At 34.7% G+C, this 72,089-nt stretch overlaps 3 protein-coding genes, 1 long non-coding RNA gene and 1 pseudogene across 4 annotated transcripts; 2 read left to right on the forward strand and 3 right to left on the reverse strand.

Annotated features, from left to right (window-relative positions):
• Positions 1-8,341: 8,341 nt before the first annotated feature.
• LOC141685718 (uncharacterized) lies at positions 8,342-8,800 on the forward strand. Its single transcript, XM_074490806.1, has one exon. The coding sequence runs from the start codon at positions 8,342-8,344 to the stop codon at positions 8,798-8,800; it is 459 nt and encodes a 152-aa protein (XP_074346907.1).
• Positions 8,801-9,404: 604 nt separating this feature from the next.
• LOC141682706 (uncharacterized) lies at positions 9,405-12,063 on the reverse strand. Its single transcript, XR_012559922.1, has 3 exons — positions 11,785-12,063; positions 10,118-10,680; positions 9,405-10,015 (listed from the first exon to the last, which is right to left on the reverse strand). It is a non-coding gene; the product is annotated as an uncharacterized LOC141682706 (long non-coding RNA).
• A 753-nt stretch (positions 12,064-12,816) lies between these two features.
• Positions 12,817-18,278, reverse strand: LOC141683394 (uncharacterized; annotated as a pseudogene).
• A 3,292-nt stretch (positions 18,279-21,570) lies between these two features.
• LOC141685719 (uncharacterized) lies at positions 21,571-22,299 on the forward strand. The gene has a single exon (XM_074490807.1). The coding sequence runs from the start codon at positions 21,571-21,573 to the stop codon at positions 22,297-22,299; it is 729 nt and encodes a 242-aa protein (XP_074346908.1).
• Positions 22,300-28,903: 6,604 nt separating this feature from the next.
• On the reverse strand, positions 28,904-32,548 carry LOC141684363 (DNA repair RAD52-like protein 1, mitochondrial). Its single transcript, XM_074489287.1, has 4 exons — positions 32,153-32,548; positions 30,363-30,400; positions 30,177-30,271; positions 28,904-29,407 (listed from the first exon to the last, which is right to left on the reverse strand). Exons 1-4 carry the CDS (start codon positions 32,422-32,424, stop codon positions 29,261-29,263), a joined length of 552 nt encoding a protein of 183 aa, XP_074345388.1. The 5' UTR covers positions 32,425-32,548; the 3' UTR covers positions 28,904-29,260.
• Between the last annotated feature and the right edge of the window lie 39,541 nt (positions 32,549-72,089).

The following is a 72,089-nucleotide window of genomic DNA, read 5'->3' on the forward strand; positions in this document are numbered from 1 at the left end:
TGGCCGAAAATTGGTTGAAGCACGTCAGTTTTAGATTTTGGCCAAAAATTGATTGAAGCTCGTCGGTTTTAGACCGGAATTTGAATTCGGATGATATCAGGAGGACAGTAGGATGATTTTTTGAGTTGTACTAGTAATTAGGATTGATTTGGACTAAAAATGGAAGAATTTGGGCATGTTTTGGATCACCGGAAGTCCGGGAAGAGGCCGGAAAATTCGACCGAAATTTGGAAATTCCCGAAATCGGCGAATTGCCGGTCATCTTCTCCATTATTCTGGCGAGTCTTCCCCCTAAGTTTGAATTTATAATCTTAGCATCATCCAATACTAAACCTTATCTCAAGTCAACACATACATAATCTTATATTTTAATCGCAACTAAACCACGAGATTTTACGAATTAAAACTACTAATATTAACTAGAATATTTAAAAACCGAAATAAAATATAATTATCAAATCAAATAAAATCTGAAAAATTGTATAACTCCACATGCATTATCATCTTTAACAATAAATCACATAACAAGCAATTATATCTCAATTCCACATAAATTCGGACTAAGAATTATCAAAACTAAACTCAAAAAAATATGAAAATTTGAAATCGATACATGTAACACGGATTTCGAAAATAAATGAATTATTTTAACTAAATTCGGACTCACAAAACACCATTGTCCACTCCACTGGCTTACAGGAGTTCATTGTCGGCGGCGGAGTCGAATGGAGGTGCTCCAAAGGTTTGCCAATCACATCTAACTCCATTTAAAGCTTAAATCATGTACCATCTCGAACACAATCAAGAACAAACAAGAATTCATCAACGCCGAACCAAAATTCGGATTTCGGAACAAAGCCTGAAATGGGTTTTAAATAAAATCACACAACAACTGTTAGGTATGAAGTGCAACACATAGGGGGTGAATTTGTTTTCTTAATTTTCTTGATTTTACTTTCTTGAAAATCAGTTTATGTTTAGGCTTTGGAACTTCAACAACTAGATATAAATTTGTAGTGATAAATAACTTAATATAAAGGACACAAGTAATTTATCAAAACTCACTTGATTTATATTTAAATCAAATTTATTTTGCTACAAATATGTGTTCTTGAATAATAAGAACTCGGCTACTTCTCTTAAGAGATTACAAGATTTCTAGATCTGTTTTTGTTACATCTAAACAAATGACCCGTGACATGTTTTATAGATTAATATGCACATTTTACATGAGTTACGTCAAAATGGACTAACATATTTTCTAAAGCCCTTTTGTCTATTTCCACTTTAGGTGCAACAAATCTGTGTACAATCTAACAGGTCTGTTACCTTACTGTTCCTATCGTCCAGGACGGTTAATTTATTTTCTAAGGACAAATATAAATTTTTATATTTATCTAATTTATTCTACGATCTTAAATCGATTCATCCTTCCGATCGATCATTTAATTTCTATCAGATTTTGAAATAATCTTTTATCAATTCATTGAACCCTTCTTTGACTTATGAATCAATAATTAATTCTTTTTGACCTTTACAGAATACTCATTCAAATCTTTTATATTTTGAAACTATTCGAGATTCTCGTTTGACATGATAATTCTCATTATTCGAGATAATCACTATGCTTGAAGTATATCTATATATTGTTCATGTTGATACCAAAGTATTATTATTAAATATAGACTGCTTCATTGTTTGAGCCAGAATATGTGATACTATTTCTGAAATCTTTGTGATGTGAAGTGAGGATTGAATCGGGATGTGTTCATCTATATTGGTCAATGTGTGGTTTGACCCACGGTATTTATTATGGCAGGCCGATATGTAGTCATGTTATTCGGCTCGAGTGCATTCGAGGGTTAATACATTAACCCTTCCTTTATGCTAGCAAGTGTGTGTTAGGCGTTGTTACGACGAGCCGTGATCGGGTGATCATAAGATTCGCAGGAGGACGGTAAACTGTGATAGTTGATCGCATCATTGATGTACCGGGGATGAAAAACGACCAGTTATTCTTGAATCAAGTGGCAAGATGCCATATAAGAGCTTCTTCATTTGTGATGAGTTGTTGATTTACTCTTTGTTGAATTTACGATTTTATTACTCTTGACACCTGTTATTATTATCTTATAAATTGTTAGTCATTTATACTTGTTGAGCACTCAGTTGTTCACTCTTGCTACTCCTATATTCTCAAACAGTGAAGAACGAACCAGATGACCCATTTTACCAGGCAAGACATAGAAAAAGAATGGAGCATGCTCGATGTGGCGGCGTTAAGCCGTTTACCTAAATATTATGTTATGAATAATGTATTAAGGCTATTCCCAGACTTGTAGTAGGACATCTATCATGTATGTAATAAGCAGGTGTATGTGTGTGAGAGAATAGATCCTGAGATTTGTATAGTGGCTTCCAAAGTGAATGATGTATTCTATTATGGTTTGTAATAATAATACAAGTGTGCGAAGCTTGGTACTGTGATGACCTGAATCCATGAAAGGGTGGGTTTGGGGGCGTCACAGCAGCCCTTGGATTTTAATGTATGAAAAATTACAAATGCACATGTTCGTAATATTTGTTTCTTCAAATCTCAAAAAAAATTATGTGACACTAATTTGAAATTCGACTAGGTCCATATATCGTAAACTCATGTTTTTCTGTTTGACCTTGCAATATTAAACATTAATTAAATATTTGAGAATTCACAACATAGTAATTGATGTTATAAACTCCACTTTGCAATATATATAATGATTTGTCGATATGCAATTTTGAGTAGTCAACGTGAGACTTCACGTTACAGTTTTAAGGAATATTGTACATGGAGATTTTATGACATGACTATCATAACTTGGATTTGATATGACCGTCGGGATTTAGACTTCACGACGTAGTTTTATCATAATTTACTGTATTGTAACTTCATGACATAACTTTACAATTTTGCTATATGGTGACTTCACGATACAGTTTTAAGACTTCTCGATACGGGCATCATACACTTCTTGAAATCATCATTTTCAGACTTTTCGATATGGCTAGTCTTGGACTTATCAATATGTCTTTGAAAACTTTTGTGTACAATAATCTTTAGATTTCATGACATCATACCTTAATAGATTTTTCCATTTTTCTATAACTTCATTATTTGACAACCTTCCTTCTTCACTTGAGCATGAACAAAAATGATGTTCTTGTCAACATTTATATATTAGCTTATCAATATTTAAGAATTATAGAAAATAATCTAATATACTGAGCATAGACATTTAAGTTTGTGGTTCTCTAGTTAAGAGCAAGTCCAACAGACTAGTTATACGATGTCCTAACTTTTTTTGACAAATATGACTAATAGATTTACGAATGAGTATCTGTATAATAATTTATCAAGGTGAGCGAGAGTCGAACCCATGACCTGAGTGTTAGGGAGACTCGCATATAAACGCAGCGAAAAATAAAAAAATTTGAATCCCTACCTCAACATCTATGTATAATGAGCGGATGATTATGGAGAATAGGATCATGTACCTTAATAAAGCTTTCCTTCTGAATATGATGAAGGTTCTGATCTTGATGAACCACAGCAGCCCTCCTTGCGAAGATCTACTCTCCAAAGGTATCCACACGAACGTCCGATCGTCCAACGATCACCGGAGCCGGTACTAGCCGATATGGTCGCCTCCTTCTCTCTCTCTCTCTAGCATCTCCTAGATGTAGAGCTGCTAGGGTTTTTCTCTAAAAACTTGATGCAACTTCTAACCCTAAAATTATACATTTTAATGCATATGTAACATCCCAAATCCGGGGTCAAGATTTGGTGTCACGAAACAATCTTTACATAAAATAAAAGAATATTCAATTAACCCCTTGAATCCGGATCGTTTACAGGTTATGGTATGAAACAAAAATATAATCTTCTACAACATACAACGACTAAAATACAAATGGAAATACCTTTGTACTAATGCTCTTGTCATATTCTTTTAACATCTTCGACCTCTCGCAGTGGTGATTTCTCTAACTTCGGCTGTCTATCAAAGCTACTCACTTTTAACCTTATCTGTTTCTGGAAGAAATAAAAATTTACAAAGCAAGAGTGAGCCAAAAATGCCCAGCAAGTATATAATTTGAGTTTCAATTATTAATATCAAAGGAAAATTTCCGGACAAAAACTTTAAACAATTTTAAACGATTCTATTTATTTGAATGAGTTGAGCGAATAAACGTTGGTTGTTACCAGCCTTCAACTATAAATCCAAAAGTGACAAGCGATTCCCAAATTCTTTTCCAGAATCAGGGTTTTTTCCGGTTTTGGAATCATAAAACCTTCGAGAAAGAATGTCGTTAATGGCGATCAACAACAAATTAGACTGGATACTAGTTCGCATCTATATTCTGCTGATCAGTCAGGATACATTGCAGATTTATACCCACCTGTATAGATCCAGTCGGGTCCCCAGGCTCTACGGCACATCTCAAGGCACCGGTCATATCTCGGCCCTTAGGATTAAGTAAAACTCAATCCCCAAAATATCACTATCCATCCCGTGGAGTATTTTGATATCGAATCATTTTGAATACAAAACATCCCAATTCAGGGTTCGCAAATAACCCGAAAGAATGGGTATTTGCTCAAGAGAGCAATCGAATTATAGGAACAAGAATAAAAGAACATGCATAATATGAGTAATTATAGCGAAATGTAAAACATTTAACTATTCTGAACTTAGAATAGGAACGAAGAAATAATTACAGTATTTTAAAAGAAAAATCAGGAATACTTGCATCAATAAGCTTTAACCGTTATTACTGGTTGACTTTGGTTCGACTTGAACGTTCGATTTTACCGTCAAACTACTATCCCATTCTGGATACGATCCCGACACTCAGGTTCTTCGATTGGAACTTTATTGATCCCAGCGTCTAATCATTAGATCATTCCTAGTCCAACGTCGAATCTCGGGTCTTCCGACTAGGACCTGCAGGGTTAAAATACCCTATTTCAGATAATCGCTTCGCTTAACATCACATCACTATCCTATTCTACCCATACGATTTCATAATCCAACTTATATTTATATGCATTATTGAAATACACATAGCAGTTATGGCTTGCACCTTCAAAACTCGGTTCAGTATTTAATTTCGAAAAATACGTATATTTATCGTTTTGAAAAATAGGGTAATCGATTATTCACAAAATATCTTTCCACGTCACGTAAATATGTTTCGTAAAATTCAATTATATCCTCGTTCTACGTCTCCGATAATTACAGCTTACGTTCCCGTATTTTTGGAATTAATTTTTCCGAAAATCGGGCAGTGTTTCCTTTATTTATCGGTCTACCCGTCGAATCATTTCGACGTCAATCACCACAACAACAATCCAATTCGCAATCCCAAACACCGGTACGTTTTATAATACAAAATTTTATTTTTTGTTTCAAAATTAATTTTTAGTTATTTATAATTTAGGACTCGGAATTAATTCATCACGGTTCATTGTTGACTCATTAAAAGTCATCGTCAATAGCGGCAAAATTTATTGGTGCCCGATAAAATTCGGGTTTCTGAATAATTTCCACCGATTAATTTCAATCATTTCCCACATGAATTAATTCACATCACAACTATGTCTCAAATAATATCTGCAGAAAAGAATATAAATAAACAAAATTCAATCAGAACAGCCGAACCAAGCAACAAGAACAACACACGCGCATCACAGTCACACGCGCCATCCACCCTTGCCGCCGCACCTCGCCGGATTCCGGGAGGCGGCAACAAACACAGAGCACAGAGTTACCAAACACACACATGTTTACACACACACGCTTACACACACAGAAACATACACACACGAACACACAGAAGAAGCCGAGTAAACAACAGGAAAAGAAAGGGGAATAGGGGCGGCGATTCTGCCGGAAAACGAACCGGAGCGATAAGGCGGCGACAATTCGCCAGAGAATTAGAACCACGGCCAAGGAAAGGAACAGAGGTGCAGCAACAGGAAGAGAGGATAGATTAATAGAGAGAGAGAGAGAGAGAGAGAGAGAGAGAGAGAGAGAGAGAGAGAGAGAAGAAAGAAAGAAACGAGAAAGATGAGGGAGAGATGACAGAGACAGAAGAGGGCAAGACAGTCGAGAGAGAGACACACGCGAAGAGAGAAAAAGGGCCTAGGGATTTATCAGTGAAGGGGATGAAATCGGGTTTATTTACCCGGTTTCTTTCCTCAATACCGCAACTGAACACCCCAATTTATTTAATCACGATAAACTTTACGAACAGAACAACATCGAAATAGTCTAAAAAATAATCCTCAAAATTCCTATACCATTTAAAACTGATGATATATAAGCATTTTAGAATATAAGAATTTATTATTATTTTTAAATCATTTTTGAAACGCAAATCAGACTCGTGTTTTATATGTTAAAGAACAGACGTGCGGATAAATGAAAGCCAGAAAATTATCGGGATAATTTTGAAATTCTCGAAATATTTAAAAGTTAATAAAATAAAATTTCCATGATTTTTGAAACATCTTGGCATTAAATATTGATTTTCAATTAAATGGAATAAGAAAAATCATTTAAAGATAATTAATAAATAAAATATTGATTTCTAAATTTTATAAACTCCTAAAATAATAAATAAAATTATAAAATAACAAAAATAATTTTAGGAGCAATTTTAGCATTTATGAGCAAAATAAATAAATATTTAATTAAAAAATCATTTTAATAGAAATTAAAGTCATACAGCTCAATAATTAATTATAAAATTAATCCTTGCTTTGAACAAATTACACACAATTAATAATAAAGCAACACACAGCTGACATAACTATTCCATATTTTATTTATCTGATAATTCGATAATTACATTTACATATTGGATCCGAAAATAGGTTACTTAGCCGCTAAGTAACTAAAAGACGATACGATTTTAATACCAAATTTGGATAATTATCAAAACAGAGCTTCCTATAAAATACTTTATACGAAATTAAGGTAATAATGTCTCGCCTTTTGAGAATAAGCTATCTACAATCCGCTCAGTCCACCAAAAACAATCAAAACACCGAATCAACCTCTGTTGATGATACAGGTACGAACATATAGCTCTCATCAAGGGCTTCAAAATGGTTACAAATACTTGTGATTTGGTGTTCAATAACACCTTCAAAATTGACTTTGATTTTTAGAACACTTCAAGAACACCAAGAACAGCTTTTTTAAAAAAATTCAGAAAAATCAAACTTCAATTCCTACATGATATTGAACTCTATTTTTGAAGTATAATATATGAAATTGACCAGAAAAACATGCTCTACAACATGGAATTATCAAAACACTCAGATAATCATGTTTGCAAAAATTCATATTTTATTCACTAAATAATTCAAATTAAAATAATTAAATAAGAAAAATACCTTGATTTCTGGGTAAAACTGATGATTGATTCAGAAAGAAGATTTCGAGAGCTTCGTTTTGATATATTGCACGCTTTAATCGGAGTTCGGTAACGCCTTCGTTCGCGCGTTTGATTTTCAGGAGCGTATCGGTTCCTAGAGTTTTTCTCTGTATTTACTGCATTTTTTACTGGTTGCAAATGAATAAACGAAATAAAATGAAATAAGAAATAGGCTATTTATATTTACGGAATATTGGTTTGTTCTGGATCGTCCTGGATCATTAAATTAGTTGCTTAGCCGCTAAATAACTACAAAATGATCCAAAAATAGATTACTTAGCCGCTAAGTAACTATAAAAATGATACAATTAATACCAGAATTGGATAATCATCAAAATCGGGCTTCTTATAAAACACTATATACGAAAATAATGTAAAAAAATCCCGTCTCTCGAGAATACGGGTTTTATTGATTACCGAAATGATTGTCGTATCAAAAATTGTATGTCGGGACGTGCACGGGTCAAACCGTAATCCGGATCAAAAAATTTAAAACAAGGAAAATGTCCGTAATTACCAGATTAGGTTATGAAGGAGTTTTCGGAAGAGTTTCGGGTGGTAAAAATGCAAAAACAGTTGAAATTGGACGATTCCCGACTCAATAAATAGTTTTATAATTATTCAGAAATAATTATTAAACACATAAATTATTATAAAATCATATAACAGTCCAAAATTTACCAGAAAAATATCACAATTACCTATATTTTATTCTGGACATAGAAAAATTAAAATACTAAAAGAATATCACATATAAACACCAAAACATCAATTCCAATTATCAGCTAATTCACCAAAAATCACATAAAAATCACATAAACAATTCCAAATAATAATAATAATAATATTTGAAAATATGGGATATTACAGGACGTCTCCCCGGAGCGCAACAGGTGAAACTCGATTCCGCCTCGCTTATGGCGTCGATGTCGTCCTACCTATCGAGATAAGCCTAATTTCCCCACGAGTCGAAGTATTCGACCCTTCCCTCACACTCGAGGGCTTGCGCTTCCATAATGACCTGCTCGAAGAAATAAGAGAGGATTCTCGATTCCGCATGATCGCGCAGCAGGAAAAGACTGCAAAATACTTTAACAAGAAAGTCAAAAACAAGCGCTTCAGGGTTGGTGACCTCGTCCTTCGAGATTCCGCTGCATCACAGCCCACTGTTTCAGGAAAGCTTAAGCCGACGTGGGAAGGCCCGTACCGAGTATTGAAGGTTGTCAGTGCGGGGACTTATGAGCTCTCACACCTCGACGGACAACCAATCAAGAACGCCTGGAACGGTATTCACCTCAAGAAATTGTATCAGTAATTCGCTTTTATGTATAATGTTTGAAACCTTAAGGCTACAACTGCCATACCAAAAACCAACCCTCGATGCAATGAGGGTCGTTATGAGATCCCCATCAAGGGATGCTTAAGTTATGACAATGAAAACTTATAAATTATTTTAAGAAACATCAAGTTTATCTACTTTATCTTTTACAAATTCAATCACACGAAAAACTCAGCGTTACAGCAACTACCAAATAAAACAAACACTCTCCGCGGCTGCGAAATGAACGCAATTTAATCGTCACAACTCAAATTTTTTCTTTCGAAATTAACATCCATATGAAACTTACACCTACCTATACGAGAAAAGATAACATCCATATAAAAGAGGAAAGTAACATGATCAGTTTAAAGAAGGGCACCACGACAAAATACATTTCTGGAAAGCAAGCTTTTTAATTGCAATAAAAATGGTAACATAACATGGACAGCTTAAGGTCTATAGAAATCAAACAAATATTCCAAATGTACGAAAACAGAAAAATTTCCCTAGGCACAACTCACAGAACACCATCCATCAGAACATAAAAACGGAAATATGATGAACAAGATACATCATAAGTTCAGGAAACAATAGCAGAGATACCCAAGTTCGAAAAGCCACGAAGGCCACAATTCCAAAGTCATCAAGTAAAACTTAAAATGTTACATAAATCACGGGGCATACCCCGCCTTCACGGATTTTCCGTCGGGTCACTAGGCTGAGAGGCCGCGAGATCATGAATGTAATCCTCGAAGGTGTGCCCCGCAGTATCGACACCTATGCCCTGCATTCGGGCAACACAGCGGCCATAACCATCTCCAAGAGCAGCAACGATGTCTTCCACCCCCTTTGTACATCCGCCTTCAACGAACTGTTCTCTTCAACAATTAACTTGTACGACTCGTTCATCCCGTCAAGTTGACGCTCTAACCCTTCACATTTCTCCTTCAAATTATCACGATCCTTCTCAACTTCAAGGACCTTCCCCTCAAGTTCTGCCATCTTGTTATTCGTCGATTGTTCAGACGTCTCCAACTCCCGCACACGCTTTGACAGCTCATTAACCTTCTTCTCCAGCTCCGAATAACTCGATCCAAGCTTCTTTTTTTCAGTCTTGAGGGTCGACCTATTGGCTTCCAACCGAGAGTGCTCCTCACTGCCAACATCAGCCTTATATTCCTCCAACACGTGCATAAAATCTGCCAAAAACTACAAAAAAAGATAGAAGTAATAAAAAAAGAAGAGAGAGAGAAGAATATATATATATATATGACTAAATAAAAATCGATACGAAGTACAACAAACTCATACCTGACCAATTCTACTTTTACACCTGTCAGCAAGCTCATCGCGCCTTTGCCCAGTATAAAGCAACAGAATCTTGTGGGAGATGAAATAACTTAAAAGCTCTTATGGGTACAGTTGATTCCCATGTCCAACACTCAGAAGGTTGGATCTCCACCCTAACAGCTTCCTTCCTCACCCGAGGATCGACTGTGTTAGACATCAGAACCCTATTCCCATCAAAGTAATGGTCTTATTCACCCCACCACCCGTTGCAACCGGATCCACGTGATCACAACCGTCGGCGTCACCCTCCTCCACTTCCCGACGACCCCTCTTGCGGGGATGCAAGTCCGCCATTTCCACATCCGATACAACCTTTCCCGGATCTTCCACAACCTTGTTCCCTTGTTCATCTAGCAACTCAATGGACATAGAGTGGCCCGCTCCCGACGCCCCAGCCCTCGAAGATCGGACAAGCGAGGCATCAGCATTCTTCCTTGAAGCCCGATGTATAAGCATCAACATCGCCTTATCCATCTCCATCCTAATCTCACTGTTCAAAATTTTCTTTAAAGAGCCTCCAGCCACTGAAACAAAACAAAAAAGAAAAGAGAGGGTCAATTCAAGACACAAGAACATTTAAGGCAAACAAATACCGAGATAAAAATAATCCTTACAGTCATGCATTTCCAAAAAACTAAGTTCTTTTAACTGAAGATGGATATACACCGACGTCAACCCATGAAACTCGTTCAAGTGACACATGTCACATTTCTCAATATTGTTCAGGTAATCAATGGTATGTTGGTTGACTTTCCCACATGGCTTCACAAACTATAAGTCTGGACCCCCGATGTATAACCACTTGGAGTGGTACCCAGAGTTAGAGGACAGAATACTGACAATCTTAACTCTTTTATACGGACAGTCAAAGTAAACCTGTCCGTCGTGGTATCGGACCGCGCATATAAAAAAAACAACTTAAAAGAAGGAACCAGGTTCTTGTCACAGCAGAGAGCAACAAACCCACTAAGTTGGGCGATAGAGTTGGGTGTCAACTGGCTAACCCCACACCCAATAGCCTCGAACATAGCCAGAAAAAAGGGATGCATGGGCAACCGAAGCCCAAAATGGAACAAGATCATCGGTATCTCATGCATTCCAAACTCCGACATCATCCATACCCGCTCATCAGCCGTCGGAACCCGATAGCGATACCCGTTAGACAAGTCTACATACATCTTGAACTTACTTAGTGGCGGGTCCTTGATAATATAATGACTCAAGTAATTCAAACTCTATTTATCCCCGAACTCCTGCATCCCTAAGAGAAAACTCTCCTCAACTATACGATTCCTAGTCTCTATCGTTCGAGGGCTCAGAGGCGGCGAAGGAAGAGGTCCCATGTGAATACCCTTCAAGAAGTGATCTTCGTTTAAAAAATCGAAAGACCCACGCTGTGCCAAATCAGGAATCTCCAGGTTATTCAAATTCAGAGAATACTCTTGATCACCTTCCTCGAGAGGCCTCTTACCTGGATCACGGCCAGATACAGTGCGGAGAGTAGACGAACTTGATTGATCCATAGATATTGAATAAAGCAAACAAGCAGCAAGAAGGCAAGATAGAACAATAATCCACAAACGGAACAACTAAAAAAGTAAAGTAGAAGAAGAGGAAAGAGAACTTACACGATTTTTCAAAGAGAAATTTTGAGTAGCGCTTCTCCGAAAAACCGCAGCGGTTTAGTAAAGGGGAGTGAAGCCGAACAGCCACGATCCAATCAATGCTACCCAGGAAATAAAAAAAAGAGTAGTACTTATACGTTTGCAAAAAAAAAAGAGAAAAAAAAACAAGCAAAACGGCAACACTTATTTTCACTTTTCTTCCTATTTTTTATTTTTAATTTTCTATATTTACTCTTGCTTTACCTCTAATATTGGAAATTCAGGATTTTGTACCTAACGTGCAAATCTAAAGATATTGCTCTTACTAGAACGGGGACAAATGTTGGACCATGGACCCAGACAAAACCCAAGAATACCTAGTGATAGCAAATAATGTAATAATTAATATAATGGCCCAAGTGGCCATTTGTAGAGAGAGCTCATTTGGGACTACCTATAAATATAGTACCAATCTCATTTAGAGAAGTTGACAAAGTAAGTAAAAAAAAAACACCTCCTTAAAGATTAATCATAGTTATTAATAATATTAAGGCATATCAGATATATACACATCTTTTGTTTATAGGTGCACTTCATTTGTTGACATTCAGATCAAAATACCTTATATACGTATTTATGTCCATTCTCTTTTCATGCAGGACAAGAATAATTTAATCTTGATATCGATAAAGAATGTGTATCTATAAATTAAGAATATGCGCATATCAGCTTTCTTAATTTATTAGTGCCGTATTGAATCGAAGAGTATAAAGGGAATATTTCTTTTTGAATCATAAATTGGTAATGGTTATTTTCGATTGCAATTCTCTGTTGTGTCGATTTAAGATTGTATTTTTCAAAATCGGCTTTATTGTACAAAGATTACTTTTAAGAAAATATTGACTTAGCTCTAAAGTTGATTATCTTGAAAAACTTAATTTGATTTCATTTAATATATATGGTAAAACTTCCCTCCAAAAATAAAATAAAAGAGGCATTGCTCCCTAGCTAGCCAATTATGTGGGTATGAAATTATATAAATTACAAGCCATCCAATAAAGAAAAAAAGACTAGCATATAATAAGCATATCAATGACATGATTAATATTTATTTAAACAAACGATAAGTAGATATTACTATTCATTCTCCATACCACCATGGATGAAGAATGAACCATTTAAGTTGAGCAGAATTATTAATCCTAGTTACAAATTACAATCCAAAGCATGCATATAAGCTGATACATAATATTAAAAGTATTATCAAGTACTTGCATCTCAAAGTAATTAACTGAAGTTCTTGGAGAAGATGGAGATCTAGAGAGAGGAGCACAAAGAGAGTAGTGATGAAGTTGACCAGAGTCCTAACCATGGTTGATCAAGATGTTAAGAGAAAATAAACCAAGAGTTTCAAAATATCTCTCAAGGGTTACTTTTGAATGCATTTGGAGAAGCACACAGCCAGTAGTGGACTTCTACATGTTTGTTAATCCTAGCCTAAATGCAAAGTGAAAGGTTAAAAAAAAACACAAAACCCCACCTATTATTGTGGTGATTTTGGCTATAACTCCCATAGTTTAGCCAAGCTGAATTTACAAATTAAACACATAATTAAAATGCAGTGGTTAATGGAAAATCAATCATTTCCCCTTACCTTAAAGGGAGATGAAAGTTTTTGTTGGCATTAGAAATTTTTAAAAGCTAAAACTTTAGTAGGGAAAAAAACTAGCTAGTCACAGTTTTTTAAAAATCTTAAGACTAGAGAGTTGAAATTAACACAAGACAAAAACTTGGGACATCCCATGTGCCCAATAGTTGACTGAACTAGCTACTACTATGATTAGTTTTGGAAAAAAAAACGGAAATATTTTTAAAAAAATCAGCCAATAGAAGAACAACATTTAGATGGACTTGACTTGTCATTTCACTTTTCATGTTGATCAAACACATATTTTTTTAAGAAACCAGGGCTGTTTTGTAAATTAAGCCAATCCTCGGCCAAATGTGTGATGTGTTCTTAGCCTATCCAAGGCCAAGAATTGAAGTTAGTCGATATTGGAAGCAACTTAGCTGTTTAGCTAAAGTTGGTGAAATGCACATGCATGCTTTTTGTTTCTCTTGGAGGAAACCCTTATTCCTTTAAAGAGAAGCAATGGAAGGGAGAAGTTGATTTGTTTTTTTCTCCAAACTTTGATGGTAACCCCTATGGGGGGTTTTCATTGTTTTGGGAAGGCCTGTATGCCATTCATGAGCCTCCTTGAAGAGAGAGAGAGATAAAGATGAGAGAGAATGAGAGAGAAGAGAAAGAGGGAGAACCATGGTTAAGGCCAAAGGTCTTGTTTGTTCAGAAATATGCATCTGAAAAACAATGAAGTAGCAGCTGCAGTAGTAGTGGATATGAATCTCTTAATGATGGAGGACTGGTGCTGGGAGAGCCATTGTCACGCCTGTGGCACAGCAAAACAAACTGTCAAAGATATTAGTTTTCATATACTACACAATTAAGTTCATTGTAAAACTATAATGCTTCATGATTTACAAAAAAATACAGCATTTTCGACAAAAAACGAAATTTACTATATCATAATTATTTAAACAAGTGCACACTCAAGTGGGCCCCTTGTACACACATAGAAAAATGACAACACTCATGTAGGGGTACTATTTAGGATAGAAGCTAGCAACAGGATTCTATAAATTATGTAAACCGTTATGGTAAATAATGTATTTATGTATCGGCATGTTTTGGTTGGCCTTTCTACTGCAACTTCTGCAGCCTTCAAATTTATTGTAACCTTTAAACTTGCCCCAAGTAATATCAATCTCTCTTTCACGCGTACATTTATTAGGGTTTAGACAATACCATCAAAGGCCAAGTCATGAAGAACTTCAACTATTTAGGAGAATTGATAACTTAACAAGAGTGACTATTACATGCGTAAGCTTATAATACGTCACTTATTGTATCACAAATGCTATATAACTTTGCATTATCAAATCAAGTACTGTTAATTGCATGAAAATTGAAGTAAAATGAAGGTTAGTTAATGTATATGAGGAGCTAAAATGGACAAACCTGATTGCATTCCCGGAGTGGAAGCTAGAGACATAGGAGCACCATAATGGTGGGGATAACCAGCAGCAGCAGAGTTAAGTGCCGAATACTGATAAAGCTGATGGTGCGGGTACTGAACCCCGTAGCTTTGGCCGCCAGTGTAGCCGGTGGTTGCTCCTGTAGTTCCCTCCCCGAAGTTGAGATACGGGTAAAAGGCTGCAGCCGCTGCAGCTGCACCGCTGATCATTCCACCCGCCCCAGTTCCGTACATAGGATATTGCGCAGCTGCTCCTCCATACACACTGTAGTAATTCTGTACCATACATTTACATTTACACGATTATATAAAGTTAACTTGCCATTATTCACTGTAACAATATGGTGAAATTTGAACAAACCGTAGGGTAAGTGTAGTCTGCCGAGTATGGTGAGTATCTGCGGATAAATTAACCAAAATAAAGTTAATTAAAGAAGAAAATAAACTATTGGATTAAATGTTAATTAATTAATTAAGTTATAAAGTACTGTTTGGGGTGGGGGGGATGTAATAGTATAATAATGAAATGCGCCTGCAGTGAGATCATGTGAAGAACTCAATAAACTATGTAATGATAATAATTTCAAGTAGTCAAGCAGAAGACTGATTTATTTATTTATTTATTTTGCTAATTAAGACTGATTTATTTATATAGAGGAGAAATGGGCGTGATCAGGGGTAGCACATGATTAAAGGGATCGACTTTTACCCAATTTATTAGCTGTATCGAATACTCCTCTCTCTTTCTCCCACTTTGACTGTGTATAACTATTAACTTAAAACATGGTCCTCATTGTTGCAGTTTGACCACTGTCAGACACAGTCCAGACTTCTGAAGACAAAGTTATATTTACACATGTGTATGTATATTTTACATTAACTTTTTAATCTCTCCATCTCTCTCTAGTTTTTAAGCTCTCCATTTCTCTTTCTCTCTCCCCCCCTCTCTTGAACATTTGAGACGCCTGAGATTTTCATTAACACTTAACGTATACAGTGCCTTGAGTGAATGTACCTGGTGCATTTTAATGATATATACTAGGTAATCGAATATGTACTATATTCCCTGATGATGTGAAGGACCTGATTCGAAGCTTGAATATACAAGAATTTATAATCACACTCAATGTAACATATATATACTCGAGAGAACCATATAAACGATATGAATAATTAAGCTGGCATGCGCACGTAAGTAAAGTTAAAGAGTTCCGAATACGGTACTGTGTTTAATGCGCTGGCAATGCACATGTAGGGAGGGGGGGGGGGGCGAGAGAGAGAAAGAGAGAGAGAGAGATGATGATAGAATGTGTGTGTGCATGTGTATAATGTATATATATATATATATGTATAAATTACCCATAAAGGTTGTAAGGGATCCCTTGTTGAATGGCATAATGAGGGTAGGTCGTTGCAGAAGGAAAAGCATTTCCCATTCCAGCTTGAAAGCCTGTCGCCTGGAAACTGCTCATCACCCTCAAGTTCCTGCTACTTCCTCCTGCTAATCATTTCAATCTTCTTTATACATACATTACACACAACTTTATACACTCTATATTAACACATATTAACACATGCAGTCCGCAGACATACAGTAACAGTTACATAACCAATTAAGCAACTGTTGTTATTTCATTTAGTATCTAAAACTGACAAGAATGATAGAGTGAAGGAGACATTTTGTGTTAATCTGGAAGCTGATATAAGATAATTACATGTTTACTTACAAAAAAAGAAAAAAAGTTATTTTCATATCTATTCATTTACAGTGTAAATGAGCTGTCATGCTTTTGTATAACATATCTTCCAAGCATATTTGTGGTTGTAAAGCAAATGGCCTACCACTCTCTCATTCACTTGAATCAAACCCTTCTATAGAGATCCTGCAATTTTCTTTTTATTTTTGCTAACTCAATTTAACTTTTTCTTAATTGAGTAGAGAAATATCCCTACTAATCTGTGTTTGGATGACTTATTATTAGTGAATTGTTTTACGAATCATAAAATGATGTATGTGCATAAATACATGGAAAATGATATTCCTTTTATCCTCTAATCCAAATCTGCAAAGTTAAGTTTCTGATTTAATGGAGAAGTAATTATTGACCAATTTTTTTTTGTAAATAAAATATGCTCTATGGATATAGATTATATGTAAGTGTTAGCTACACGCAACATGTAAAGATTAATTAGCATGGTCTTTGCTGTGAAAGATAAGTTATAGGTACAACTATTGTCTATATATATATATGTAAGGTTTGGTGGTAGATCTATTAAATCTAAATCAAGAACATCAATTACTAACTGTTTGCAAATGACAATTAGCCTAATAATAATCCAACAATTAATCTATAATTACCATGTTTAGGAGTTGATGGCTTGGATCTTTGAACACCAAGAGAAGCAAGATTACAATTAGCTCTCCTTCCATCAATGACAGGTGCAGCATCAACACAAGCTCTCATGGCTGCATCCGGTTCTCGAAAAGTTACCTATTATGAAGATAAGTAATAATCATCATTCAACAACTGATCTAATATCCAAAATTTAGCCTTTAACTCATATACCATGTTAAGTTAACGGATTTTCTAGAATATTCGAAAAAAGGATTTACTAAGAGGTTGTGTTACAAGATCTTACATTTTGGTAAAAGAAGTCTTGTTAAAACATAAGGAAAATTGAGTTGCAAGAAACAAAACTAAAAAAAATATATATAAATATTTGATGACATAAAATTATGGAAGAAAAAGGAAGAGGAGAATGGGAGGAAAAAAAAGCATACAAAGCCATAGCCTTTGGATCTTCCAGTAGTCTTGTCAGTAATAACAACAGCTTCCAAGATGTCACCAAACTGTTCAAAATACTTCTTCATAGTTTCCTTTGAGTTTCCCAAGCCAAACCTCCAACAAACACTTTAGTGTAAGTTGTATCTCCAAATTGTCCTGCTAGATTTGCTGGAGTCATCTTTCCTGTTTCTCTTCGCAGATTCTCAACCCTAATTATATATATAGTTATATTATAGATGTAGACAATATATATATATATATCAGATGATTGAAGGCAGCTAAACCTCTTCTTCTTGAAACTTGTTGGGTAGCTAATATAATTATAAAGATATATATATTTGTAAATATAGTGGTCCTATATATAATATAGCTACTAGGTGAAAGGAATAGTAGTCAGGAGATATATGGATAAAACAGGGCAGGGGATGTAGTATGTAAATATATTGGACATAAAAGCTGAGAGAGATCTTTGTTTTTAACTTGACCAAATTTAGAGGGTTTATGATGAATTAAGAGGGAGGAGGGAGGGGGGGATGGTGTTGATGATCAGACAAGAGGGTCAGAGATCCAGGGAGGAAAATGAATTATATTAAAGCTTTTTTTTTATTTGTAGAGGGAGGGAGAGAGATTGGAGGGAAGAGAAAGCAAAAAAAGTAAATAAAAGAAGAAAGGACATGAATTATATACCCAACAGCCCCCACTTGTTTACATTTTCTATGTAAATTTGGTTCACTTACCCTTATCATGCGTGCTTACAGACGCTTTGCCGAATATACAAGTCATCATTACATTTTTATTCCACTTTTCCTTTTTTTAGGATACAGGGCTCTAGGGTTGTAATTTCATATGTTTAGGACTGCAAAACTGGATTAAATTCACGTAACCCATCTTTGCATACATTTTGGCGCGGGAAAATGCTCACAAAATCTAACTTATCAAAAAATGTCACATTTTTTTTTCTTTGAGTTCATATAGATAAGTCATTTACCATTTCTTAACAAGAAAAAATTTATCAATTTTGTACAATTTAGAAGTTAGCTAGTCAAGAGAAAATAAAATTTGAATTTTTACTGATTGCGGATAGATTTTTGTTTAAATGAATCATAAATAAAATCTAGATTAAAACAATCAAAATGGATTCAAGTAAATGTTTGGTGAAAAATATAGTTAGCCAATATTAAAATTTATTTAAATGATATGTTAAATTTTAGTTTAAGTTATAATTAATTTGTATAATTTCAACTCTTAGAGTCAAGCTCGAACACATCCAACATTTATCAAGTGAGGTCGAATTTTGAGTTTTTATTTAATCGATATCCAACTTAGTGTATTCGATTCGATTATGGTAGTATTCCTAATAAATATTTATAAATTTAAAAGGAAAAATTTCTAAGTTGTCCAAATAATCATAAAATAAAAAATAAATTTATATATTATTTTGATTAATTTTTGAATTTCACTATTATTTTAACTTTAAATGATATTTACCTATTATTAGTACAAAATTTTATCCAAGTCCTAAAATAACTTTTCTTTAGAAGAAAATATCACCATTTAAATTTGAAAAGCAAGACAAGCATAAGAAAAGAAAAGAATGAATTAGAGTTGAATAAGGAAAGGAGAACAACAACAATAAGAAGAGAATTTACACGCGCCATAACGAGGGTGAGTTTATAATGAGTCGTATTATTATGTCCCTCTGGTTAACATTGCTTTTTCAATATTTAAAAAGTTAAAAACTAGAATGCGCGAAAGGGTTTTGTGGAATAAGCCTCATAAGTTACAATAATTACGAAACGACCAATACAATCTCTGTTGGCTTGTACGGAGTACAGTGGCAGAAACGGAACGGAATCATTTGTTGAGATGAACAGTCAAAGTCAAAGTCAAAGTCAAAGCCTCTCATGTCTGTGGAAAGTCTTTTATTCTCGTTTCCTATGTTGTGCCAAACACGACGCCAGATCACTAAACAAAATTAATCTGATACATAGGATAGTCATATTTTCTTAAAAAATGCAATGATATAATTTTGATAATTTTTCAATCATAAATTTCTCGTCCAATGGAGAGATCATGATATAATTATAACAATTATCGATATTAAGTAATTAGTTATACTAAAATTTTAAGGTGAGTAATGATCAAATAAGATCTTCTACTCTTTTATACCCCATGAATCGTATGATATGATCGTCAACGATAAATATAACCGATATCTATATAAATGAGATAAGAGGACTCGAATTTGAACTGTGATATCATGTTAAGTAACTAATTATACTAAAAAATCTTAAGATGTTAGAGAAATACCCGAATATAATTTTATACTTTTTAACCACATGCAAAGTCATTTGTATGTATTATGATAAAACAACAAAAATTAAGTGGAAAAAAATAGAAAACGCCTTGTCTGAAACCAAACTATATACTCGACACACGGGTTGGTTGCACTGTATTCTTTATTCGTAGCATTCTCGAGCAGCAACTATGAGTATCACTATCAGGGTTTCAAATATTCACGAAAGATATAATGTGCTCTTTACTTGGTGTGTGTAGAAAAGAGGTTAAGAGCTTTCAAAGTAAATCAGGTTTCAAGTGTGATTAATAGACTAATAATTCCACAAAGTTTGAACGCATCTAAATGTTGAACGCCAAGAATCGGCTACAATTAGAGCTTCAAATGTTGACCATACATATTAGAGTACTTTATTAGTTCATCTGATGTACCTTCCTCTCTTTCCGATTTCCTCGGATGATCATTAAACCACAAAAATCGTCAGCATTGTCAAACGCAATTTTTAATTTTCGTGATAAAAATATAGTTTAAATTTTTAATAAACTGCCCAGTATAATACATGTTTAAATTTGATATTATATTAGCTTGATTTAAACCACACCGCAATACAAATTTATATATTATATATCACATTAAATTATACAAGTATATATATATATATATATGTTAAAATCTAACTTTAAATTAAAAGTATTTTAATTGGCATTGATTTAATATCACAATTTTGTATAGAATGTTATAAACCAACTTAATAACATATGATTTCATTAGGATAACACTTTATTATAAACTAACTTAAATTCTGGGCGATGCACGAGTTCCCGTTAATATTTAAATTTTTGTTGTGAATTGATTTTGCCATGTGGTCAAATATTGTAATAGTAAGGCTAAGTTCTAGGTGTAAAATTGTTACCATATGAATTAATTACATGTCTCCTTTCACTTGCTATAAATATAACTTCAATTTGTGAATGAGAATGACACCCGAGCATTCTTTCTCTGCTTTTTCTCTTACTCATCTTGCTCTCTCTCCGATCAAATATAGTAGTTCTTTTAGCAGCTCTTTTATTGTTATTATAACCGGTATTTTATAACACGTTATCAGCATGAAGCCCTGCCGAAACTGAGAAGGTATACTTTTAATTTAAATGTACATATATATGAGTAGACGTGATTACACCCTCTACATATAATTTAAATATATATATATATATATATATGACCGAAGTAGACGTGGTTATATCATCTACTAATAATTTAAATATGTATGGCCGGAGCACTGCCTATTATTTTACGGTACCATTTAATTTTGGGTAATACCGAAGTATAGTGGGAACCTTAATTTATAATTTGTATAACTATCGTATAATAACTTTTTGCCCCTAACTAACTTATGCAGGATTGTCCACTTTAATTTATTATTGATTGGAGATAACCTGCATACGCAGACGTCCGTATGGCGGGTGAAAATCCATTTGTCATTTTATATATAGATCCGTTTATATTATCAATGATAATAATGATATATACATTGATTATTGCGTACTTGTTAACGCATCCGATTAACTAAGATTTTATGTAATATTTACATTGATGAATTAAAATTTAATAATTTTCGTGTAAATTCAGATTTAGTATGACAAATATTACAAGCTTGTCGTTCGTTGCTTTGGATATTTCTGGCGATAATTATTTATCATGGGTACAAGATGTAAAGTTGCATTTGGGTTCAAAAAAATTAAGTGATACAATAAAGGCAGAAAATAAATCTACGGTTGAAGAAAACTTTACCTCTATAATTTTTCTCCGACACCACATGCATGAAGATTTAAAATCTAAGTACTTGGAAGTCGAGGATCCCTTTATTTTATGGGAAAATCTAAAGGATAGGTTCGATCACCAGAAATTAGTTTATCTACCTGCAGCTGAAAATGATTGGGTTAATTTAAGACTTCAGGATTTTAAGAGTGTCCGAGCATATAGCTCTGCTTTGTTCAAAATAAGTTCTAGGCTTATTATGTGTGGTGCGAAAGTTACGGAAAAAAGAAAAATCGATAAAACATTATCAACTTTTCACTCCAACAATATCAACTTAGCAGAGATGTACAGGGAGCGCAAATTTACTAAGTTCGGGGATCTTCTATCAACTCTCCTCGTTGCTGAACAAAATCATGAATTGGTGATTAAGAATCATCAATCCTGTCCAACACGATCTGCCCCATTACCTGAAGTAAATAACATGTCATTCCAGCAGAATGTACGTGGAAAAGGGTATAGAGGTGGACGGGGTCAAGGGCGGTACCGTGGACGAGGTCGGAGCCACGGGCATTTTCGTCCATATAACAACTCTGGTCACCGGAAGTGACAATCTGAATCACAGAGTAAAAGAAAGGCACCACGAGGAGGAAAAACTAAAAATGTTTGTTATAGGTGCGGCATGGATGGGCACTGGACACGTAATTGTCATGCCCCGGATCATCTTGTTAAGCTATACCAATCTTCTCAAAAATCAAAAGAGAAAATGGTAGAAACAAATTTCGCCAACAATAACATAGATGATTTTCCGAGAATCACAACTGGAGGAATAAGCATTAATAGTCCGAATGAACCTAACGAAACTCCCATATGGGAGGCTGAAGATTAGTTTCATATAATTACTATAGTAGTATGTATTGTGTGCTTTATTTTGTTTGAACTATGTAGTGTGTTATGTTCTTATCAAATAAATTATGTTTCTTAATTATATACAGAATGGATTCTGAAGATATATGCATTGATGATTGTGGTACAACTCATACGATTCTACAGAACCAAAAATATTTTATCCAAATAACCAAAACTGAAGCTCAAGTCGGAACGAATTCCCGCGTATCTAATATAATCGAAGGTTTTGGAAAAGCTAATTTCGTCCTACCTAATGGTACCCACATACACATTCCAAATGCATTATATTCTAGTAAGTCTACTAGAAATCTTCTTAGTTTTAAAGATATCCGACTCAATAATTTTCACATCGAAACTACCTCTGAGGCTAATAGAGAATATCTTCTTATTACTTCCGTTAATCCTAGCAACAAGAAAATCTTAGAAAAGTTTCACTCACTTTCCTCAGGATTATATATGATGAAAATTAGAACTATTGAGTCGCACAATAGCATTGCTTCCAAACTCATAGATCCAAAATCTTTTACACTTTGGCATGAAAGATTAGGTCATCCTGGCGTCTCTATGATGCGTCGTATTATAGAGAATTCTACTGGTCATCCTCTTAAAGATTTTAAAGTTCTTTCCAACAATGACCTTCCATGTTCAGCATGTTCTTTAGGAAAACTGATTACTCGACCATCCCCTACTAAAGTTCAGCTTGAAAGCCCGACTTTTCTAGAAAGGATCCAAGGCGACACATGTGGACCTATACACCCATCATCTGGCCCATTTAGGTACTTCATGGTATTAATCGATGCCTCAACTAGATGGTCTCATGTTTGTCTTCTCTCAACTCGTAATGATGCTTTTGCAAAATTACTTGCCCAAATAATCAAATTACGAGCTCAATTTCCAGATCATTGCATCAAGTCAATTCGTTTAGATAATGCCGGCGAATTCACATCTGCAACTTTTGTCGACTATTGCATGTCTGTAGGAATCTCATTTGAACACCCATTTCCTCATGTACATACACAAAATGGGTTAGCTGAGTCTTTTATCAAAAGAATCAAACTTATTGCAAGACCGTTATTGTTAAAAGCAAAATTACCTACATCTATTTGGGGTCACGCAATACTTCATGCTGCTAATATTATTAGGATTAGACCAACTTCCTACCATTCTCCGCTACAACTGGTACTTGGTCAAGTTCCTAATATTTCTCACTTCAAAATTTTCGGAAGTGCTGTATATGTACCGATTGCTCCACCACAAAGATCGAAGATGGGAGCTCAAAGAAGAATAGGTATCTACGTTGGTTTTGATTACACATCTATAATTAGATATATAGAACCTCTAACTGGAGACTTGTTTACCGCAAGATATGCAGATTGTCATTTTGACGAGTCTATGTTTCCTCCCTTAGTGGGAGATAAACATTCAAATAAAGTTAATCCTGACATAACATGGAATGCATCAGGATTATATTTTCTAGATCCACGTACCAGTCAATGCGAACTTGAAGTTAAAAGAATTATTCATATACAAAATATCGCAAACCAAATGCCTGGCACATTTAATGATTCTAGAAATATAACTAAATCTCATATACCTGCAGTAAATACTCCATCTAGAATAGATATACCAATTCAAAAATCAGATACAAAAGAATTGGTTACAGAATCAAAGCCACGCCTGAAACGCGGTAGACCGGTCGGTGCAAAAGATATTGCACCACGAAAAAGAAAAATAAAGAAAGTTGCCCCTGAAGTGGCACATGCTCCAGAAGAAGCAAATACCCCTGAAGTGGTATTATCTCCTGAAGAGATTCCAGTCCCCGAAGATACGGGATTAAACAATCATGAAATTTCAATAAATTATGTGCATGATATGAAATTATGGGATCGAAGTAAAACCATAATCGATGATGTATTTGTGTATTCTGCGGCATTGGATGTCGACATAAATTGTGATCCTGAACCACAAAGTGTAGATGAATGTCGTCGAAGAAAAGACTGGCCAAAATGGAAAGACGCAATCCAAACAGAATTAAATTCATTGCGTAAAAGAGAAGTATTTGGACCTGTTGTCCAAACACCAATTGGTGTGAACCCTGTTGGGAATAAATGGGTATTCATAAGGAAACGAAATGAAAAGAATAAAATTATGAGATACAAAGCCCGACTTGTAGCACATGGATTTTCTCAAAGGCCTGACATTGATTATCAAGAGACATACTCACCAGTGATGGATGGAATTACCTTTCGTTTTATATTAGGTATGGCATCTAAAGAAAATTTGGAAACACGTCTTATGGATGTCGTTACTGCATACCTATATAGTTCACTTGATAGTGAAATCTTTATGAAAATCCCAGAAGGGTTAAAAATGGATGAGTTCAAGAAACCTCGTCATATATACTTCATTAAACTTCAACGATCATTGTATGGACTGAAACAATCTGGTCGTATGTGGTATAACAGACTTAGTCATTATTTACAAAAGAATGGGTATATTAGTAATCAAATTTCTCCATGTGTTTTTATCAAAAAATCACAATCTGGTTTTGTGATTATTGTTGTATATGTGGATGATTTAAACCTTGTAGGAACAACTACAGAGGTCGATGAAGCTGTCATATATCTAAAGACAGAGTTTGAAATGAAAGATCTTGGAAGGACAAAATATTGCCTTGGTATACAAGTCGAGCACTTGTCATCGGGAATTTTCCTCCACCAATCTACATATACAGAAAAGGTTTTGAACAGATTTTACATGGATAAATCTCATCCATTGACTACTCCAGTGGTGGTTAGATCTTTAGAGCCTGATAAGGATCCATTTCGACCACGAGAAGATGATGAAGAGGTTCTTGGTCCTGAAATCCCATATCTAGGTGCAATTGGTGCACTTATGTATCTTGCAAATAATACAAGGCCAGATATTGCATTTACTGTGAATTTATTGGCTAGATTTAGCTCTGCTCCGATGGACAGACATTGGAATAGGATCAAACATATATTCCGTTATCTTCGTGGAACAACAGACTTTGGATTATTCTTCCCGAAAAACTCGACATCTCAGTTGATTGGATATGCAGACACTGGATATTTGTCAGATCCTGATTTTGGTAAATCACAAACAGGATATGTGTTTACATATTGCGGTACAGCCATTTCCTGGAAATCTACGAAGCAAACTACAGTGGCAACCTCAACAAATCACTCAGAACTCATTGCAATTCATGAATCCAGTAGAGAATGTGTTTGGTTGCGATCTATCATCAAGAATATTCGAAAATCATGTGGATTATCAGATATCACTAGAAGTCCTACCATTATGTTTGAGGATAACACTGCATGCATTGATCAACTCAAGGAATGATATATCAAAGGAGATAGGACGAAGCACATTTCACCAAAATTCTTTTACACTCATGAGCTTCAAAAGAATGGTGAAATTGACGTACAACAAATTCGGTCATGTGACAACCTTGCTGATTTATTCACGAAATCATTACCAAATTCAACATTTGGGAAATTACGACAAAAGATTGGAATGCGCCGACTCAAGAATTTGTTTCAACAAAATTCAGAGAAGGATTAGTTTTTCAAGGGGAGATTGTACTCTTTTTCCTTCGTCAAAGTTTTTATCTCACTGGATTTTTCTTTGACAAGGTTTTAACGAGGCAGTGTATGATCCATACCACAATGACAATCAAAGGGGAGTGTTGTGAATTGATTTTGCCATGTGGTCAAATATTGTAATAGTAAGGCTAAGTTCTAGGTGTAGAATTGTTACTATATGAATTAATTACATGTCCCCTTTCACTTGCTATAAATATAGTTTGAATTTGTGAATGAGAATGTCACCCGAGCATTCTTTCTCTGCTCTTTCTCTTACTCATCTTGCTCTCTCTCCGATCAAATATAGTAGTTCTTTTAGCAGCTCTTTTATTGTTACTATAGCCGGTATTTTATAACAATTTTTTATTTATCCTATCATATTACAATTTCAAAATTATTTATATAAATATATAATAATAAATTAAAAAATAATAATAATATGATAACCCGTGGTCGTATTTTAGTAGGATAAATATACTATATGTGGTAGTTTAACAATTTATTAGTTTAGTGGATATATAACACTACTTTTTTATTTATTTTTTAATAATATAAAAAATTGTGGTTGTAGTTTAGTAGGATAAGTAGATCATGTGTGTGGTAGTTTAATAATTTAATAGTTTAATGGATATATAATACTATTTTTTTAATAACTAAAATTAGGGAATAACCATTGAACCAAATTATAGTTCATTCCGGTTATTATAAATAAAAAATATAATTTATATTATCCGCTTCTTTAATTTGGTTATTTATTAACCATGTCTTCAGCGAGAAGGAGAATCTGAGAACCAAGGGAATCGATAAAGGTGACTCAGGCAGGGCGAGCATGTCCTAGCAGCGGCGGTTCTATAGACAAATAATTGTAGAGTATATATTTTTATATCAATTAAATGAATAGAAAAAGTAGAACTTGACTTTAATATTAATTAGTTTATTAAATATATTATTTAGGATAATTAAATAATTTCAGCAAGTACCGACCGACCGACTACCAAACTTTAAATGTTTTGTCTATTATAATATAGTGTATAGATTGATGTGGAAGTTTATTATTATTATTATTATTATTATTATTATTATTATTATTTTAAATCATATGTTAGTCTACTTTGTTCGGTTCATTTTCTGAAATAACAAACTTATATATTTTTTATTTGAATGATTTTTTTTATATAATTAAACCGTAAGTATGGTGCGATTTATGCCATTTCTCAGTCAGAATACCAAGGTAATATGAGAATTAGCGGAGGCCTGCTGAGTGCTATTTTGCTAAGCTAATAATTTGAAACCCAACGTGAAAAAAGTTCAACTTAAATGTAATCACTAGAAAAAAAATTACTTTTAGCGTTGACCAGAATGGGCTTTAAATGTCGATTTTTCAGCGTATATATGAAGGACACGCTAAAATAGAATTAGAGTTAGAAACTTTATTTTGGAACAAGAAAGAATGTAGCATATGAAGGGGATACAAAAATAATTTTGAAGTTGAAGTTTAATTTTAGCACTAAAAATGTATTTTTTTGGTGCCAAATAGTAATTGGACATAGCCCTTATGAAAGGAGAAAATAAAAGTTTATATTTGAAAGAAATCACACCTGCAATTTATCTCAATCCCCAATAGTAGAGCCTAATAATTCCAAGGTTTGATGATGAGAATTTTGTAGGTGTGATGATTAAAAAATGAATATTACGATATAGTCATTGATATATATGATTACACGGAGGCTTGATTCGAGAGGATAAACGTAATGTACATTGGCATGTGAATCGAGATTTTTATACTAATTACTTATCACATTTATTTACACAATAACATGCATGAACTGATCTGCAATGGCATTGTTGGCATTGTTGATACAGCATGAACCAGGTAATCTCTTCTAGAACTAACATGTCAATCTTCGTTTATTCCTCAACTTGTGAAAAACATAATATACAACCAAAATCATTCTAATAACCCCATTAGAACTAGTAGGGATTTATAAAGAAAAAGAAAAACCAACTTGTTTTTCAAGATTAGCAGAGACTCTGAAGAAAATATCAGTTGATTTTACTAGCCGTCCTTCATTCTGTCCAACTACGTAGTCTTAAATCTTCAGTCTAAGCCGGGTACAAACAAATTCAAAATAATAAACATATAATCAAATAGGTTCAACCACGAAGAACAAAAGTTAATGTTTGTACAATATAAATTGAGAACCTTTTTTCCCAGCAAGATCTAATAAATATAACATCTTTATGGTTGATGAGAGTTTTTTTTAACAATTGGATCTTGGAGAAATACAGTGAAGGTGTGGCTGTACTGATTAATTGAGTAAAGGAGAGCACACCAAAAAAAGGTGTTGGGGAATCTGCTCTGGCAGCTAAACTTGAGCATAGCAGCTGTCTCCAACTTTTTTCAACAAAATTAAGACACACCCACAATGTCTCACCTCCTGTAACTGACTAATTACACATGCGGCTGTTTTTGTTGTCTAAACATTGCCTTCATCATTACTTCTTTTACCTTTAAAATTTGATCACCACTTCTAAGTTCTAAGTTCTCTATACCTAAAACCCATAATGGCCATTTGGGACAAATCCTACTTACATTTTTCAAGTACTTGTGTGATTTAATATCCAAACATCCAACATATCACCGTTTATAGAGACGAAACACAAAAATAACACCGACACAACTTAAATAAGCCAATCTGACCCAAAATGACTCGATTTAAGAACCCGAGCACAATCACAAACTCGAATTTGCCACCCTATTTCAACATAGATGAGCAATCTCAAACCCAAGCATTAAGCAAGGTAGACATCTACAATTAAGTTAGCAAAGATAGTACACATCTTTACACATTCCAAAAAGTTGCTGCCCTTAAGAATAAGCATACAACCTGTCTGCAATTCTTGTCATAAGATAACCATATTATAAGATAGCACTGTTAATTTGGCTTACATTAGGATACTTACAGGAGCTAATGCGGGCATAGACCAAAATCATAAGCATGCCAGAGCATTAACAAAGAGCAGCTTATCTCAACTGACAAGCCCATTGCCTTGCTACAACAACTCCTCGTGGTAAAGGTGAAGCCCAAGTCCAAAACGTGCACAGGCCCGACGAAATGCCATTCCTTCTGCTTTCTGCACAGGATCTCCATACCCCACTGCCTCGTTTACAGATGCAGTGCCAGTGGATTCACGAAAGATCTAGTTAAATTAAGAAGACAAAGTCCAAAACGAAGTTAGCAAATAATCATAAAACTTTTAGGTTATAACTAACGATTTAATTAAAATACGAACCAACTAAGAGACTGAATCAAGGCACAGTTGCAATTTTGTCATATCTGTGTACCGACAACACTTGCCTTTTACCAATACTTTCGATAGTAATCAACCAGGTCAGATATTGATAATACTAACAAATCTTCATTAGAAACTGAAGGATCTATAAACTAAAGCACTACATATCCTTCGTTTTTACATATTTCATCTCATTTTATATTTTCAAATAACATTTTCCCGTGACATTCTGAAAATGTTTGAAGTTGGTCATACATCTGTGTTTGGACAACAAATGACCAGATTTCTGGACACAACAATTTTCGAAGATACCAAACTGTGATCAGATTAACATCTCCTCTTAAAAGCCACTCTAAAAAGTTTTTTCCCATTCGTATGATGTATGAAGTCATAATACGCGTCAAAACAGTCCCAGGGCTCTTGCATGTTTATAAGATTTCATGTAAAAGCTACAGAGGTAATTTATGAGATGTGATGTACTGACTACTGATTGTTCTATTTTTTTTGGGGGGAGGGGGGAATCAGATTTCCAGACAAGTTATTAACATTAGCGACGGAAAACCTTTGCGCTATAACAGTAACGGTTTGTTTGTAAACATAGAGCACGGCAGCACGCAACAAGACAATGTTTATTAAATATGCTATTATGCAATTAAGCATGGAGGTGAGTATATACCTCTGCATCAGTCCCATAGAGCGTTACACGATAAACAACAGATACAGATTTTCCATCAGCGGAATAAGTGATGCTCCGTACTTCACCAGACCATTCTGCAATAAGTGATTGAAATATTTTGATCAAAAACACCAAAACTGACTTGGTAACACAGGCGTACAATGACATGTAGGTTTAATGACATACCCGGGGCATGCAAGTTTAGAATTCTATTTACAATATGCCTGCAAAGAAAAAACATTGTGAATATTCATTTTAGTGTCCAATCAAACTTAGTTCACTTTATTTAAGATCATAGCAGATATAGCAGCTTTAGGGATCATAAAGCAACAACTTAAACCAAACTCAGATTTAAGTTATCAATATATTCCAAAATCAGGCTACATAAACAGATGACATATTGGTTTCTTAAAAACAAGGTATATCATAGTTGCGCAAAAGCGTGCTTAGTCTCTCTATTGAGCCTGAAACACAGTTTGAACCCGAGTTGTTGCGTTGCTTTGAATAGTCTCAACAACTTATAAGAAGCACTGCTTAATTAGTGATAAACGGGAAGGGGGAAGCTAGCGCTTTTGAGAACAAGGAGCTGACCAAATCTGATCTATTTTTTAATACATGCCCGGAAATTTTAATCATTAATCATAAATAAGATTTTTATACTCTTCTTGTAGACAAAGATATTGTTTAAGAATGAGCACAAATTAATGTAATTAGTATTTAATTTTTTTTACAAATATAAATCAGAGTTTTGCATTGTGACTCCATACTCCTAAAACTTGTTTGTCTTGGGCAATGTAAATTTCTACTTAATTATGTTAGTCATTACATACTATGATATATATCGGGTTTTTTTTCTTAATCGCGCTCCTGTCGATGAAAAGAGCTTCGCAGCTTTGGGAGGACCTTGATCAGTTGATCTTTTCAAATATGACAGCTATATGGTATCTTAAACTCTGAGATGGTTGTCACTTGTCTTGATAATGTTAAGCTTAATGCCTTAACCTACTCCCATTGCTAACTATTATCATTTTGCTAAATCAAACCATATTAACTAACAAGGGAAAAAACATAAAATTCTATCCATTATTAGGTAGTTTCATAAATCGGACAAACGGAATCACTAAAAGATTCAGTGACATCCCTCCATAGAAGTGTGGTACATACGACATGTATATATCTGCTCAAGGAGACGAAAGTGAACTACTACATAGTCCACATTCACCGCTAAAATGTGACAGGTTCTCCTTGACAATCATCAACAGGATTCAGCTAGATTAATTTCTACAATTGTCACACACGATTATTTTAACATGAGCGCTTGTCATACTTTGTCGTCCTCTTCTTAGATTTGTACAGATACCCATACCAATAGCTTGTATTTTTAACCATCATCATATAGAAAACCAACACACTATGTCTAGTATTAGTTTCTTTTTGCAAGGCAAAAATTCATTCTTAGTTACTCAATATTCCAATTCAGAGTAAACCTACATACATTTTTTATTTGGGCTCATAATATAAGCTAGATTGTCACACCTTTACCAAACCTAGCACCCTCGACATCTCATCAACAAAAAAATGAATATCCCCTAGGCTAAAATGCTCAGAATTGTCTAGCCTAAGCAAAATAAAAAAATTAATAAAAAAGGTACCAAATTCTGATAGTGGCACCGGAGCACCCCCAGCTAGCAATATTCCAATGTACTACATATAAATAAACATCATAGCTTATTATAGCTTAGCTAACAACCATACAATCACATATACTACTCTGCACCAAGCTCAAATTCTAAAAACCCGTTAATCTTGCAACTCTTAAATTTAAAACCACAAATAAATCAAACCCGCATATTCAATCTCAAAAAGATAAAAACAACTCACATCTTAAAAAAACAAGAAAAATGATATACAAAAACACAACAAATAAATAAAAAATATCTTAAAAAGCGAAATAAATAAAAGAGGTATATAAATACCAAGGGATGTATTTAACGGAAAAGCCATTAGGTTCAGTGCGAAGTTTAACAAGAGAATCAGGGACTCTCTTGTTAATCTCTTTCAGTATTTCTGACAGTGGTCTGCTTATTCCTGATGTCGGAACGCCGTCGTTGTACTCAGGTAATGACACTTCTGCTTTCTCTTCTTTCACCTTTTTTCCGGCGAACGTCCGGTATATTTGATGGTGAAACGGTGCCGGAGAAAAGGTTTTAACGGCCGCGCTTGATTTTATTAGGGAACGAAACGCCATTTGACTTGGTTTTGTGACGGCACTGTCTAAACCCACTGCGTTTTAAGGGTTTAAGACAATTATCATTGAGGCGTTTGGGTAAAGTGGAAGTGGGGAACTATTTATTTCCTTTCGTTTTTTTTGTCGAGAATGAAAAATTCATTCATAAAATTTCGAAATACAAAAGTGTATATCTTCCAGTCAGCAAGTTCATAATCTAATCGAAAGGCACCTAAATTACCTCCGGATATTTAGACAATAAAAATTTAATGTATGAAATAGATAACCGAGGAAAAAGAGTGCCCTCTATGACTCACATTTATACAAAATTAATAATAGGATTAAATCTCAAAGTGGTCATTGAACTAAAGAGCATATATCAAAAAACTCACTCCACTTATCGGGAACTCATTTGTATCACTATAGTAACAAGTAATGATAGAGCCGTTAGTCAGCTCCATTGACCTAACAAATTTTTTTTTTTACGTTAAGAGACTTAAACGTGTATTGACGTGACACACCTGATATGATACGTGGCTTCCAAGAACCCTGCTAAAATATATTAACTGAATTAAGCACACAAACATATATATATACATATATACATTTATATATACACACAAAAATGAAATTTAAACAATTTTGAATATTCGGAAGAAGAGAATAAGTTGCAAAATGGGTTTGATGCATAATCAACATAGATGGTATGTGTTTATAGCATAATATTTGTGATGTTTTACATGTAATCATCGATTATTAACAGAGTGAGCCATGTCCTTTTTGCTTCTGTGTACATGATCTTGACTTATTCTTTTCTTAATATATTTTTTGTGTTTTAGTAACTTTTTCATTTTCATTTTTATATCCAAATTATATTGTTTATTTTTTTAAAAAAATCACTGATCTCCAAGTAATCTAATGTCAAAAGTTATTAATGTTAGAATTAATTAAAAAATATGAACAATTCTTTTTGTTTCTTTCATTATTAATAATTAATTCAACATTTTTTTTGAATTTTATAAATTAAAAGAAAATTATAGAAATATATATATATATAATCAATGTTAATTTTTTAAAATAAACCTGAATATTTTTGTAAATTAAAAAATAAGAATTTTTATTGTCATAATTCTTTTTTTAAAATTTTGTGACCAATTTATAAATTTAGAAAAAACAATTAACATATTTCTAATTTTAGAATATTATATAAACTTTTTATAAAATTTGATTGAAGCATTTTGAGTTTTAAGAAATAAAATTGATTTGATATTAAAAGATTGAAAACAACAGGGACCTTCCATGTGGGTTACGTCATTCCGGCTATTACTTTTGTCAAAGTTAATGTTTCTTCCGTCAAGTCAAAATGTAAGGTTAACGGTGTTATCATTACTCTCAACTGGTGGTGCAAATGAGACGCCAATAATTAGGATGAGTTTTTTGATATGTGCCTTTCAGTTTAGTGACTACTTTGAGATTTAACCCATTAATAATAACTATTGTTTTCCGATAAGTACAAGAAACTCTCGTATCATCATTTTGAAACTAAATTATTATGTGCTTTAAGATCCCTTGTTAGATTATTGTGACATAAAGTCTGAAAAAAAACCAAAGTACACTCTCCCAATCATCCTGAAAATAAGAATAAATGAAATAAGGAAAATATATTAAAAATAAAAAAGAATCTACATAATAATACGATATTAAAATAAAATAAAATCTAACCAAACAATATATTTGGTTAGACATAAACTATTTCTAAATATACTAAAATGCAAGAAACAAAAAATTTCAAAAAAAATTCAAAAATCGAATTGCATTTAACTATTTGCACTGTTGGAAAAAACCTGACCCCGGAGTCGGTCGGTTGAGGATTTAGAATTAATCGAAAATCGAGAATTAATAGGAAGTATTAATTAAAAAAGTCAGATATATTTTAATATTATTATTTGATATATTATTTATATTATTATATCTATATAATAGATTAACATGGGTCATTGGTGATTGGTTAAAATTTTTTTCTATATAATAGGTGAGACAAATTATTCATTTTAAAATATCTAAATTACTCTTATATTAGTGACGCATTAAAAAATTGTTCCTCATAAGAATCGAACCTTAATGTCACTATTGCTCTGCTCTGCACATTATCATACTACTAGGTCACTCCGCCAAATATTGCATTGGTAAGACATTTTATTTCATTTAATTAGTGAAACGATTTATTAAATTTAAAATGTCTAAATTACGCTTATATTTGTGATGCATTAAAAATTATTTTTCATGAGAATCGAACATTGATATTACTATTGATCCACACTTTAGCATACCATAACCACGTGAATCGTGCACGTATTAGGTGTGCTTATGTGTTTGTTTAAAGAATAAATATTTGGTACCAATAATTCTTAATCATTTTTTTTCTTTTAACATTTTGTACTTGGTATTATATTATTATACAGTATAAGTTAGTAATGTAAAGTAATTAATATTTTATTAGATTCTAAATTCATCTGAAATTTTAACCATTTTACTCCATGTTTATTAGTTATTAATTATTTTAAAAAAATTGTTAATAGGAATCGAACTCGTATTAATTAGTTTATTCAACTTTATAGCATTGTTCCACTGAAGCATATGTGTCTTCATCGAGACACATAATATGACTGTGTGATATGAATGGATCAATATTTAAAATTTAATTATTGAAACTATTTAATTATTTTTGTCATATTTTATTTTTACATTTACAGATTTTGATGGTACAATATTGTAGTATGAATTAATGATCTGTATCATATGTAATCAACTTTTACACTTCTAAATTATTCATATTAGTAAAATAATATCAGTAGTTAGTCTTTTTAATAGACAATTTTTTTAATGTCACTTTCAGTATTGATGCTTGATTGACTAAAATTAAATATTAATCGTTTGTCATTAAGTATATAATAATCGGATCACGTGACCATCAATCATGTATTTGTAATCATATATACGATACATAAGTGTGTGTGCACGTATGCCGCGTAATGGAGAAATGATAATTTAATGATTGCAACGTATCAAATAAAATTAAATATAAGGATTTGACAAATGTTCACAAATACCTAGACAAATCATAATTATTCGATATGTATTTAAGTTATAATTTGTGATATGAAACACATTTAAGAATTATTTTGCCTACTATTTTTAATTCTCGTATGAATGTGCATTACTAAATTATGCACTAATTGAAGTAAAAATATTATAATAACACATATCATAAATGAAAAAAATGATAAAAATAATAAAAATATATTTCAAACACATTGATACACAATTTTCTACCAGGGCTATGTGTTAGGAATATGTTGTGTACTTGATGATAAACTAAACAAAACACCTTAGTAGATTTAACTTAGTGAATTTTGTAGCACCCGACGGATGATCAATTATAGTCCCGACGGATGATTCAATATAGTCCCGACGGATGATTCAATATAGTCCCGACGGATGACTAATTGATATCCACCGGATGAGTAGCTTATGTAACAATAAGTAATGTAGCACATTTCTGCAAACAACTTTGTGTAGATTCTGTAGTAGCATATGAGTTATGTTGATTACTAGTAGATATGCAGAATAGGTTGATTAATTGTAAATATTAGATGTCTTGTAATTCTGCATAAATGAAATGGAGTCAAGTGTCAAATAGCTACTCGACGGATGATCAACATAGCTACCCGATGGATGATCAACAAGGCTATCCGACGGATAACAAGCATTTACCTGACGGATGATCAATTCAAATATATGTATATGTTGACAGTGACAATACAGTCACATGCGTTGGGTGTTTGCAAAAGGAATGTGGCGGCCTGTTTAGCAGGGTTTTGAGAACAAAGAAGTATTACCATTTCCATGCTATTATGAAGTTATTCAAAGATGCTGGAATAGAGTAATGAAGCAGCATGGAGTTAGACTTGATAGGTTTTGTTTTATTATCCTGTCTTATTACCATGTAAACTTGGTGATATATAAACAAAGTGTAACTAGTAGAACAAACAACTAAGCAAACACATTTAGAAGAGAAATAGAAAAGGCTGTAACTGTTAAGAATTTCTCTGTAGTTTGTTTGTTCACTTGTAAAAGCAGCTGTGAGCTATTCAAGCTTCACAAGGTTCTCTTAATATATATATATATATATATGGTGGATAGATTCAAATCCACTAGAAAGTTTAAAGACTCGTATTTTTATTACTTGTGTTTTAATTTATATAATTCTTTCATTCCACACTTTGCAAATCAAACACTTATATATTATTGAGTTAGAACAGTTTTAAAAATCTCAAAAAGAAGCCAAAATTATATTCAACCCCCCTTCTTTAATTCTTGTTGTATTATTAGGGAATAACAATTGGTATCAGAGCAAGCTCTTGAAGTACAAAGAGTTTAAAGATCACAACAAACAGCAAGATGAACAAGAAGGATGTTGGAGTTAAGATTCCATTTCTGGACAAAGACAACTATCAACACTGGAAGGTGAAAATGCACCTACATCTCCTCTCTCAAGATGAGGCCTATGTGGATTGCATAGAGAGAGGTCCTCATGTACCAATGAGAGCTACAACAGGCAATGAACCATCTATTCCTAAGCCTAGGCATGAATGGTCAAATCCTGATATTGAGCAAGTCAGGATAGACAAGAAGGCCATGAATATATTGTTCAGTGGAGTTGATGATGATATGTTTGATAACATCATTAACTGCAAAATAGCCAAGGAGGTTTGGGACACAATTCAAATTATCTGTGATGGTACTGAGCAAGTAAGGGAGAATAAGATGCAGCTGCTAATTCAGTAATATGAGCACTTTCATTGTGAAGATAGTGAGTCTCTCACTGACATTTTTAGTAGATTTCAAAAACTAATTAATGCTCTGAAGTTGCATGGAAGATTCTATCAGACAAAAGACTCCAATCTCAAGTTCCTTAGATCTCTTCCAAAGGAATGAAAACCAATGACAGTCTCATTGAGAAATTCTCAAGACTACAAGGAGTTTATCTTGGAGAGACTGTATGGCATCCTGAAAACTTATGAGCTTAAAATAGAGCAAAATGAGAGGATGGAGAAAGGAAGGAAGAAAGGAGGGTCCATATCACTGGTTGCTGAGTCAGAGAAAGAGAAAGAGATGAAGGTAGAAGCTGTTGAGTCTACTTCAAAGGCTTGTGAGAACAAGGGTAAAGGGCTGGTAGCTGAAAATGAAGACAATTTGAGCCAAAATGACATGGATGATATTGATGAGCATTTAGATTTTCTTTCCAGAAGATTTTCCAAGCTCAAGTTCAAAAAGAACTTTGGAGCAGCCAAGCCAAATAGAAACATGGTGGATAAATCTAAATTCAAATATTTCAAATGTGGCTTGGCAGGGCACTTTGCCAGTGAGTGTAGAAAGTCAGATTCCAGTAAAAAGAAGTTTAAACCCGTTGATTATAAACAGAAGTATTTTGAGTTGCTCAAGCAAAATGAAAGAACTTTCATTACACAAGAAAATGACTGGGCATGCTGATGGTTTGGATGAAGATGAAGATGTGAGCTATGTCAATCTAGCCCTGATGGCCAAGTCTGATAAAACAGAAACAAGTTCTTCAAGTAATCAGGTAATCACCACTAACCTAGCACATTTATCTAAAGCTGAGTGTAATGATGCCATAAATGACATGTCCACAAAATTATATCATTTGTGTGTTACACTTAAGTCTCTCACCAAAGAAAATGCTAAAATCAAAGAAAATAATTTGTTTTTAAGTGAGAGGAATAATGTGCTAGAATCTCAGTTTATTGAATTTGAAAAATTGAGAATTGAGTGTAAGATTGCTAAGGATGAATTAACTGAGTCCTTGAAGAAAGAAGAGATCTTAAAGAAGCAGTTTGAACGAGAACAAGAAGTGATTAAAGCATGGAAATCATCCAGAGATGTCCATGCCCAAATCACTAAAGTTCAAGATATTGAGTCCTTTTGTGATGCATATAGGAAAAAGAGTAAGGAGAAGATGAAATCTAATTTGGTTGAAGGATTGCTAACAGATGTGGACTCGACGGATGATGAGAGTCATCCATCGGATAATCAAAAGGATTATCCGTCGAGTGACACAAATCCTTATCCGTCGGCTGTAAGCAAACCTGTGAGCAAAGCCAAGCTGGCCAAGCTGAATGAGAAATATGGATCAGTTTCCAAAAACTTTATTTCAGGAGAATCAAGTCAAGTGAAGAAGGAGAAGAAAGTGAATGTTGGTCATCAGTCCATCAAGCAATTGAATGACAGATTAGAAAAGATAGAGGTTAAAATAAAAATTAAAAAGAAAAATAATAGAAATGGGAAAGTAGGGATTAGCAAACATAACAACTACACACCCGATAAGTATGCTCCAAGAAAAATCTGTGTTAAGTGTGGTAGTGTTAATCATTTGTCTGTTAACTGCAAACTTGCCATGCCTACTCATATATCTGTACCCTCTCCTTTTCCCACCATGAATGCCATGCCTTCTATGCCTGTGAATGCTATGTCTGCTCAGAATATGAATGCACAATTTGCTAATATGCCATTTGCACCTAATCCTTATTATACTGCATTTAGTATGCCACAAATTCCATTTATCATGCCTTACTGGAATAACATATTTACAAACAATCATGCCTTTTCCTGTTAATCAAAATGTGCATGATAATTCTGTTTTAATGACTGGTTTCAAAGGTCCAAATCAAATGACTAAGGATGAATCAGAAATTTCCAAGTCAAATGAGGTCAAACCTAAGAAACCAAAGAAGAAAGCTAACAAGGCAGGACCCAAGGAAACTTCGGTACCAAAAAAATCAACTTGATTTGATTTTGATGTGTGCATGGAAACATAAAGAATCTTTGGTACCTATATAATAGTTGTTCAAGGCACATGACTGAGATTCTACCCTGCTCACAGAGTTCAAGGAGAGAGCTGGCCCAAGTATTCCCTTTGGAGATGACAGCAATGGTTATACTGTGGGATATGGCTTGATTTCAAAAGACAATGTCATCATTGAGGAGGTTGCCCAAGTGGATGGTCTCAAGCATAATTTGTTGAGTATCAACCAGCTTTGTGATAAGGGCAATTCTGTAACCTTCAACTCAGAAGCCTGTGTTGTGACAAATAAAAGGAGCAACAAAGTGGTTCTCACTGGTGTGAGAAGAGGAAATGTGTATCTAGCCGACTTCAACTCGTCAAATGCAGAATCTATTACTTGTCTTCTCAGTAAAGCAAGTCAAGATGAAAGTTGGCTATGGCACAAGAAGCTGTCCAATCTAAACTTCAAGACCATGAATGAGCTTGTCAAGAAATAATTGGTTAGAGGTATTCCTCAAGTAGAGTTTTCTAAGGATGGACTGTGTGATGCCTGCCAAAAGGGAAAGCAGATTAAAGCATCAATCAGAAAGAAGCTTGATTCAACAATTGAAGAACCTTTGCAATTGCTTCACATGGATTTGTTTGCACCAGTCAATATGTTGTCCATCTCAAGGAAAAGATTTTGCCTAGTTATTGTAGATGATTTCTCAAAGTTCTCTTGGACATATTTCCTAAAGTCTAAAGATGAGGCTAGTGAAATCATTATCAATCACATAAGGCAAGTCAACAATCATCCTGATTTTAAAGTAAGGAGAATCAGGAGTGATAATGGAACTGAGTTCAAGAATTCCATGATAAGATCATTTTGTGAAGAGAATGGGATAATGCATGAGTTTTCTGCAGCAAGAACTCCACAACAAAATGGAGTAGTGGAAATAAAGAACAAATCTCTTATTAAAGCTGCAAGGACAATGCTTGAAGAATCAAAGTTACCAACATATTTCTGGGATGAAGCTGTGAACACTGCCTGCTACACTCAGAATATTTCTTTGGTGAATCAAGCAAAGTGCATGCCACCATACCAATTGTTCAAGAACAAGAAGCCAACTCTAAATTTTCTTCATGTCTTTGGCTGCAAATGTTATATCTTGAGAAGTCAGACTGATCAACATGAGAAGTTTGATGCTAAAGCAGATGAAGGAATTTTTGTTGGATATGCTGTGGGAAAAGCATATAGAGTCTACAATCTAAGATCCAACATTGTTATGGAATCAATACATGTTGTGTTTGATGATAAAGAGATTGAAGGACTGCAAGATGAAGATTCTCATGAAAGTCTCAAATTTGATAATGTGGAGATGGTTAGTGATGATAGTGATGATGAAAGTGATCAGAAAACAATGGCAAAGGATAATGCAGAAAAATCTACTACAAATGAAGCACAAAATTCAACATTTGTCGAGTTACAAAATGCTTCATCCGTCGGGAGATAATTTGCCTTATCCGTCGGGAGACAATCAACACCAACTGTCGGGTCATCGAAAGAAGCTGAAAGTCAGAATAGATCACTTACAGAAAATTCTCCTTTCTCAAATCAAAGATTCACAAACTCAGGGAGTTTCTAATAATCAAAACTCAGTCACACATCAAGACAACAATGAGGCCTCTACATCTAGAGCTAATCTACCTCAACAAAGAAAATGGACAAAAGATCACCCCTTTGATCTCATCATTGGTGATGTGTCTTCTAGAGTTCAAACTAGGAGAGCAACTCAAGAAGAATATCTATACAGAAGCTTCCTATCTAAGGAAGAACCAAAGAAGGTATAAGAAGCTTTGTTGGATCCTGATTGGATTTTAACTATGCAGGAGGACCTAAACCAATTTGAAAGGAATAAAGTATGGAAGCTGGTACCCAAGCCTAAAGGAAAGAATCCAATTGATACCAAATGGGTATTCAGAAACAAGATGGATGAAAATGGCATAGTAGTAAGGAACAAAGCTAGATTGGTTGCGAAGGGCTATTGTCAACAAGAAGGAATAGATTTTGATGAAACTTTTGCTCCTGTTACAAGACTTGAAGCCATCAGAATTTTCTTAGCCTATGCAGCTCATGCCAATTTTAAGGTCTATCAAATGGATGTCAAAAGTGCTTTTCTGAATGGAGATTTGGAGAAGTCTATGTTAGTCAGCCTCCTGGTTTTGAAGATCCAAATTTCTCAAATCATGTCTACTATCTTTTGAAAGCACTTTATGGACTGAAGCAAGCACCTAAAGCCTGGTATGACACTTTATCAAAGTTTCTTTTGGAAAATCACTTCACAAGAGGTACTGTTGATAAAACGTTATTCTTTAGAAATGTTAATGGCTCTAGTATACTTGTTCAAATTTATATAGATGATATTATATTTGGCTCTACAGATGAAAAACTTTGTAAAAAGTTTGCCAAATTGATGCAAAGTAAGTATGAAATGAGCATGATAGGAGAACTAACTTACTTTCTTGGTTTAAGTTAAGCAAGTTAGTGATGGAATATTCATTAGTCAAACTAAATACATTCATGATCTTTTAAAGAAGTTTGAACTAATGGATTGCACATCTGCAAAAACTCCCATGGCCACTACAACTAAGTTTGAATTAAACACTACTGAAAAGTCTGTGGAAATTTCAAGCTATAGGGGCATGGTTGGCTCACTTTTGTACTTAACAACTAGTAGGACATATATAATGTTTGCTACTTGTCTTTGTGCTAGATTTCAGGCTGATCCTAGATAATCTCATTTAGTAGCTATTAAGAGAATTTTCAGATATCTCAAGGGAACACCAAAACTTGACATTTGGTACCCTAGAGATTCTGGTTTTGATCTAACTGGTTATTCAGATGCAGATTATGCAGGTTGTAAAATAGACAGAAAAAGTACAACAAGAACCTGTCAATTTCTAGGGAACAAGCTTGTGTCCTGGTTCAGTAAAAAGCAAAATTCAGTTTCTACTTCTACAGTTAAAGCTGAATATATTGCTGCTGGTAGTTGTTGTGCACATATTTTGTGGATGAAAAACCAATTGTTGGTGTAACATCCGGGATATCGCGTGTAATTATTTTTATCAATAAATAACTTTTATATGATTATTATGTGATTTTTGATGAATTATCTGATGATTGGTGTGGATATGTGAATGCTTATATTTGATACAGTATAAGTATGTTAATTTTATTATGACCAGAATAAAATATAGATAATTATGGAATTTTTCTGGTAATTTTTGGACTGTTATATGATTTTATACTGATTTGTGAATTAATTAATTATTTTCTGAATAATTATAAAATTATTTTATAAAGCCGGGAATCGTCCGACTTCAACCGTTTTTACATTTTTACAAACCGAAACTCTTCCGTAAACTCCTTCATAACCTAATCTGGTAATTCCGGACATTTTCCGTATTTTGACTTTTTCGATCCGGATTACGGTTTGACCCGTGCGCGGCCCGACGCAAGATTTTCGATACGATAATCATTTCGGTGAATAAAAAAAACCCGTATTCTCGAAAGACGGGATATTATTATGTTATTCTCATATATAGTGTTTTATAAGAAGCCCGGTTTGGATAATTATCCAATACGGGTATCAAATCGGATCGTTTTTGCAGTTACTTAGCGGCTAAGTAACTAATTTAACGATCCAAAACGATCCAACATGATCCAATATTCCATAAATATATATAGCCCTTTTATTATTTTATTTTATTCGTATAATCATAACCAGTCAGTAAAATCCCGTAAAATACAGAGAAAATGTCGAATTCATGTCGCGTTCTTGAAAATCAAACGCACGAACGAAGGCGTTATCGAACTCCGATTCAAGCGTGCAATATATCAAAACGAAGCTCTCGAAAATACCTTTCTGAATCAATCAACCATTTTAGTGCAGAAATAAGGTGATTTTCTGATTTAATTATTTTATTTCGAATTATTTATAAATTAAAATATGAATTTTTGTTCTTGATGTTATTTGTATGATTTGATGGCATAATCATATAGATCTTTTCTTCCTGGTCATTTTGGTATATTATATGTCAAAAACCAAGTTCAATAACATAGAGAAAATGATGTTTGATTCTTGAAAATGAAAATTAGGGTTCTTAATATGAATGTTCTAAATCAAAAATTGGGTATTTCTTTGTTAAGGTTTATTAGTTGAAATTAATGGCACCATGTTGTAGATCATTTAAAAACAAATCGATTGGTATAAACGTGATGAACAGAGGGTTTCTGGAACGGGTTGGCCGGAAAATCGGGCTGGGCGGCGGCATAATTTTCAGGCCCGTTTTCCGTTTGATTCGTTCGTTGTTTGATCGATTTGATAATAGGGTCGTGTTTTTGGAAGCCTAAGGATCATTCCCTGTGAATTTGGTCCAGTTCCGGGTTGGTTTTCCAGTCGCCGGAAAGCTCGGTGGTCGCCGTTAATGGCGACCAACCGGCGGCGACTCACCGGAGAAGGTGACGGGGAAGGAGGGGCGACAATTGCAGATTGATCCCTAATAGTTTCATTTGTTTACAAATTCTATATTCCTATTTTAAAAATCTACAAAAACATGATTTCTGTTTACTTTATTTTAAAAATGATATTTCTATTATTTTAAAAATCCGAAAAAATTGTTTATTTAATTATTTTTAAATTCAGAAAATTGTTTTAATTATCTATTTATTCAAAAATAAATCGTAATTAGTTTATTAATTAATTTTATTTAGTTTTTAATTATTTTAATTAATCAATTAATTTATAATTAATTGAGTTATTAATTATTAATTAAGTTTAATTGATTTAATAATTAGATTTAATTATTTAAAATTGATTTAAAAATTCCGAAAAATAGTTTTGAACTTTGAAATTTTTTATTTTAAATTATTTTCAAGACTCGATAATTATTATGAAATTATTTTAACGTCAGATTCGGGCGTTCGAACCCTATTATTTAATTATAAAATAATTCGAAGACTCATTTTAATTCCAAAAAATGTTCAAAAATTAATATTAAATACCTGGAAGATAATTTTAACCCCGAATCTTCTTTGGAAAATTATTTTGATCAAATACCTTACGTGTTATGTGCTACGTGCTCACTGATTGATGCGTTATATGCCTATTTGGTTGAGATTTGACTGTTTTAGTCATAACTTTCAATCCGTAAATCAGATTTGGGTGAACGAAGGTTAGATAAAAGTTTATGACGTCTATGTGACGATTAGAATAATATGAGTATGAATAATTAATAGATACTCGTGATGCCTAGCAGAGTTAGCAAGGCATAGAAGAGGAAACCAGTGATCCATAAATAGATTCGAAGCGTAGAAAGAGAAGGCAAGTGATTGATAAAGAGAAGCAAGGCATAGAAAGAGAAGGAAAGTGGTTGATGAGTAAAACTATTAGATGAGTACGAGTAAAGTGGAAGTCGTCGATGATAAGGCAAGTACTTCTGAACCTTTTTTAAGATATATTGCAAATATTTTCGAACTGTTTCATAATATATCGCTATTATTCAAAATAACTCTTGTTTTATATTGCAAGCACTTTAAACTATTTAACCTTGAACCCTGATTCTTATTGATCTTGAGCCATAAGCCTTATTCTTCATAAACCATTGATTATTGAATTCCCAGATGCGAGCCATACACATACGATACTACTCCACAAATACATATCTACCACATACTGATTCTGATATTGAATTTCTTAACATACCAACCCTTATTCCTTGTCTAATAGAAGACCAATTCTTGGAACCCTTGGATCCTTGGTCTTCTACTTTCTGATTCTTTCCTTGATTGAAAGCCAATCATTTTGAATTCCCTGTTATGCCTTCATGGTGTTATGAATCACCCTATACTTCAAGATAAATGTTGCTTATGATTCAGCTTATTGATTTACATTGGTTATCATATTGAATTATTTTAGAATTGGATGGTTTTATAAATGTGGACCAGATTCGTGGTCAGACCAAATTCGTGGTCATAATAGGCCAATGCGTGCCTTGGATCCAGTATATAGAGCAAAGATGGGAGCCTTGCTCGGGGTTAGTGCGTGACTGATCAGCAACCTAATCTTGGTTTTTAAAATGAAAAGTGAATATCCAATTCTGATCATTGCTTATTCAGAAACTTGATTTTTCTGAATCATTTTATTCGGTGATTGTTTAACCTCAATTGCTGCTATTATTACTTGCTGGGCTAGTAAGCTCACTCTTGCAAAATTTTTATGTTTTCAACAGTTGAAAAGGAAATTGTTGGTAACGAGGAATCCATGTCCAGTGTGCGAGCTAGGATTTCCGGTTAAGTTGGATCAAGTTAGCAGGAGCTTTATATTATAGATGAGTTGTGTAAGATTGTAAGTATGATATCCTTAGCCATTGTAAGTTGAATTAGTTGAAATTTGGTACGATGTAATAAAAGTTAAGATTATGGCTTGTTTTCATACTTTAACCTGTTGCGATCCATGGTTGTATAAAGAAGGGTCAATGCATATAATATTTTATATACCGGTTTAAATATTGTGGTGTGTGTGTTGTGAGCCCCAAGCCACTTGATGAATCCACCTTTTCAAGGTTGGTAAGTGAGTTAGGTATGCTCAATTATTCTTGAATCATTTCAGATATTTTGCAAGTTGTTATGTAGTTATAAATTTAATTGATTTTTCTGTTTTGGATGAAATTTTGGCTAAGTCAAAATTTACATCCCGACGGATGATCATTATCCATCGAGTTTGATCATCCGTCGGAATACAATTTGTCAATAAAAATTAATTATTTTTCTGGAATTTTTTATAACTCGACGGATAACTGTTTTATCTTCATCCGTCGAATTGTCTCAATCCTTGCCGTTAATTCTTTGAACATTATCCATCGAGTATACTTACAGTTTATAAGCATGACACGACGGATAAGTAACGGAATTTTTACAGTTTATTCATTTTTTAAGCGGCTATTTTGGGCAATTTTTATTGGTCCTTTATTTCACTTTATTATTTTTGTCATTTTATCTCTGAGATAGTATAAAAGCTAAATTCTTTTTCATTCTTTTCTTTTATCATTCTCAAGATTCAATTTCTGTAATTTCTTTCTTCTCAAAAGCAAACTCTCTCTGCAAACTTTCAAATCTTTAACAATGGCACTTGTAGTGAAAATCATGTCTCAAACCGGCTATATCTATGAGAAAAACAACTTCTCAGCTTTAGTAAACAAGGAGATTCAACAGTCTAGTGACTATCACAAAATGACGGATTTTGTGAAGAAATGTAAACTCAACTATGCCATGCTGGAATCACCCGCTATTTACTGTGAGGTTGTAGAGGAGATATGGACAACTGCAGTGTACAACTCAACAGATAAGACCATCACTTTCACTCTAAAAGGTAAACAATTTTGCATAAATAGTGATATTGTCAAAGCATGCTTTAAAATCCCTGATAACAATGTTACTACTCCACACACAGACACTGATATTGTTAACATGCTTAACTCTATGGGCTATGCACTCACTACCTCTAAATTAAGTGAAATTAGAAGGTTGGGTTTTAGAAAAGAATGGAGTTATATGTGTGATGTAGTAACTAAAGTTTTTTCTGGAGAGGTTAGCAATTTTGATTCTATCAATATATCCATGCTTAACATGCTAGTTACTGATAAGTATTTCAATTTCAGTGACATGGTTTTGTTTGAGTTAGGCTTTAAGTTGAGAACTTAATAAGAGAGGTAAAAGTGTCTATTATGCTAGATTCTTTATGATGCTTGCTAACCATCTTATTGAGAATATTGTGATTGAGAACCCAACCAAAAAGTTGAATTGTTAGGTTCAAGAAAGAAGAATAATTGCAGATCTTAATAGAGCAAATCATCACAAGGAGGTACCCTTATACTATTTTCTAATAATGGATGGACCTCAGGCAAGTGAGGTAATTTTTACTGTCTCTACTCTTCCAACCTCACACATTTCTTTACCTTCTAGTGTAGCTATGACATATGTGCCAATAACCAAACAGATGCCTACCCAAGCTGCCAAAACTAAAATTCCAAAATCCAAAGCTAAGAAAGCCCCCTCTAATTTATTTTAAAAGAAATCAATTATAAAATCTACTAAACCTAAAGAGGGGAATGTGAAGGAGGGTAAGAAAGGTGAGGGACAGGGTGAAAATCAAAGAAGCCCTAAGAATAAGGTTGAAGAGGTTAGTGTCTCCCAGCCTAGCCATACTGTAGTTTCTCAACAAACTGCAGTGCTTAAAAAGGATTTAAGCTCATTACTAGTTACATCCTCCCAAAAGGATGCGACTATTGAACAAATCTCTCAGTCAAGAGCACAGGCCAAGAGGGTAAGGGACACAAGCTCACCCCAAACCTATATCAGAAAGAAGAAACCAAAAACCCTTGGGGATGCACAGGGCACACACTTAGTGCAAACTGGTGCTAAAGACCTAATCACTGCACCTTCTCAAAGTCAGGTTGATGTGGCTCCAATAAATGTGGAGTCACAGCCAAAATCTCTCATAATTGAAGCACCCGATACACCAAATTCTCCCACACACTCACTGGATATTGACATGATCAATACATCACTTCTAAATTCTCCATCTTTAACTCTCTTGGACAAAAATCCAAGTAAGTGAGCATCATCTTTTAAATGATTTGTTGACTCATTTACCATTCCTTTTTGAGACTGTTGAGGCATATGTGCCAAAATTGTCATCAATCTGAACAGAGTCTACAATAGTCTCCACTCCAAACTCTTTCATTTCCACTATCTCGATGGATATTCATCATCCGTCGAGTAGTGATTGTATCCCGACGGATAAGCTTAACATCAGTCATCCGTCGGATAACTATACTACTAACCCGATGGATATTCATCATCCGTCGGGTGTCTCTGCACAACTTCAAATTTCTTCAATTCTTACAAGTGCAGAAGACGTAGTAGTAGTGCAATCACTCTTAGGACTGAGGGAATGGAGTGATTTGAGTGAGAGTCTGGGTTGCTCCTAGGAAAAAGGAGAGAAAAAAGAGTGAACAAATGCAGTCCATTTATTTAGGACTGGCAAAAGTGAGTGAGAGGAGTCTCACCTTAGATGGTGAAGGTGAGGGTGTGAGGGTGGGGATCCAAGGGGAGCCCTTGATGCAAAAAGAGAGAGAAATTGAGAGAAATGAAGGTACAAGAATAAAGGTGGATATCATTGCTAGTGAGTCAATGAATGCCAATGATGCAGACATTGAGAGACTATCTCAGCATAATCAAGCTGTTATAAGTTCCATCTCTTTGGATGCTGAGGCATTTACTCATCCGGTTCCAGCATATCAAATTTTAGCTGGACAGGGCAATGAACATGCAAAAAGAATACTGAACTTGGTGCACACCACCCAGTCAATGCAAAGAGCTAAGGATGCCATCACAACTATGCCACCTAGAGCTGATGATGATGTTGACTATGGGACTGGGGAATCTGCTGATTTCTTTGGTGATGCAAGTGAAGAGGGGTCACTGGACATAGGGGGAGCAGTAGGCCCTAGTTCCAGATCTGGTATGCCATCTTGGGCATTTTCAAAGCAATGTGATGAACACTATTTTAAGACCACCCTCATTCAACTTATAAGTCAGACACACTCTGCTCTTCAATCCACAACAAATGCCAGCACCAAGAAACTCCTACAAGCACACATTGCTTCTCCTCAATTACAACAAATCCAAGGTTCTCAACACACTCAAGATGTCACTTCTATCAAAGGTGAAATTGATCAAATGAAAAGGGACATTTCTGAAAGGTTGGATTCTAAACTTCCAGAAGCTACAATGCTTGATATTAAGAGACAACTCAGGAAGAATTCCGTTCTTGCCACAAAGATAGATTTCTTGGATACCAGATTGATTGCAATGGAAGCTTCTTTAACAGCTATACATCTACATCAAGCTCAGCAAACTCAACTGCTATAACAACTAGTGGCTGCATAATCTTCATCCTCCACTCTACTTGATGATAAGAAAAAGGGGGAGAAAAGCTCAAGTAAGGGGGAGGGGGAGAAAGGCTCAAGTAATGGGTAACTACAGCTAAACATACAAGTCAACAGAGTGATTATGACAACAATTACTTTCACAAAGCCACCAGTATTGGATAGCATTGATCTAATCTAAATAGCAGCTGAAAAGCTTGAGTCAAAGTCAAATCCTAAGATGCTTGATGTTACAGCTATAGAGAAGGAACTAGAAGAAAAATGAAGAAAGATAGATGCAAATATATAACAAAAGTTTGGGCCAATTCAGAAACCAGATAAAGTCTTCAATCATCACTCTCAAGTCATGAAAATCTCTGTGAATGACATAAGTATGAACTATCTAGAAAAGGGTCAAACTTCCTGCATAAAATCTCCAAAAGCAAATTTTATCATGAAGCCTAAAAGAAACTACTCCAAGTTCTCAGACAAAAATCCTATGAATACTGTGTATGAGACACCTAGGCTAGATGAGAAGAAGATGTTGGCTAGGTCAATTGCATTTTATAAGGATCCAGCAGATTCAGCACTTAAAAAGAGAATTGCAAAGATCTACATAAATGGTAAAGAGATATGTGTGCTGGCTGGACACCCTCAGTTTGTCGAAGCCAAAAAGGAAGAGAAAGAGAGAATAAGGCAAGAAAAGAAGCAAGCTGCCTTAGATGCTAAGAAGCTCAAACAAAAGAAGGAGCAAGCTGCTATCTTAGCCAAACTTTAGGATGTGAAGACTTTAACTGAGATCTCTACACAACCATATGTGATTGTTGAACCTCAAGATCAAAAAATGCAACGGGAACCACAACAAAAAAGAAAATTCAGATACAAGCTCCATTCCAAGAGAAAATTGGACTTTAATGATGAGGAAAAGGAAGACCAAATTCCCAAAAAGCCTACAACTATAACTCAGACATCAAAACCCTCAGTGGTATTTGAAGAATTCAAGGTGGTTGATCCAACAAGGAATATTCATGGTGAGCCCATAATTCCTAAGGATGAGCCAGTAGACTGTGATAGTTTACCAATTCCTGAGCTAAATTTTCTTATCTTCAAAAAGCAAAAGAAGACAGAGATAAGAGCAAACAAGAAAGTGAAGCTTATGATTCTCAAATCCAAGACCCCAATCAAAGCTAAATCTACAGTCAACAAGGGAGACATATTGTACATCTGTGACATCAAGGAGTTTTCTGACATAAACCTTTACTTAGATGAATTGGATGAAGTTAGAGGAATTGATGCTCACAGACATCTTCCTGAAAGATTGGTGTTTAAATATAAGGGGGGAAAAGAGATCATATGGCCACTTCACAGGATCCTTCTAGAAAGCCAGTCTATTTTTATAAAGGTCTACTCTTTATTCAAAAAGAACTTTGATTACAATGTAACAACAAGAAGATTAGTTCTAAAGAAGATTGAGGAGCTCAGGAGTAATAGAGCCAAAAATGCACTACCAAAAACTCTGTCAATTCCCTTCACAGGAAAGAGAGTGCATCTGAGGCCCTATTGGTTGATGGAATTCAAGGATGAAAAAGGAGTTGGAAGATTCTTCAGATTGGAGGACCAATTGAGTATTTCTAGTAATGAGACTCTTTTGGAAATGCAGGGAATGCTAAATCTCTCAGAAGCTGATGAACTTGAATTCCACGGACAACTCTAAAACCAAATAGAAGAAAACAATAGAAGGTTTGGAAAGAAATCCATACAATCAAGGAAATAGATCCATATGCTCAGACTAGAGGAACATCTTGATAACAATTGTGAGCAATTTTTTTGTGTACTTTGCATTGGTCAATTTTCAGTAATGTTGTATCAGTTTTATCTACTATTTTTCAATCTATATTTTTAGGATGTTTTGTTATCATCAAGTTTCTCTTAATTTATGGCTACAATTTCAGTAGACATAAATTGGGGGAGATTGTTAGGAATATGTTGTGTACTTGATGATAAGCTAAACAAAACACCTTAGTAGATTTAACTTAGTGAATTTTGTAGCACCCGACGGATGATCAATTATAGTCCCGACAAATGATTCAATATAGTCCTGACGGATGACTAATTGATATCCACTGGGTGAGTAGCTTATGTAACAATAAGTAATGTATCACATTTCTACAAACAACTTTGTGTAGATTCTGTAGTAGCATATGAGTCATGTTGACTACTAGTAGATATGCAGAATAGGTTGATTAATTATAAATATTAGATGTCTTGTAATTCTGTATAAATTAAATGGAGTCAAGTGTCAAATAGCTACGCGACGGATGATCAACATAGCTACCCGACAGATGATCAACAAGGCTACCCGACGGATAACAAGCATGTACCCGACAGATGATCAATTCAAATATCTGTTGACAGTGACAACACAGTCACATGCGTTGGTTGTTTGCAAAAGGAATGTGGCATCCTGTTTAGCAGGGTTTTGAGAACAAAGAAGCATTACCATTTCCATGCTATTATGAAATTATTCAAAGATGCTGGAATAGAGTAGTGAAGCAGCATGGAGTTAGACTTGATAGGTTTTGTTTTATTATCCTGTCTTATTACCATGTAAACTTGGTGATATATAAACCAAGTATAGCTAGTAGAACTAACAACTAAGCAAACACATTTAGAAGAGAAATAGAAAAGGCTATAACTGTTAAGAATTTCTATGTATTTTGTTTGTTCACTTGTAAAAGCAGCTGTGAGCTATTCAAGCTTCACAGGGTTCTCTCGATATATATATATATATATATATATATATATATCTGGTGGATACATTCAAATCCACCAGAAAGTTTAAAAAACTCGTGTTTTTATTACTTGTGTTTTGATTTATATAATTCTTTCATTTCGCACTTTGCAAATGAAACACTTATATATTATTGAGTTAGAATAGTTTTAAAAATCTCAAAAAGAAGCCAGAATTACATTCAACCCCCCTTCTGTAATTCTTGTTGTATTATTAGGGAATAACACTATGAGATAACACTTGTCTCTATTAGAGATCACGAAGTATGCGATTATATATGTAATTTGTTAAAGGAAAAATAAGGTATCTGGTAAATTTGTCCTTTTTCTTAACTTTTGAAATTTAATAAAAATGTGCAAAACACACTGTTAGTATAATGAATAACAGAGTTTTGCAAAAAAAACATTATTTAAAAGGATAAAATTTGAAACTTAGATTCAATATCGTTTGTTTGGGGAACACTTTTTAGGGGGTGGGGGTTTTTTATTTCAATTTTTGTAAATTCTAACGAATATTATTACAGATTCTTTTGTCAAAAACTTAAACCTTGAACGATGGACATGTCGGTGGCCTCTTACAACTTGATGTTGTAGAAAACATTAGGCAGTTTGCCAACTCTTAATACAGTCTCAATTATTTTTGATGGTAAACATATTTGTGGGTGTGATGTATGACAATTTTTTTCATAAACTAATACAAATTTACTGTAAAACAAGAAATTTAGATTAAAATGTAAATAGAGCCCGCCTTTAGTGAAATTGAAAACTACATTTTTGCAGCTTTTAAATCAGTAAGATTATCGTAAACACATCAACACATGTACAGAGGAGAAAACTCTACATGCACAACCAATGAGAGTATCAGCCAACCTAGTGCTTATGTATTCTGCACCACATGCCAATGCACATTTCACACCAAAACCAATATACATGGATGAATTACGTTAGTTGAAAGAAACTTTTCTTTTTGGGGTTGGTTACATAAGTATTTTCTTTACATACAGTTCAGTCATTTATGTTAATATAATATTGAGTTTAACCTTCTTGACTAATGAAATATGAATGATAATTTGCATACATTGAACAAGAATACAAGAAAGTCAATTTGCGCTTTTTATGAATATTGTACATAATTTCGTACACGAGCGCACAACAAAAACAAAGTTAAATAAAAAATTGAATAAATCTTACACACACCAAATATTCAGTATCAAGGTTACTCAATTCATAACTAAAAAATACCTCAATTATGGACGATAACAATGTAACAAGGTTAGACACGACAAATTAATTTGTTATCGGTAACAAGGTAACTAAATAGCTAAAGTACAACACTACTAGGGAGGAGCACGGTATGGATCAGTTCGGTTTTAGGTTAAAACTGAAACTGAAATCGCGTACCCTCAAATTTTAAAATAAAAAACTGAAACTGCAACCACATTTGTCGGTTCGTTTCACTTATAAAATAACCAGATCAGTTATAATCGGTTTAGTTTTGATTATAAAACCGGGTCAAATATAAATGATAAAAAAAATAATTTCTAGAATTTCTAAACATACAAGCCATTTGTTCTCAAATAAATAGCATCAGTTGAAGTTTATTTTTAATTATAAAATTCCCTTTACCATAAATCATATATCCTCCCTTACATCGAATAAAATTGATAAAGTCACAAGGCATATGTAAGAAGCACAAAGCAAAGATTTGTGAATACTCAATGTTTGATATATTACAATTTGCTAAGAAAATTGAGAAGAAATAACTACTCACTGCATGTTTCACAATCAATACAAAACTTAGTGTGCGAAAGAAGCAAAATAATATATACTACAAGTACTTGGCAAAAATAGGCTACAAATATCTTAGACCCAAAAGAAATATATATTTAAGATAAATTATAAATTATAAAATATATTTGTCTTTTTTATTTAAAATTTTTTATAAATTATTTTAAAATATTAATTAACTTATTTTAATTATCAGAGGGTTTTTTCAGTTCAGTTTCAACCTATAACCGAAATCGATATTTGGTTCAGGTTTTGTTGTGCAAGACATGCTTATACATAACAAGACTAAGTCACTCTGAAAACCCTAAGAATCAATTGTATGATAATCTTATTGTATTTTGTATTTGTATTTCTTGAGTCTGTAAAAGTGTTAAGAAGATTAGATTGGAGGATTTTTCTATGAACAACCATCAAACTAAGGAATAAACTCTAGAAGAAGAACAATCATGATCATGCCTCAGAGAGAAATGTAGAAGCTTGGAATTGAATAATATTGTTCTTGGAAAAATGTTCTAAGTCAGATATCGACAAGTCACAGATCAAGGAGTGTAGAGATGTGTGTCGAGAAGTCAAAAGTGACTTATAGAGAAGTCTAAAGAGATATCGACAAGTCAATCTGCTTGTAGAAAAGTAAAGATATCAACAAGTCAAAATCTACTTGTAGAGAACCGGAGATATCGACAAGTCAAAATCTACTTGCAGAGAACTGGAGATATCGACAAGTCAAAAGCCTATATAGAGAACTATATCGACAAGTTAATCTACTTGTAGAGAATTGGAGATCTCGACAAGTCATAATACTTATAGAGAAGTAGAGATATCGATAAGTCATTCTACATATCGATATGTGACTCCTCCATACAGTAAAATAGATCTCGACAACAGCTTCAAAATTCAGAATACATATAACTTGAAAATCCAAGATTATCAGTCACCAAATAATTTTATCACTGAATTGGAAAGTCTACAAAAGCAGCTTGAAGAATGCAAGATCAAGGGCCAAGATGAACTGACAAATGAGGGTCACATACCTGTTAGATTATATAAAGATTTGCTGTACTAAAAGTGGAAGTAGAGAAATAGACTTTAGAATATGTGTTAGTCCATTTTTATGTAATCTTAGTAAGTTGTGCATGTTGTTCTATATAATATGGCATGGGTCTTTTGTTTAGAAGTAACAAAAATAGATCTAGAAATCTTATATTCTCTCAAGAGAAGTAGCCGAGTTTTTATTTTCAAGAACACAGATTTGTAGCACAAATAAATTTGATTTATTATAAATCAAGTGAGTTTTGATAAATTACTTGTATTTTTACATCCAGTTATTTATCGCTACAGTGTCAAATCTGGCTGTTAAGTTTCAAAAGCCAGAAACCTTATCTGATAATCAAGAAAATAAAGAAAACACATTCACCCCCCTCTTTGTTGCACTTAATACCTAACAAGTGGTATCAAAGCAAAATCTGAAAATAAATAGATTAGATCTTGGAAGTATTAGTGCATATAAGCTTAGCAATATCAAGATCCCTGTCTTCGACAAAGTGAACTACACCATATGGAAGAAGAAGATAATGTTGTTCATCAGGATGGCCAATCCACTATATATTAAAATTCTCAATCATGGACCCTTCATTCCTATGGTGAGGGTACCTGAAGCAACTGATGGTGATATGGTAATTCCTAGTAACTTTGCTCCTAAAGATCCAACTACATATACTGAACCAGAAAAAGAGAAAGTTTCACTTGAGAGTATCTTGCAACTCATTCTCATTGAATCTCTTGATAATGTCATGTACAACAACATTATCAACTGTGAGTCAGCCAAGCAGATCTGGAAAAAGATAGAGATTCTGTGTGAAGGTACTAAAGAAGTGAGGTCAAACTAAAGAAGGATTCTAGTCTCACAATATGAGGAGTTCATGGTTAAACCTAAAGAAGGCCTTACTGAGGTTTTTGAAAGGTTCAACAAACTGATAAATGATTTGTAGCTGCATGACAAGTATTACAAAGATGAGGAGGTCAACCTAAAATTCTTGCTCACTCTTTATAACCATCTAAAACAAAAGATCTTTGCAATAAGAGAAGGGAGATATCTAGGGAGAATATCTTTGAAGGTTTTATATGGCATTCTTAAAACCTATGAGCTAAAGATGATGCAGAGAAAGTCATTAAAGCTAAGTCAAGGACATGTTGAAGATGTGTCAAGTTCCTTTATAGCTAATGACAAGAAAATACCCGAAGACAAAACTGAATCCCAAACTCAAGTTATACAACCTGTTGAGCAGAAGAACAAGGAACCTAAAAAACAAGTCATTTTGGAGTTAGAAAAGGATGAGTACTCTTGATGAGTTGGATGAAATGGACCATTCTATGGCCTACATGGCAAGAAAGTTTTAAAATATAAGAATCAAGAAGCCTAGGTACTTCAAGGGTAAAGGTCAAATATCCTACAATAACAACTTGAAAGGAAAAACTCGGACAAATGTAACTGGAAAAGGTGGCTATAAGTCAGGATCTGTGGACAAATCAAAGATTATATGCTATAATTATGATGAACTTGGTCACTTTACCACATAATGTATGAATCCAAAGAAGGTGAAGAAAGACAAGGCATATTTGGAGCTTGAAGCTAAGTATGAAGCATTTCTGAATAAACAACAAGGAAAAAATTATATTGTTGAAGGGAAGAGTTGGAATGACATAGATGATGAAGATGATGTTGAAGAATATGGAAATTATGCTCTCATGGCTGTGGAGAAAGGAGATTCATCTGCTTCAAATTCTGAGGTACCTATCCTAACCACCATTGATTTGAATGATTTACAAGATAAGGAAACTGTTGAAAAGATGAGTCTAGAATTGTTTCATATTCACACAAGCATGGTGGTTGCTACTGAGGAAATGAGTAGGTTGTCAAAAGTGAATGAAAAACTTGAAATTGAGAAACAAGAATTAGAGCTGCATCTTGTTAGTCTGGAAGCAGTTAGACAAGAAAATGAATATCTCAAAAATAAGTTGAAATGTGCAGAGGAAGTGAAAACTGTGTTGAGAGACAAAATATGTAGATGAAGTGGAAGTTGTGTTCTTGAATATGTTATAAAACAGCTACTTCTTGCGAGAATACAAGAATTTCTAGATCTGTTTTTTATTGTTGAATTAAGGACCCGTGATATGTTTTATAAATCAACACGGAAAGTTTAAAGAACTTGCATTAAAATTGTTGGGTCCCGTAAGAGGGCTATTTTAAGCTAGAAGGGGGGTTGAATAGCTTAATTACCAATTTAAAAATTGTTATGGCATTTTAAAATGATTTATCCCTTTTTAAAACTTTACCGAGTGGTTATGCAGTTTATATGTGCGGAAAAATAAAATGCAAGAAAAGAAAATACCACACGGCGATTTTATCCTGGTTCGCGATGGTGCAACCTCTAATAGATTCGCTCACCCCTACTCCAGTCCCCGAGCTCGTCTCCCGGGCTCGGGGTTTTTCCTTATAATAAAATCGCTCCTTTAGTAGGCGGAGAAGCCTTTACACCCTTACAAGTATTTGTCTTGGTGCGTAATACAAGGGTCACCACCTCAAAATAAATGTAATATCTACACAACTTATCTTAGACAATAACTCCCCGCTATTTCTTCAAAGTTCTTGTAAAACCTTTGTGTGGACTTGGCTTCCTTAGCTTTTGTCGGTCTTGGATCTTAGTGATCCGGTCTTGGGTCTTTCCTCTTCCTCACGGTGTGAAGACTACTAACTTCCCATTAGTACGTCTAGGACTAGTGTCTTAGAACAAGAATCACCTCATGTCACTTCACCTCACTACAAAACTAATAAGACAATCCACGAAACAAAACAAGCAGAGAAAGATTTATTTTGAACTAGTATGTTACGGTAATAGCCCACAAGTAGTATAATATCCAAATAAGAATATTAAAACTAATTAGTTATACTTACTTAGGATAATACAAGATAGTCAAGTATATTTATAATTACTCCTTTATAGATAAATTAGATAGGTGGAGTAATATGAGAAGTCTTTTATATAAAGCACTTATGGCTTATGACTTCTTTAGTATTCTTCTTCTTTCGATTATGTATTTATATATTGAAGAATAATTTTATTTACAACCTCGGAGTTGTAATTTACCTTTACGTATATCAACTTAAGGTTTTAAGGTATACTTGTATATCGACGATTATAAGGTCAAAGTATACTCTTTTAACTTCAAGCACAGTTTATAAGATTTATGAGTCTTAACCAAGATCCAAATAAGTTACGTGCAAATAATTGGCTTAAGATTGTGCTTTCGAAGTTTGGACGAATAATTACGAGTATTTTATAGATATCGTAGTATAACCCCGCGGAACACTGAAGATGTTAGAAGGGGCTTATACGATATGACTCATAATTGTTTATATAAATGATATGTGTTAGCCAAGTTCCAATTAAATAGTGTGAAATTAATTGGCTAACTCGTGGATTTGATTCGTCCTTAAATTTAACGGATGATTACGAAGTGTTTATAGATCAAATTATAATCCCTCTGAACACTAAAGATGTTAGAAGGGATTAAAACTATGCTTTGTAATAATTTATGTGCATGATATGTGTTAACCAAGGTCCAATTAAATATGTGCAAGTAATTGGCTAACTCGTGAACTTAATCCGTTTTGATATTTGACAAATTATGAAGTGTTTATAGATCGAGTTATAATCCCCCGGAACACTAAAAACGTTAGAATGGATTTAACTTTACTTCGTAATATTTTATGTGCACGAATAATTGTTAGCCAAGATCCAATAATAAAAATAATTGGCTAACTCGTGAACTTAATCTGTTGAAAGTATTTTTGTTTATAGATCTTCTTCTTGAGATAATTTATGTGAAGATCAAGTACTTATTCGAATTCCGAGTTCGAATCTTTGTTCTCATGAGAACTTTATTTATAAGAGATCTTGTATTAGAGCTTAAGATGAAGTAGAGAAATTAAGATGAAGCTAAACTTGGGTTTCAAAAACCTTGTATATATGTAAGTATATAGAAGAGAGAGAAGGTTTTTGAGAAGAAGTGTGTGTATAGAATTTGAAAGAGATGAAGAGAAGCACTTCTTGAAAAACTCCCAGCAACTTTGTGGCTCTTTAGCTTGAAGAAAATGGGTTGGGGTGGGGGTTTATTTATAGGAGAAGTTGGGTGGATTGAATGATGGAGATTTGAGGAAAATGGATGGTGGATGATGTATGTCACTTGGATTGATGACATGGAAAACAAAGTGTGTTTCTTTGCAACTTGCCATATGAGACAAACAACTTTATGGGTTCAAAAATTCAGCTGATATATTTGAATAAATATATATTTTCCTTTTCTTTTAATCATTGTTTAATCACTTAATTAAGGATTAAACACCATTAATTATGACCACCTTAAAAACTCCAAAATCAATACCATAAAAAATTATGATAATTACTTAAATAATATAAAATGATGTCCTGCAAGTTTTGATCAAATTTTGTCAACGGTAGCTAGGTCAAACTTGGTCAACTGTCGGACCAACTGCCTCGATTTTTGTGCCCGGAAAAAAAATCACTAAATGTTATGAAATTTTACCATACTTAGAAAATACCATTTAAATGATCCATACCAAATTTCAAGTCATTCTACCATGTGGAAGTATTTTATCTAAAATAAAACTGTTCTGTCAGCCTTTTCTTCTGAGTAAAAATATCATTGGTCATGAAATGAAGGAGATGGATCTTTTGACCAAAGTTTTGACTTGAATAAATACTTAAAATATATTTACTAACATATAAAATATATTTGGATGATAGGAAATGTGTTTGAGTATTTTTGAATAATTTTCTCCGATAAATGCTGATTTAACGAAACGGGAGGAAATTATTGTAAGTATACAGAAATGAGTTGCAGAACTGGATATTAATATTCCAATCATGAATATTAATTAAATTTGAATAAAAATCTTTTTGATTGATGTGAAGATATATTTTTAAGCGAAGAGTGAAATATTTTTGATATAGCACGAGACCTTTAAAGAATATTTATGATATATTCCTTATTTGAGCTTGTTGCCATATTCCTGTTACAACACAGATCTAAGAAATATCATATCTTGATATTTATTCTTTGATTATATTGCTTTAGAGATATATTCCATAATAGATATAATTTTGATATTTTGCAAAACTGGAATATCTCTTTTATATGTTTGACATAAATGATTTTGATAGTTTGAGTTTTTGACTTTGATCTGGATCAATTAAATTCATGTCCTAATGGAGAGGATCTACGTGTTCTTAATATTATGTTTAATCGTACAAAGACCAAAATAAATAATATATCGAAGATATCCTTTCAAAAATAGACTAATATATTGTAAAGCATAATGTAATGTAACATGTAATCGAGGATTTATAACTCAACATGAAAACATAAATAGATAAACAATATTAAACAGTGAAGTACATAAACCCTACAGATGAAGACATGATAAACACAAAGAACTAAATGATGTAATTGACTCTTTAAGTCCTCTAACAGATAATGGGAAGAAGTTTATTGTAATGTTCAAGCATCCATGAAGAATAAGAACAAGGGACTTTAAGCATCAGTTACATGAATTAATTCCAAGTGTTACAGATCAAGGGTTCAGTAATAGAAGCAATGGATAAACATCAATCTGTATCAGCTCGAAAACTCAAGTTAAATTGAATTAGAATTCTGTCAATGCTAGTTGTTTGTGAACCAGACCAGTGAACCAGACCAGTGCACCAAACATCAGTATTCAAGAAGGAATTTTGATTCAGTTATAGAAGAAAATGTTGATACAATGAAGAATAAATTTGGCAAAAACAAGAATACTCTAAGTCATAACAGTCTTCTACTTGGTCGCCACAGAAGTGTACAAGGTCTATGGTCACCACAGAACTGGTCGCCATAGAGAAAATCTCTAAGGCACCACTCAGGTCGCCATAGAGATTCTCTATGGTACCAGTGGTCGCCATAGGCTCTAGTCGCCACAGAAGCCTGTCACTACTTGGTTGCCATAGGATCTTAAGTTGATCTCAGAACAAGTAAATCTATTGATCGACACAGAATATTTCTTGGTCGCCATAGAATATCCCTTGGTCGCCATAGAGGATATGCAGTTGTCATAGAACTCTACAGAGATACAGGTCGCCATAGAAGGCTTCCATGGTCGCCATAGAAGAGTTGTATTCATTGATTTCATTGCAACAAAGTTAAATGGAATGTGTGGACACAAATATGCCACCTGTCCTTTGTATTTGGAAGTCTACAAGAAGCTGAATGAATGCATTTCATCTGAGGCAGTTATCTTCTTCAGCAAACATAGAAAGTTTACGGGAGCTCCATTAAAGCTTCACATTTACTACTCTTGTAAACATACTGTTATGCTGCTGAATTATTTGTAGCTAATAAATATCTTGATTAGATTGTAGCAACCTCAAGGTTTATATTAATAAAATAATATATTCCTCGAATTGTTTTGTGTTATTTTGATTCTGTACTTTTAACGAAGAACTTGAAACGAATCGAAAAAGATTGTAGGTATCGTATTCAACCCCCCCTTCTACGATACTTTGGGACTAACAATTGGTATCAGAGCTTGTTGATTGACCTACAAATCAAGATCCGGAGAAAGAAACAAGTTCTTGAAAATTTTCTTGAATTTTTTAATTTTCAAAAATTTTCATTTCTTGAAAATTTTGAACTTTAAATAATTTAATCCCGCAAAGATGATGAACAACCAAAGAATTGGAAGTATAAAGGTTCCCCCATTCAATAGAGATAATTAAAACTTATGGAAGAAAAAAATGATGTTGTTTATGAAAGCTTCAAATCCACTTTACATTGGGATACTACTGAATGGCCCTTGTGTTCCGATGGAAGTAGTTGCTGAATCCACATCCACAAATGGTGTGAGAATTCCTTCCTCATCCACTCCCAGGGATCTGTCTAAATATACGGAAACTGACAAGGAGTTGATAAATATGGACACAAGCCTTCAACTCATAATTGTGGAATCGACCGATAAAGATATGAGTCATCAACTTCTAGGATGCAACAGTGCAAAAGATATGTGGGATACCATTGAGCTTTTAATGGAAGGTACATAGGAAGTCAAAGAAAACAGGATGGATATTCTGACAACTCAGTATGAGGCATTCAAACTTCAACCCGGAGAAGCACTGTCTTCACTCTTTGAGAGGTATATAAGACTGTTAAGTGAATTAAAGCTGCAAGGGAAAGTTTACCCTATACGAGAGTCTAACAGAAAGTTTATGCTGACGCACCCAGTTCATCTAGAACAAAAGAACACTTCAATCAGGGAAATGGCAGATTTTATTACTATGTCCCTGGAAGTGATCTATGGTAAGCTAAGAACACATGAGCTGGAGCAAGAGCAGAGAGCTATTATCTATGGACCTGGTTCTATTGATAGTAAGAGTACGACACTTGCAAAAACCACCGCACTTGTAGTTCGTGAACCTGAAATTCAAGGAAGTAAGGTTGCACCCTCCTCAACAAGTAAAGAAATTTTCGTAGCTGAAATTGCTCATGGTAAGCCAGAGGATGAAAATGAGTTTTACACTCAGGAAGAACTTGAACAGTTGGAGGACAAATCTATGGCATACATGGCTGCAAAATTTAGTCATGTTAGATTCAGAAGAAAGCCCAACTATAAACCAAGGGGTTCATCAGGAAGATTTCAGAAAGGAAGCTACTCATCAGGGTCAAGCTCCAGAGGAGGCTACAAGTAAATTTGGATAGACAAGAGCAAAACTAGATGCTACAACTGCAATGAGTTAGGGCACTTTGCATCTGATTACAAAAAGCCCAAAGCAGCAAGGACTATGCTAAGTGAATCAAGACTTCCTACTTACTTCTGGGCTGAAGCTGTCAACACAGCGTGTTACACTCAAAATCGTACCCTGATTAATAAAGATCATGACATGACTCCTTGTGAGATAATGGCTGACAAGAAACCAACACTGAAATACTTTCATGTGTTTGTTGTGAAATACTTTGTGCTGAAGGAAGGAAATGTGCATCTAGGAAAGTTTGATGCTAAGATAGAAGAAGGCATATTTCTTGGCTATTCTCTAGAATCTAAAGCTTAAAGGATTTATATGATTACTAATCAGAAGGTTATTGAAAGCCTTAATGTAACATTCGACGACACCAAGTTGGCAAGCCTGCAAAGAGAAAAGGATTCTGAATCTCTGGAATTTGAAAATCTATCAGATGATCCTTTGGATATAATAGAACCTGAGATTGCTAGAACTATATCTACAGTACATGGCAATGCTGATTCAGGATCAAGTGGTGGTAATGGTGGAAACAATGGTTATGATAATCATACATGAACACCTTCAAGAACCACTACACCAAGATCAAAATCATCCAGTCTGGTGACAACAACTCAGGAGGAGCAGGAAGAGGATCTACAGGTCACACTCAACATCAGACTGAATAAGGGGAACATCAAGATCATACCTGCCTCGTCAAAGAGTTTGGAACAGAGACCATCCCTTTGAGTTGATCATTGGTGATCCTGACACAGGAGTAAGAACTAGACATGCCACTCAGAATGAATGTCACTTTTCAGGGTTTCTTTCATAAATAGAACCTAAGAAAGTGGATGAGGCACTGGAAGATCCAGATTGGGTTATTGCTATGCAAGAAGAACTCAATCAGTTTGAGAGGCAGAAGATATGGAAGCTGGTACCCCGACCAAAGGACAAGTCAGTGATAGGCACTAAATGGGTATTCAGGAACAAGCTAGATGAAGATGGCATTGTAACGAGAAATAAGGCCAGACTGGTAGCTAAAGGTTACTCTCAAGAAGAGGGTATAGATTATGATGAAACCTATGCACCAGTGGCTAGACTTGAGGCAATCAGGATGTTTCTGGCATTCGCAGCACATTCAGAATTCAAAGTTTATCAAATGGACGTGAAGAGTGCATTCCTGAATGGGGAGCTAGAAGAAGAAGTGTATGTGGAACAACCTCCAGGTTTTAAAGATCCAAATCTGGCTGATTTTGTATACTTTCTATTCAAAGCTCTCTATGGTCTTAAGCAAGTTCCAAGGACATGGTATGACACTCTCTCCGAGTTTTACTTGAAAATGGTTTTACTAGAGGTGTCATAGATAAAACTCTGTTTCATAAATTGCATAAATCTGATATGATATTAGTTCAAGTATATGTTGACGATATTATATTTGGTTCTAATAATGATAATCTTTGCAAGAGATTCTCTAAGCTAATGCAGAGTAAGTATGAGATGAGCATGATTGGAGAGTTGAACTACTTTCTTGGATTATAAGTGAGTCAAAGGAAAGACGGTATATTCATTTTTTAATCCAAGTATATCAGAGAACTTCTCGAAAAGTATAATGTGGAAGATTCAACTCCAGCAAAGACTCTCATGCCAACAACCTCCAAGCTTGATCAGGATAAAACTAGTAAAAAAGTTGACATCACAAGCTACAGAGGTATGATAGGCTCATTACTTTATCTCACAGCAAGTAGACCAGATATTATGTTTGTAACTTGCTTATGTGCTAGATTTCAAACTGAACCAAAAGAGTCTCATCTTATAGCTGTTAAAAGAATATTTAGGTACCTTACGGGAACTCCAAATCTTGGAATTTGGTAACCTAAAGGTACAGGTTTTGACCTAGGTGGCTATACAGATTCAGATTTTGCAGGTTGTAAGATTGACCGGAAAAGTACATCAGGAAGCTGTCAGTTTCTTGGGAGAAGATTGGTATCCTGGCATAGCAAGAAGCATCACTTAGTATCCCCATCAACTGCTGAAGTTGAACTGTTTTGCTCAAATCTTGTGGATGAGGAACCAACTCCGGGATTATGGTCTGTTGGTATCAAAGATCCCAATATTTTGTGACAATACAAGTGCAATAGCAATCTCAAAGAACCCAGTTCAGCACTCAAGAACAAATCACATTGATATTAGGTATCACTTTATCAAAAAGCCTGTCATAAATGGCACTGTGGAGTTACACTTTGTACCCACAGAGGATCAAATTGCAGACATTTTCACAAAACCACTTGATGAAAACACTTTCTCTAAGTTGGTTAGTGATCTTGGGATGTTAAATCTTTCTAATTAATTCTAGAAGTCAGCAACTGTAATTTATCTTGGTTAAATTCACTTGTTATTTAATTTTAATATTTTAAGGACATCTGAATTTACATGTGATAAGTGACATTTTATACCACTTAGAACGTCTTATAATGGCTTGAATTGATGTCTTAAAATCAAGTATTTTGTGTATTTGACGCGTTTTTCTAGTGTTTTTGCATTTCAGGGTATAACTTGCTTATGTAGGAAGAATTCATCATAATAAGCCTAGGGAAGTACTTGGAATCGGTTGCGTGGAGTTGTGCGAAGAAATCAACAAAATCAGGAGCAAGACAATCATTTTTCCAGAAGCATGCCAGGCGCCCGCCTGGGATCTGGGGCGGCCGCTTGGAAGCTGAGGCGCCCGCCTGGGATCTGGGGTGGCCGCTTGGAAGCTGAGGCGCCCGCTTGGAAAGCTGGGGTGACCGCCTGGGGTCGAGAATTTTAATGCTGGATTTTTAATTCGTGTTCTACTGGGCTTCTGAGACTGCTGATTCTTGTAGACTTCTATATAAGTAATCTGCAGAGACGTTTCATAATAAGAAGAAACAATCAAGTATCAATCAAGCAAGGAGTAAGAAGAGAAGATTAAGAATATCGTTTTAGCACACCGTAACGAAGAAGAGTAAGCATACGTTATCTTGTGATTCTTTTATTCGTTATAACAGTGGATGCTAGTTTTCTTTAATTTCAACCTTAATACTCCTGTGACGTACTCTGGTTTTAATAAGTATTTTATTAGTTTATATTGTCGTGTTATTATCATGTTTTCATATGAACCCATGGTGACGATGAGTTCTATCATGGGCTAATTGTGATCATGGGGTCATAGCGGATTTACTATGGATATCTTTAGTTAATTGTTTAATACCTTGGTATGTGATGATTGTATGATATCTAGCATAGGTTGTGCTTATTCGTCTTATGTGCGTCGCGAACATATAAGATAGCCTGTTAATCTCTTGTGAAGCGACAGTGAATCTTGAGATTTAGAACTTGCCATGCTAGCATAAGTTCGTGTATTGTATGCATAATTAGTGGGTAACTCTAACCGTTTTACTTGCCCTGTGTAATCATAATGAATAACTTGCGCTTAAATCGTTGTGTTGTCAAATTCTGTAGACATATAGGGTCTCAATATAATTGATGCCTATTCAACTTCTATCTTAATTGTGGATGCTTGGTAGAATGGTACTTGTACAATGAAAGTTGGCTTTTATCAGTTTCGTGTTGTTCGATTAATATCATCACCGTTACATGCTAAGGGTAATAACAATAACTATTGAATGAAGTAGTAATGAAGTTATGATCTCATGTGTGTTTAATATTGGTAATTCAAGAGTTAATTTAAGTGTTCTATTCTCGTAGTTAATCGTAGTTAATAATTAGTCAATCAACCTTAAGTGTTAGTGACTTGACATTGAGAAGTAATCATACATTGGTGAGCAAGTGTTAATTAAATAAAATTAGTCTGAGTCTCTGTGGGAACGAACTAGAAATCATTCTATATTACTTGCGAATGCGTATACTTGCGTGAATTATTAGCGCATGCTTTATGCCTAACATGTTTTTGGCGCCGCTGCCGGGGACTTCAGTGTTAATTTGTTTAGTTTATGTACTTGCCATCAGTGGTCATTAGGACTCATTGATTAAGACTTGTTACTTATTATTTCTGGTTGTGTTTCAGGTACTCTAGCGAGCGTTTATGCAAACATGTTCTCGCACTCACAAGAGGACTCTAGATACGGCTGAGGAGACAGACTCAGTTCTTGATATTCTGGAGAAGATAGATTTTGAAGATTCAGATAAAGAGAGTGAGCAGTAAGAACCGGTAATCATGGGTGATCGTATAGTTCCAGCAGATCCAGCTCTTATGGACTTTTCTCGGCCTAAAATTGATGACATTCAGTCAAGCATCATTCATCCGACTATTCAGGCTAATACTTTTGAAATCAAGCCGGGCACTATTCAGATGGTGCAGAATTCTGTTTCTTTCGGAGGTGCTGCGACTGAAGATCCCAACATAGTATATCAGGAATTTTGTTGAGATCTATAGTACTTTCAAATATAATGGTGTTACTGATGAGGCTATCAAGCTGAGGCTTTTTCCATTCTCTCCTGAGGGATAAAGCTAAGGACTGGTTATATTCTGAACCAGCTGGGTCCATCACTACTTGGGAAGATCTTGTACAAATGTTTCTGGTGAAGTTCTATCCAATGGCCAAGACTGCAGCTATGAGGAGTGCTCTTACTCAGTTTACGCAGTAACCAACAGAATCTATGTGCGAAGCTTGGGAGCGCTATAAGGAGATGTTTAGAAAGTGTCCACATCATAGTATGCCTGACTGGATGGTGATCACTGGGTTCTACAATGGTTTGGGGGCCCAATCTCGGCCCATGCTCGATGCAGCAGCTGGAGGCGCCTTGTGGGCCAAAAGCTATATTGAGGCCTATAATCTTATTGAAACTATGGCTGCAAACGAGCATCAAAACCCAACTCAAAGGATGATGCCTGGGAAGGTAGCTGGTATTCTGGAAGTTGATGCAGCTACAGCTATTGCAGCACAGAGGTCGATTCCTTAGCCAACTATGGAGTCAATCAGATAGTTATGGTCTGTGAGCTTTGTGCAGGCTCTCATGCTACGGATCAGTGTTCTCTTGTTAATGAATCTGTTCAGTATGTGAACAATTATCAGCGACTACAGCAGCTTGTGCCAGCTACTTATCATCCTAATAACATAAATCATCCCAATTTCAGCTGGAGCAATACTCAGAATACTGTTCAGGCAACCATATCATCAAGGTGTAAGTAAATAGTTTAATCCACCTGGATTCCCGCAACCTCAACAATATGCTCAAAGGAAATCATATCCTCAACAAGGAGGTGTTGCTCCACCTTCTAGGGCTGATTTCGAGGAGCTAAAGCTGTTGTGAAAAAGTCAGGTTGTTTCTATCAAGACCTTGGAGAATCAAATAGCCAATAGTCGTGCTCAATCAGTCAACCTGGCACACTTCCCAGTGATACTGAAGTGCCAAGGCAGGAAGGAAGCTAAAGAGCAAGTCAAAGCTATTACCATTAAGGTCTGAAAAAGTTGCTGGTGCTGAAAAAGCAAAAGATGGAGTAGCTGAAGTTGTAGATAAGAAGAGAAGCAAAAGGAGAAAGAGGCAGAACCAAGGAAGACAACTATTGAACACACTCTTCCTGAGGGTAATACAGGGGAGAAACAACTCTATCCTCCACCACCTTTTCCTAAGAGATTGCAAAAACAAAAGCTGGATAAGCAATTTGGTAAGTTTCTGGAGATGTTCAAGAAACTTCACATCAACATACCCTTTGCTGAGGCTCTGGAGCAAATGCCTAGTTATGCAAATTTCATGAAGGGTATTCTTTCAAGGAAGGTGAAACTGGATGATCTTAATACCGTTGTTCTAACGGAAGAGTGCAGTGCTGTGCTACAACAAAAATTATCTCCAAAGCTTAAAGATCCAGGTAGCTTCACCATTCCTTACACCATTGGCAAGTTGTTATTCGATAAGTGCCTTTGCGATTTGGGAGCAAGCATCAATCTGATGCCGTTGTCTATCTTCAAAAAGCTGAATTTGCCTGATCCAAAGCCCACCTACATGTCTCTAAAATTGGCTGATCGTTCTATTACATACCCACGAGGCATCGTGGAGGACGTGTTAGTAAAGGTGGATAAGCTCATATTTCCTGCAGACTTTGTCATTCTGGATTTCGAGGAAGACAAGAAGATTCCCATAATCTTGGGAAGACCTTTCTTGACTACAGGCCGTACCTTGATAGATGTGCAAAAAGGTGAACTTACTATGAGGGTGCAAGATCAGGATATGACATTCAATATATTCAATGCGATGAAATTCCCTACAGAAGATGAAGAGTGCTTCAAGGTGGATTTGATTGATTCTACGGTAACTTCAGAACTTGATCATGTGCTAAGGTCTGATGCCTTAGAAAAAGCCTTAGTGGGGGAATTTGACAGTGAAGTTGAGGAAGGCAATGAGCAACTATAATATCTAAATGCTTCTCCTTGGAGGCGAAATCTAGTCATGCCATTTGAATCTCTTGGTACTACTGATCTCAAGAATGCTGAGGGAAAGCTCAAACCATCTATTGAGGAAGCACCTACTTTGGAGCTTAAACCATTGCCTGAACACCTGAGGTATGCTTTTTTAGGTGATGCATCTACTTTTCCTGTTATTATTGCATCTGACCTTTCAGGTAGTGATGAGGACAAACTCTTGAGGATCTTGAGAGAATTCAAATCGGCCATCGGATGGACTATAACAGATATAAAAGGGATCAACCTTTCGTATTGCATGCATAAAATTCTGCTAGAGGAAGGTAGCAAGCCGACTGTTGAGCAATAACGAAGACTTAATCCTATTATGAAATAAGTGGTGAAGAAAGAAATTCTAAAGTGGCTGGATGCATGAATCATATATCCTATTTCTGACAGTTCCTGGGTGAGCCCAGTGCAATGTGTACCTAAGAAAAGAGGTATTACTGTGGTAGAAAATGAGAAAAACGAGTTCATCCCCACTCAAACAGTCACAGGATGGAGGGTATGCATGGACTACAGAAAGTTGAACAAAGCCACAAGGAAGGATCACTTCCCTCTTCCATTTATTGATCAGATGCTTGACAGGTTGGCTGGTCATGAGTATTATTATCTTCTGGATAGCTATTCGGGTTATAATCAGATGTGCATTGCACCAGAAGATCAAGAAAAGACTACTTTCACTTGTCCATTTGGAACGTTTACTTTTCGCAGAGTTTTATTTGGCTTATGTGGTGCACCTGCCAATTTTCAGAGATGCATGATGGCTATATTCTCTGATATGATTGGAAATAATGTCGAAGTGTTCATGGACGACTTCTCCATCTTTGGACATTCGTTTGATGAATGTTTGCATAATCTTCATTTGGTGCTTAAAAGGTGTGTGGAAACTAATTTGGTGCTCAATTGGGAAAAATGTCACTTCATGGTGCAACAGGGCATCATTCTTGGGCATAAGGTCTCTAATAAAGTTCTTGAGGTGGATAAAGCCAAGGTGGGAGTCATTGAAAATCTTCCGCCACCTATTTCGGTCAAAGGAATCCGTAGTTTTCTTGGTCATGCGGGTTTGTATCGGCATTTCATCAAGGACTTCTCTAAGATATCTAAGCCGTTGTGCAACTTGCTCGAGAAAGATGTGCCTTTCAAATTTGATGATGAATGCTTGGCGGCATTCGAGACTCTCAAGAAGAGTTTAATAACTGCACCAGTTATTACGACACCTGATTGGACAGAATCTTTTGAGATGATGTGCGATGCGAGTGATTATGCGGTGGGAGCATTTCTTGGGCAGCGCAAGAATAATCTTTTTCATGTGGTCTACTATACTAGTAAGATGCTTAATAGAGCTCAAATGAACTACACCACTACTGAGAAGGAGCTCTTGGATATAGTCTTTGGTTTCGAAAAATTTCGACCTTATCTGCTTGGGACAAATGTGACAGTATTCACAATCACTGATCACGCTGCTATTCTCTATATGGTCTCAAAGAAAGATTCGAAGCCTAGACTTATTTATTGGATGCTCTTGCTACAGGAATTTGAGTTAGAGATCAAGGATCGAAAAGGTACTGAAAATCAAGTTGCTGACCATCTCTCTAGATTGGAGAATCTCGATTCTACTTCATATGATAAGACATTGTTCAACGAATCTTTTCCGGATGAGCAGTTATTCGCAGTTCAGGAGGAAGAGCCATGGTTCGCAGATATTGTGAACTATCTTGTCAGCAATATAATGCCTCCTAATATGAATGCAGCTCAAAAGAAGAAGTTTCTGTATGAGGTGAAGTGGTACATGTGGGATGAACCATATTTTTTTAGACAAGGAGCTGACCAGATCATCAGGAGATGTATCCCATTCTGTGAGACAGAGGGATATTACGAGAATGTCATTCCACAGTTTATGGTGGACATTATGGTGGTGAAAAGATAACAGCTCGTATTCTTCAAGCAGGTTTTTATGGCCTATGTTGTTTAAGGATGCACATCAGTTCATTTTAAGGTGTGATCGTTGCCAAAGAGTTGGGAATCTTACTAGAAAGGATGAGATGCCTTTAAATGTGATGCTTGGAGTTGAGGTCTTCAATGTTTGGGGAATCAATTTCATGGGACCATTTATCTCGTCCTGCAATAATCAGTACATCTTGCTGGCAGTCGATTATGTCTTGAAATGGGTAGAAGTCAAGGCTCTACCGACAAATGATGCAAAGGTAGTGTTAAGTTTTCTTCATAAGCAGATATTCATAAGGTTTGGAACGCCACGAGTAATCATAAGTGATGAGGGGTCGCATTTCTGCAATCATAAGTTCACTTCTATGATGCAGCGCTTCAATGTGAATCATCGTATTGCTACTGCCTATCATCCGCAAACTAATGGTCAAGATGAAGTGTCTAATAGAGAGATCAAGCACATTCTAGAGAAAGTTGTTTGTCCGTCAAGGAAAGATTTGTCTTTGAAGCTCGATGAAGCTGTTTGGGCTTATAGAACAACATATAAGACTCCACTTGGGATGTCCCCGTTTCAACTTGTCTATGGTAAGGGATGTCATTTACCTGCGGAGCTTGAGCATAAGGCTTATTGGGCATTGAAGAAGTTAAACCTTGATCTAGATGCAGCTGGGAAGTAGCGAATGCTTCAGTTAAATGAACTTGATAAATTTCGACTGCAAGTGTACGAGAACAACAAAATGTACAAGGAAAAAGTAAAAAGGTGGCATGACAGGAAGCTATCTCCTAAGTCATTCGTGCCGGGGCAACAAGTTCTTTTATTTAACTCTCGTCTCCGACTTTTTCCTGGAAAGTTGAAATTAAGGTGGTCTGGACCATTTATCGTCAAAACTGTGTTTCCACATGGAGCGGTGGAGATTTTTGAGAATGATCTGGGCCAAGCATTCAAGGTTAATGGTCAGAGATTGAAGCACTATTATGGGGACACGGCAAACCGGGAAGTGGTTAGTGCCGTTTTATTGTCAACTTGATCGAACTATTCTACGTCAACCTAATGACGTAAAAGAAGCG

This window comes from Apium graveolens, chromosome 9 (genome assembly GCF_009905375.1).
Source record: "Apium graveolens cultivar Ventura chromosome 9, ASM990537v1, whole genome shotgun sequence".
NCBI classification, from domain to species: domain Eukaryota; kingdom Viridiplantae; phylum Streptophyta; class Magnoliopsida; order Apiales; family Apiaceae; genus Apium; species Apium graveolens.

What these genes read in the sequence shown, in the direction of transcription:
- LOC141685718 (XM_074490806.1), top strand. Translation starts at nt 8,342, where the DNA reads ATGGGATATTACAGGACGTCTCCCCGGAGCGCAACAGGTGAAACTCGA.
- LOC141685719 (XM_074490807.1), top strand. Translation starts at nt 21,571, where the DNA reads ATGACAAATATTACAAGCTTGTCGTTCGTTGCTTTGGATATTTCTGGC.
- LOC141684363 (XM_074489287.1), bottom strand. Translation starts at nt 32,424, where the DNA reads ATGGCGTTTCGTTCCCTAATAAAATCAAGCGCGGCCGTTAAAACCTTT. An exon ending in TCCGTTAAATACATCCCTTG is followed by an intron (nt 30,401 to 32,152) that starts GTATTTATATAC and finishes TTTTCTTTGCAG; the next exon opens with GCATATTGTAAATAGAATTC. An exon ending in TCTAAACTTGCATGCCCCGG is followed by an intron (nt 30,272 to 30,362) that starts GTATGTCATTAA and finishes CACTTATTGCAG; the next exon opens with AATGGTCTGGTGAAGTACGG.